The 52,020-nt window shown below is 34.1% G+C and overlaps 5 protein-coding genes across 9 annotated transcripts; 3 read left to right on the top strand and 2 right to left on the bottom strand.

Annotated features, from left to right (window-relative positions):
• Positions 1-2,848: 2,848 nt before the first annotated feature.
• Positions 2,849-20,092, bottom strand: LOC132727266 (F-box/WD repeat-containing protein 9-like). Of its 4 annotated transcripts, none has more exons than XM_060712710.1 (9): positions 20,003-20,092; positions 13,919-14,305; positions 12,878-13,017; positions 12,248-12,376; positions 11,762-11,877; positions 9,838-10,075; positions 8,696-8,815; positions 7,185-7,340; positions 2,849-4,204 (listed from the first exon to the last, which is right to left on the bottom strand). In XM_060712710.1, the coding sequence occupies exons 2-9, from the start codon at positions 14,247-14,249 to the stop codon at positions 4,115-4,117; spliced, it is 1,320 nt and encodes a 439-aa protein (XP_060568693.1). In that variant the 5' UTR covers positions 14,250-14,305; positions 20,003-20,092; the 3' UTR covers positions 2,849-4,114. The 4 variants fall into 4 exon arrangements, 3 of the variants coding, with proteins under 3 accessions (XP_060568693.1, XP_060568677.1, XP_060568685.1); XM_060712694.1 differs by having other exon boundaries at positions 19,915-20,067; XM_060712702.1 differs by having other exon boundaries at positions 19,927-20,049.
• Positions 17,283-18,597, top strand: LOC132727227 (uncharacterized). Its single transcript, XM_060712649.1, has 2 exons — positions 17,283-17,742; positions 18,022-18,597. Exons 1-2 carry the CDS (start codon positions 17,562-17,564, stop codon positions 18,285-18,287), a joined length of 447 nt encoding a protein of 148 aa, XP_060568632.1. The 5' UTR covers positions 17,283-17,561; the 3' UTR covers positions 18,288-18,597.
• Positions 20,093-29,144: 9,052 nt separating the features above from the next.
• Positions 29,145-32,114, top strand: LOC132727286 (dynein light chain Tctex-type protein 2B-like). Of its 2 annotated transcripts, none has more exons than XM_060712727.1 (2): positions 29,145-29,333; positions 30,556-32,114. In XM_060712727.1, exon 2 carries the CDS (start codon positions 30,578-30,580, stop codon positions 31,187-31,189), a length of 612 nt encoding a protein of 203 aa, XP_060568710.1. In that variant the 5' UTR covers positions 29,145-29,333; positions 30,556-30,577; the 3' UTR covers positions 31,190-32,114. The 2 variants fall into 2 exon arrangements, with proteins under 2 accessions (XP_060568710.1, XP_060568704.1); XM_060712721.1 differs by lacking the exon at positions 29,145-29,333 and adding an exon at positions 29,979-30,069.
• Positions 32,115-34,791: 2,677 nt separating this feature from the next.
• Positions 34,792-37,170, top strand: LOC132727237 (dynein light chain Tctex-type protein 2B-like). Its single transcript, XM_060712661.1, has 2 exons — positions 34,792-35,009; positions 36,370-37,170. The coding sequence occupies exon 2, from the start codon at positions 36,420-36,422 to the stop codon at positions 37,026-37,028; it is 609 nt and encodes a 202-aa protein (XP_060568644.1). The 5' UTR covers positions 34,792-35,009; positions 36,370-36,419; the 3' UTR covers positions 37,029-37,170.
• A 4,513-nt stretch (positions 37,171-41,683) lies between these two features.
• LOC132727301 (thioredoxin domain-containing protein 12-like) lies at positions 41,684-50,928 on the bottom strand. The gene is made up of 7 exons (XM_060712735.1): positions 50,770-50,928; positions 47,705-47,765; positions 46,794-46,846; positions 46,220-46,293; positions 45,750-45,819; positions 45,089-45,169; positions 41,684-41,964 (listed from the first exon to the last, which is right to left on the bottom strand). The coding sequence occupies exons 1-7, from the start codon at positions 50,843-50,845 to the stop codon at positions 41,891-41,893; spliced, it is 489 nt and encodes a 162-aa protein (XP_060568718.1). The 5' UTR covers positions 50,846-50,928; the 3' UTR covers positions 41,684-41,890.
• Positions 50,929-52,020: the final 1,092 nt, after the last annotated feature.

Genomic DNA, 52,020 nt, shown 5'->3' on the forward strand with positions numbered 1-52,020 from the left:
TGAATGCCGGTGAGCCCCGGTTGTATTAAACATTTAAATACAACCGTGGCGATCTCTCAGTTTGTTCCGGTTCACCATGGATTGTCCCTTTACTTCACGGAATCGCAACGGCCCAACGCCGGTTTACCACGGTTGACTAAACCGTGGCAAACCGGGACACCGAACCGGGACTGTGTAAATGGGGCTTAAACCGCCCATTTACGACTGTATAACTATTAGCACTAGCAACAAAAAAGGTCTTCAAATCAATGAAATGACTTAAACCGAATTCTGATAGCGACAATATCATAATACCTTTAAGATGTTGCCAATCAGGGTTATAAATGAAAAAGGGAGACAAAAGAAAAATACTTATCTATTGAGAATTGAATTTCAATTGTATCTTTCTAGAATACGCTTTCTAGCGTCAAGATTACATTATGTAGCAGCTCAAAACCTCGATATTTAGGTTCATAAAAAAAAAACAATTAAAACAAAGATACTTTTTGTTAAATGGCAATTACAGTAAAAAAATAACTATGAGAGTGTTAAAAAGTAAAATAATACTACTTTTAATCATGATTTTAACATGAATTTACATCTTGCGACTTTTAAACGGCAGTGTTGCGACATTTAACGGTAGGGGAAATTCGTACGACATTTAACGTTAACATTGCGACATTTAGCGGCAAATGATTTTGGGACATTTAGCGGCAATGGTGCGACATTTAGCGGTAAGTGCGACATTTAGCGGCGTTGCGACATATAACGGCGCCACAGTACAGTTAAAGCGAGTGTATGGACGTAATAGTACCACTTGGTTTACATTTTGCTAAATTTAAGACAAATAATTTCACATTCAGCGCTACTTTTTCTCATCATAATTATCTAATAAGCCTTGTATACATTATTAAAACAATATAAAGCTTTCTAAAGAAAATTATATTTGTGCCATTTAATAAGACCGTGGGTAACCTAGTTTAAATCTTTTGCATAATTTCTAAGTCAGTTTTGCGTTGTTTCGTATGAGTCAACTTTTATAATGATAATTCTTAGTTAATTTCTAGCTTATAAATGAACAAATAACTTGACTTACTATAATGTAACAGTATTGAGCGCGTGGATAATTATTTGTTCATCTATTCAATATGATTTATATTCAGTAATGTTTGTTAATAAGTTAATGAAGCAAATCTAGCCAAAGACATAATTATTGATCGTCATTCCAAATGTGACTCACTAATGGTGACAGGATCAAATGAAAATAATATTTTTACGACTTGTAATCAAAACCTGTAGATTTTGATATATCATTTATCACGCTTAAATAATTCAGTTTAGGAAATTGCCTTGTATGAAAATATTGAGTACAGAAGTGGCAGAAATGAAAACTTATTTGTAAATATGCGCTTGTGTTTTGGATCATCATCTCCATGCATGTATATTGCTTGTATTAACAGGCGATGTTGTGCCATCCACTGAAATAACTTGATATAATGAATAATGTTTTCCATTATTATTTGTTGATGATTTAAATCAGACAAGTGTAAATTTCGTAGAGCGCAACACTTTCAAAGAACTTTGAATTGAGACATTTTGCCAAGTGAAAGTTGGAAGAAAAAAATGTGAAAACAATTACTGGACAATTTCCTCTAGATTGTATCATATGTTGTTTGAACATTTTGCTGAGTAAGTATTTTAAAATTCACACCAGATCCTAACCGTGTGGTCCGAGGCGTTTGTAGTGTGCCTCGGCACTCTAAGACGCTTGTTCCAGGAAAAGACTTAAATAACCAATGAAAATCCTATATATATTCAGTTCTTCTCTGCAAATTTTACAGGAAGTCAAATCGTTCACATGCGGTACTCGCCGAAAAAAAACTATTGGGCCATGGACCATGGTATCGGAAGGTGCAGCTTGGAAGATTATAATTATGCTACATGTTTCCTTTAATGTATTGACGTGAAAATGCGGATTTTTCTTCATTTTCTTAGAATATGGTCAAATGTCAACTAAGAAGATATTTTTATGTAAACATTTAATACCCTTTTTATGGTAAACATTGCAAATATATGAACAAAATTGGTGTGAAACTAAACGTAAAACATTGTTTCTTATGAAACATAAAAAAATGATACTTCTACATTTTTTACAATGTAAACAAACAAACACAGTTGGTTTAACAAACAAACAAAATGGAGACCATTTATCTTCAAGCCGCTAAGCTAAGATCAGAATGGTATTGGGGGTAAACGTTTTACCAAAGATGACATTGTCAGTAAAACATGTCCTTTCATTTTGGGTTGTTTGGCCCAGTAAATGTTTCAAAGTTATTAGGACCTACTGCCCAACGAATAAAAGTCACAATAAGTGCTCATAATCACAAATGCAACAGCCATGAACAACTGGATTGAAGTTTCCCTTTATGAAACATAGCTGACCACTTTTGGTGCGGCCAGTTTAATGCCAATGGCATTATTTGACCATCTTAGTTAAAGGACCTCAAAATGATGCTGCATTTCAAATATGAAAGCTCTCGACATTGTAGTTTATGGGAAGAAAATTTTGCCTTTTCCCCAAATATAAATTCTTGTAAAAATTGAACACCGTGGCCGGGAATTTTTTTTACGCCTGGGTCAAATTTCAGCAATTTTGACAAAACAAAGTATCATGTCAAGAATCTAAAGTAGAAAAAATGGAACCCTTCTGAAAGCCCAAAACAGCAAAACTGAATGTTGCAGGCTCAGTTTGATTGAGCCCGTTTACGGAGGCCAGTGGAAAGTGCAAGCTACTACCCAACCCCCCTAGCACCGGGATAACCAGAAATCAACAATAAAACATTTCACTGCTTAAACTTTAAATTTAGAAACATTTGCAGATGTGTTCGTGCGGTGATGATCATGACTTGTTCAATGTGACACGCTCGTGCAATTACAAATAAAAGCGGCATCTGGTCCCCAGTTAAGTAAAATAATGTAGACTAAATGGGACTAAATAGAATGGGACTTTATAGAGGAACAGAGGTTATGAAGCCTGCATATCACAGTCAGACGTCAATAGACAAAGTAAAAAGGCAGGCAACATATCCTTAGTGTGTCATACAATATTCAATGAGGAATAACGGAACAAGAAAATTATCAACAAGAACAAGTTAAACTACTACACACATTCAAACATCATTAATGTCATGTTGAACAATCATTTATGATCGAAAATATAACACCCATAATTGAATACACAGGGCGACTTTTTATGTCTTCCACACTAAACAAACAGCACCGAGGAGACAATAAAAATAAAAATGGAACATGTAAAGTTTATGCGGTTTATGTGGAGATGTTGTTCAAAGTAAAAGTTTAAGGACAGATGGATGCAGGACGAATTGTGATCACAAGAGCTCACCTTGTCACTTTGTGACAAATGAGCTAAAAACAGAAAATACACAAAAACCTATGACTACTGGGGCGGGTCAAATTTGTCTTGTAAAGTGACCTCCAGTTATGATCCAAAAATCATGGGTAAGGTTTCAAATAAACACATTTTAAATTAATATTGCATGCAGGAATTTTCTTAGTTTACAAAGTGCCATAACTCAGTCAATCCCATATAAGAGTTATCGGTATTGGAAAGTAAACTTCAGCTATGATTTCCAAGACATGTGACAACTGATATACCTGCAGCTGTTGTAAAGATAGACCTTGCATGTGAAATCCATTGTAATTTTATTTCGCACACCAGAACAATTTTAACTTTTACTGTACTGTGTACAGGACCATTCCTGTAATGCCCACCATAAAATGCCCAGGTGCTTAAGTAATGTGATATCTACCAGAAAAACAGCAATGGATAAAGGCTATCACTATATCTCACTTAAGCACAATGTGATTTTCTATGGTAGACTATACATATTGTCAATTTAGTGCTGTAACAGGTTAACTCCTTACACAATTTAATAGGAGTTAACTTGTTACTGCACTAAGGTGACTATATGTCTTTCTTTACATGATGAATAAGATCACAACATGTATGTTAACTAGTAAATTGACTAAATTCATAACTGTCAGTTCTAGAACAGTGCAACAGTTTATTCTGTAGAACTCTAGATAAAAGTTTGTTGCTTGTACCAAGCCTGCATCATGATAAGTATGCACAACTCTTAGGAATCCAAACACCAACAGATATGTCGGAACCAGCACTTGCAAGAACACCATTGTTGTGACTTATCTGTAAAAAACAACAACAATTTTCTTGATGAACTTAAGCTGTCATAGGAGTGACCGATGCCTCTGTCATCTCTATGACATAGAATTTTATATAGGTACATTTTTCAATATATTTGCAGGTGAGCATTTAAGCTAAGTTTGAAGAATGTCTATGAAGAAGTTTATAGAGGACAAAAATTAATGATGTGATAATCTATTTACATTTTATACATCAGTATATTAGTACTGCAATATAAATTTCTTTTAAGAAATGCCAATCAAGTAATGAAGGGCAATAACTCAATGGTGTACATGCCTATTTTGATATGTTTAATGAGCATCCTTTATCAACATACACTTCAATGGTAAGTTCTATGTCAATCTAATAAATCAGTTGTGAGATGGAAAGTTTGCTTTCAACAAGAAATGTGTCCAGAAGACATGATGCCCCCCCCCCCTTTCCTGTTTACAGACAGTCAGCATATCAGCTGGTCAGAGAGACAAATGGTCAGCCAGGTAGATAAACATCCAAGAGCAAATCTAAATGCTCCCCTCCTCCTAAATAACAAGGCATAAAAGTCTTCTTTTTTATAGTACATTGGGGCATATATCGAAAACCAATTGCTTGATTTTGATGGCATTCAATATGTCTCAAATCCTAATATTCATACATGTTAAAGGAATAGGAATGGATGGATTGATGTCTGTCTAATATAAATATTCATCATTTAAAAAGAGGTACCATGACAGTTTTTTTGTTGACATCAACCCTATGAGTGAGAAATTCGTGTTTTAAGACACTATTTTTTACTTGAGAAATAAGTTCATGGGCGCCGCCATTTTGGCGTTCTGTCATTCTCGCGAGACAGACGAGACCGAGATTGTGACGTGTTATACCCACTTCCGGTAAAGGTGTTCACGCTGGTATAACTGAAATATATCTCGATGAAGAACTTAATTAATCTTATTGCGTACATTATTTATTATTTATTAAAACATCATATGGAACTGAATTGCTTTAATTAATTAATTGAAGACGCCACGGCATTAATTATCATTTGTCCGATATTCAAGCTTGCTGATGATCCCACCACATGATTTAAGCAATGAATGCTTAGCTTTCAAAGATAAACCATTCAATGAATTTAATTTGGGTACTTTGAGAAACTTCTTCAAATTGACGATATGTCCTTTTATTTTGTACTTAATTTTCGCTAGATAAGCTGTCCGAATAGGGTACATAGTCGGTCATGTATCTTTTTCTCAGCGTAAAATATCAACTGAATCCAATATGCAGAGATCTGCTGAGTACGCGATTTTCCGACATTGACGCTAAAAATAAAATGGCGCAGGAAAATCGGCAGCTAGACTAATATCGTATGAAAACAATCCAATCTACTTACCCAATCCCTTTCCCACACAGATACGCATTTCTACTACTGTAAATTTAATCCAATAAAACAAAAAATCATAAATCTACTTAATATTTAAAATTATTATTGGTAACTGAAAAAACTGTGTTGCTATTTTATGAAATGCTGTAATTTACAGTATAACTTGACAGGTGCGGAACTTAATTTCCCCTAAGGTCATTCAGTCATGAAGCGTAAAAAAAATAGATGTCTATTTCGTCATTAGAAAATTTGACAAGGGTGATTAACCAATCAGGGCAACATTGTGCATGATCAAAAGGTCTGTCGGCACAGAGGCATACAAGGAGCAATAAAAATCGTTAGTACACAGTGTGACAGGAACATTTGGTGCAAATTAGGAACAATTAAAATGGATAATGCACAGTATTAGACATAAGTAGTAAGAACCAGCAATTGTGTGAATAAATTATGCAAATGAGATTTTTGAGCAGCCAATAAAAATGTTTTGCCTGCAGTTAATATTAGGCTACGATTACGATGTAAATAAATACCACGCAGCATCATACGTTGACAGACATGTTAACAATTTACTTTTCAAAAGAGTTGCTTATATTTTTGAAATGTGTACTAACATATGTTCACACCTTTTAATTTGAAAGTCAGAATCAAACTGCAAAAATTTAATTACATGTACTATTAAGAACACGTTTTAGTAGGATTTTTATAATAATGATAATTATCGCCGTTCAATAATTAACAGCCAATTATTCGTTGGTGCGTTTGTTTATTTAATTGCATTATTTGATTGTGAAACTTTGTTAAATAATAACATGTGTATTTATTAACTCTGTGAAATATTGTTTAATTACATTAAGATGAGACTTTAATGAACATAGCATTGTTTGGAGTAACGGGCATCACTGGCCTGAAGTGGTGCGACCGGTAGACGTTGATTTTTTATTTGTTTCTTTATTTTTTTTTATTTTTTTTTTTTGGATATTGTTACGTATTTTGAACCATAAAAAAATCTCCTCTACACCTCCTGTGACAAATCAAATTGTCTGGTCAATACTTTATTATATAAATATTTCGCTACGATTCAACTAGATTTTTCATAAATCTAAAGATGTGGGGAAATGACATCACGCGCACCTGTTTTTCTACTGCCAATACACAAACATGGCCGCGCCAACTGATTTGTAGAAATCGGTGATTTAGCGATTTAAATTTCGTTATCATTCGTTTAATATTATTATTTGGAGGCAGAAAATTTGCAGATTTATTATTTATAGTATTCGTTTTCTGAAATCAAGTTTTTATTCTAACCTTGTTTTTCCCTTTAAGTAACCTTATATTATGATCAACTATTTCTAAGAAATTGATTATTGGATGGGTTTTTAGATGGCCCCAACACAGTAGAGATCAAATGGAGACTCTAGCTTTATTGGTGTAGGAATACTGGATAGCTTACATGAAAGAATCCAAAGTCCCTGTCAGAATTCGAACCCACAGCAGCTCAAATTTCATCCGAAAGTTATATCAAAGTAACTACTAGAGAATTATCTCTGAGGCAACATCATTTTTTTTTATCTTCTGTTAGTATTTCAAACTGTAAGAAGTAATACCTACCCTGGCAATTTCACCGGAATGAACGTTGAGAGAGTTGATTATTGCTGGGTCGCTGCTGGGTTCAACAATTTTGATGATTGAATCCGAGGATGTGAATATACCTCCATCAGTGGGAACCAGTCCAGTAAGTCGACGTTCATTGCCAATATCAAATGTCTGCAGAAAAAGTCAGATTGGTTTATTTATTTTTGTATGATATCTAGAAGTATTGACGGCTGTGAATCATAGACCCACTAATGTTCAAGGTGACTTGGATACATTAAGAAAGGAGCAAATTTTGTGGCATAAAATACAAGGTGAATCACCAGATAGAATGGTTTTTGTGTAAAATGATGTCAGATAATGTGAACTATAAGGAAATCCTTTATACTTTTAAACTTAACAGACCATTCTGTCCTGTAAAAAAATTCAAAGTTTAGTTATGTATCACAAATATAACAGCAAAGAATAGTTGATTTCCCAATATAAGTTTATGTAGTTTTGACAATCTTCAGTTTGAATGGTCAAAGCCATGATGACCTTGGTCATTAACAAACAGACCTTAAAATCATCATTATCAGGTATCATCTAGAAATCATGACCAATCTTCACAGCCAAAGCTTTCTCTATTGGTCAGACAAGCTTTTAGTGATCATGGCCAAAATGACCTTGACCTTTGACCTTAAAATCAATAGGGGACATCTTCTAGTAATGACTAATCTCCATACTCTAGCCCTTAGGGGTTTTGGAGAAGTTTCTTTAAAAATATTTTGCTATATACATAAGGAAAACAAATGATCCTCAAGCAAGGACAAATTTTGACTTCAGGGCCATAACTTGAACATTTTTTTTTTCTCTTTTGTTTGCTACAGCAATGAGAACTTTTCATGAAAGGATTATTTTTTAACAACTTTGAAAGATTTTTGTACCAGGAAATGCTTGCAAAGTTTTAGCAACATTAGGAGATGTTCTTTAATACAAAAACTGATGGTGCACAACAGATACATCTACCAGGTAAGTAACAATAGCTCACAAAATGAGCTGTAAATAAATCATAGCAAAATTATTATGACACTGAAATTATTTAATAGGGTAATAATAAACATTAGATTCATTATCCAGTAGTTGCTGGTTTGATCCTCTAGCAGCGCAAGATTTCTCCATGACATTTGATCTAGGACATTGAGTTTAATAGTCATTAATAGTCATTTGTTTCTCACCGCTGATTCAGAAATTATGTAGGATTAGTAGTCTGTCACTTTTGGAGAAATTGTTAAATACTAGTTAGTTATCCAGCATGGCCTGTAAGGTGAACCAGCTGTCAAGCTATGACCATACATGTATTTAAAACAACGTTAAACAACCAGACAAACCAACAAACAAACATTTTCATTATGACATTGTGAACATTTGCATTAATCACCAATCAGACAATCATGCCTTATAGGCAGTAGCCTAAGCATATAATAATATATAACTTAAATGATAGCAGGAAAGTTATAACTATGACTCGATAAGACACAAAACCTCACCTTTATCAGACTCTCGTCAAAGAGACCATCAGTTGTATCCATCACATTTAGTTTACCAGCCTTGTCTCCCATCCATAACTGATTATTCTGGTAACTCATACTCGGTACAAAACTCTCAGTCTGTAACAAACAAAAACTGGCGTCTTTTAGTATAATAAATCTATGTTTATGATGTGTAAACATGGGTACAAGTTAAAACTGTGAGAAAACCTGAAAATCCTGAAAAGGTTATGATATTATTCAACAATAGACAAATTCTTTACAAAAATTTGTAAATTTATTTTTTCCCCTAATTATTACAGCAGCAGGCCTCCAGAAGATACCCAGAAAAACTACCATTGTACTAATATTTCAAAATCCCTCCTCAAAAACATAGTTTAAAGAAACAGAAATGACACTTCAAAATGTTCATATTTAAACATTCTTGCCCTAAAAACAGTTTGCTTTTACGACAATATACCTTCATTTTTTATCCTACGGAATACCTTCATCCAGGTTTTTTTTCTAGTACCATGTGATTGCACAGGACAGTATCGCGACCATTGATCCGGAACACATGGAATCCGGGATCGTATCAAACATAGAGGGAAACAAATAAAATGCTTTGATTTTGATATCAGTAGTATTTTATGGCACTAAAAATTATAACTGATAATTTCATAGTATACATGTATATGATTACCAATATATCGATTTAAACTTTAGCATGAAACATGATGAGGGCCTACTCATTGACGAAAATTGATCAACAACCTTGGGCGTACCAGATACTGGGATTTTTCCGAACTACTGTTGTGACGATGTTGAATGAATTATCCTCTGCTATTTATATTGGCTACTGCCTTAGTAAAGTAGTAGATTATGCAAAGAAAAAACACAATATATTGATGCTTTTGTCAACTAAATTAAGATGTCATTAATAATGGATATACACAATTAACTTAACTTAATCACAATTTATCATTTACTTGGAATTTTACTTCATTTTTTCCATTTTACCATCTGGAGGCAAATGGCTTTAAGGCCTTATCTTGGACGTTCATAAATCCAATCTTTAATCAAAATCAAGATATCACTAGCTGAAGCTAGAATTGTAAAACATTGTTTTTACAAAATTTTAATTGTTACAGTTTTCATCATACCTTAAACGTCTTATATTTTTTGCCTGCCACCCTGTCATATATAGCCACAGATTTGTCCTCACTTCCTGTAATAACGTATTTGTCGTCTGCTACCACACTCAGAACCGGTTGTGAATGGTAATGTTTCTTGATGCAATCATCTGGTGAGCGTGGGTCTAACATGTATAAACGCTTGTCAAAGCCACAGGCAGCAATAAAGTTTGGCTCGTAATAAAGGCCAAGAATAGCTGTTTTCAATCTGTAAATAGGTATTCAATTTAAACTGTAAAATGATGTTCAATTTAATCTGTAAATAGATATTCAATTCAATCTGTAAATTATGTATTATTAGATTATTAAAGCGATACTTTACCCATCTAAATGTAAATAGTGAGTGTACAGGTAAAAGTAATGTTATTTAAATAAATCGGAAAATACGACTCAATTATTATATGCCAGGTAGCATAAAACAAATATTTAAAAGATATTATGTAGTGAAAGATATTAAACAATTAGTTTACCCTTAAACATTTCAGAAACAAGAGGGCCATGATGGCCCTAGATCGCTCACCTGACCCATCAAACTCATCCAAACAATTACCTAGACAAGCATTCTGACCAAGTCTCATGACAGGTGAGTCAAAAATGTGACCACTTCAGTGTGAACAAGGATTATCCATATTTGAGCAGTGTGACCTAGTTTTTTACCCAGGTGACCCATATTCAAACTTGACCTAGAAATCATCAAAACAAACTTTCAGACCAATTTCCAGGATACTTGGATCAAAACAGTAGCAACTAGAGTGTTAACAAGATTTTTCTATTTTTAGCTCCGGTGACCTAGTTTCACATGCGATTTCGAACTCATAAGAGCAATTACCTAGACAAGCATCCTGACCAAGTTTGATGATAATTGAGTCGAAAATGTGACCACTAGAATGTTCACAAGGTTTTTCCATATTTGGGCGGTGTGACCTAGTTTTTCATCCAAAATGACCCATGTTCGAACTTGACTTAGAAATCATCAAAACAAACTTTCAGACCAATTTACAGGATATTTGGATCAAAACAGTAGCCACTAGAGTGTTAACAAAATTTTTCTATTTTTAGCTCCTGTGACCTAGTTTTTCATCCAAGATGACCCATGTTCGAACTCATCCGAGCTATTACCTAGGCAAACATCCTGACCAAGTTTGATGATGATTGAGGCAAAAATGTGACCTCTAGAGTGTTAACAAGGTTTTTCTATTTTTAGCTCTTGTGACCTAGTTTTTCATCCGAGATGACCCATGTTCGAACTCATCCGAGCTATCAACTAGATAAGCATCCTGACCAAGTTTGATGATGATTGAGGCAAAAATGCGACCGCTAGAGTGTTAACAACAAAATGTAAACGGACGACGGCCGACGGACAATCATCGATCCTAAAAGCTCACCCTGAGCATGCTCAGGTGAGCTAAAAAGAGATAGTTGGCTTATTGGCTAAACCAAGAAGTCCCTGTGCACTTAACTTCATTTAATGAAATGTGACCACATATAAAGTTTTAAGCTTATAACTAAACTAGTTTTAATGTTATGTTCCAATAAATGTGTGATGGATGGACAAATGCTCTTAGGAATACATATTTGTTGGAAATTTCCGTGGCCTAGTGGTTAAGATCAGTTGCACCTCACTGCTTTCGGTTCGAATCCCACCAGGTAGTTTGAATTCTTTCCATGAGGAAGCTTTCCTTCCAGCTTGCTTACAGAACATCAGTTGTTCTATTCAGATGCCTATTTATGCCTGAAATAATACACAAAGGGGCACCAGAGTTCTTTTACCAGTAATGCTGGAAAATCGGCATACATGTTTGACCTTTACAGTTTCAGTAAGACTTAGGAAATCTTATAGTAACATTGCCATTAGCAAAGTTTCAAAATTACTTATGTTTAAAACAGATCTTACTTTATTTCCGAACTTTTTGTGACAGCACCATTGTTGAAGTCCCACAGACGTATGAAAGTATCCCATGAGCCTGTGACAAGTGTGTCATCATATGATGCCATTGACCACACCCAACCCTGAAAAATTAACAAAACTATGGCTTAACTAGACAATACTGCAGACAGCAGATATTGGATATTACATGTATGTGTGCCTCTTTTGACATCAAATATTAAATTTGTAGATAGGATCACTCTGTTGTGCCTCATTGTAAATTTGCATCTAAATGTATAACACATGACAACATGCATCTTACTTGTAGCCCCTCCTTGAATTTTATTTGATAAAGAAATGTGAGATGTTTATAATGTTTAGAATTTGCACATATCAGTTTATCTTGTAATTCAGTTAAGTAAGTTTGGTTTTTGTGATAGAAGAGACAGGCTATCTGTGAACATACTATAGAAAGTGATATCACTTTTTCTGGATTTTAGGTACGCAACCTACCTTATGAGCTTTTGTCTCGGAGGCAACAATGAGATCTTTTTCTTGCCCCTCTTTTGCACAATCATATTTTGTAAGATCCACAATGTTAAAATGACGATCTCTTGAACCAACTGCTAAAAATTTCCCTTCCTGTAAAAGATCATTAGTTCAACAAATTAATGATTAAAATGATTTATAGAACTGTTGTAGAAGTCTAAACATCAATCTTTAAGCTAAATACAACTGTTTGACCACATGGACATGATTTAATAAATATCATTTGCAAAGGTCTACAAGGCAGTGCTACTTGGAAAAATATCTCAGTGCTACTTGGAAAAATATCTAAGTTCACTCAGGGCAAAAATCAAGTAAAATTTCATTCTAGGATTATATACCTAACATGTTGACATCCATTTATTATCTCAAAGGTATGCGTGAAGTCTCAAGCAAATACCTTCATTTATTGATGAAATAAAAAGTTGCACATAAAGAATTATATGTATGCAAAACTTAGGTGCAAGTGTGTCAAAAAGTTATATTAAAGTATAGTGAAGTTCAGAACATTTCTTCACCTTCGTGCAATAACGGGTTAACTCCTTACATAATTTAATAAGAGTTTACCCGTTACTGCACTAATGTGACGATTGGTACCTTCATTAAATGAACAACATCCACAGCTGCAAAAAATCCTTCCTTTAATATAAAATGGTTAAAGTGTTTGTCTGGGTTTGACCACAGCTTGTGAACTTCCTCACGCTCCATACATGCTTTATGCCAGTTGAAATCTTCTCCTATAATACATGGAAATGAGAATAGTTAATAGAATTATAATGAAGAAATAGATCTGAAATGTACCTGAAACAATTCTAATGAAATTGAGCAAGATCTTAGAATGAATACGGTAGTCATTTATCATTGACCTGATCTTGAAGTATATTTTAAACAAACCCTTTCACTGCCATAGGGACGGCTTAAGCCGTCCCTGTTATTTTTGGTGTATTTGCCATATGGACGGCTTTAGCCATTTCTATAATAATAATAGTAATAATAATAAATTAATAATAATAATAATAAAAAAAATAATAATAAATATAAAGAAAATTATACCATCAACAATAATTATTATTATACTAACAGATTTGGAAACATATATAATTATTATAATACTAATAGCAAATAATAATAATAATCATATTAATTAATAATATAGTAATTTCTTAGAAAACCCTCTGGCAGCGAAAGGGTTAACAAGCTTTACTGATCAGATTATAAGGAGATAAATATATAAATTTAAATCTTTCAAGTTTTAGACTTTCTATTCTTTACATTTTCAACCAATGCAGCTTGCAATGGAATTTTAAGTGTAACACTACAAAGTTTGCTAAAGCTTCTTTTCAATTAACCATTACACTAAATGAGCTGAAAGTGATTGGGCTTTGCCACCAGTATAAGGCCAGGTCAACCTGCATTTCTGACCAGGTTCTGTAATGTAGGCTGCATAGTTTTGGTATAGGATACTGAAAACCCTAAGGAAACTTTGAATGTACTGTTTCTAATTCAATGCAAGGCGAATCCCATACATAATTTAAGTAGGATAAGTGTTTTACACAACTACAGTTTCAGTAATTAAGTAAACTAAGCTTTAAAATCAAATTAATTCAGATGACTGAAATTTCAAAATCTACTACATACTTTCAAACACTGGATACTGCTTGGTCCATCTTTTCGAGATTCTCGTTCTCCAATACCTGTCACTGGAGAAAAGTTCATAGAACTTTTTGCAAGCACTATACAGGGAACGGCCTATTGTCCTGGATTCAAGGTACGACGCTATATGGATCAGAATTTCAGACGGCAAGTCTGTAAGAACTAAATTGTCTTCATCAAAATCTGGATTTTCAGGATTGTCCGCATTGGTGTTAGTATTTTCAGGAAAACCTTTGTTTATATCATTTATTAACTCCATCTTGTAAATTAGATCTGTGTCCACTCCACTATCTATCACAGAATTATTTTCACTCATCCTAAAATGTGTTTTGTCTTATACACATATGAATAGCTTTTTCAATTCAACACTTACTGAAAAATGAACAAAAACCATTTAAAATGACAGACAATATAGTTTAAATTAGTTTCTAACAAACCATGACATAGACAAGCCCAAAGTTTTCATATCAGATACCCAATATTGAATAAAATAAGCCACATCACAAAGTGCCAAGATGGCCCTATAAATTCACTCACCTGAGGTCCACTGTCACACAATCTATAAATTTATGAGAATATATATAATAAATAATAATAATATATATAATTAATTATATAAATTTATTAAATATATATACAAGAGCCATGTTTTGTTACACATTGATTAATCCCCCTGCCAGGAAGACGTTACCTGCAGTTTGTACTTTCATATATTTTACTTGAATCCTTAAAAAGCAGTACAGTTATGGTCATCTTGAGTACAGTTTTCAAGACAGTGGGAAAAGATGACAATGCAGTTTTAAGAGAACTTTAAATTGCTCTTATGCAGTTTGAAGAAAATCCCTTCAAAAAAAGTAAGGTACATAATTGTTCTTGAACACTACCAATCATCTAAATCAGTGTTTTAAGTTTGAAGAAAATCACTCAAGTTCTTTTGGAGTTATGCTTTGGACAAAGTTTTTTCATGTAAATCTGCTAAAGGGGAATAACTCAAAATGTAGCAGATAAATATGAGTAATTTGACTAATAAAAGATATTCATTATTGTTTAAGGTTATATTTATTATAACAAGACATGCCCATGGTCAGAATGTTGAGCCCGCTCCTCTTGATTCAAACCTGAACCTTTAAGCGAAAGATGTCTACATAGGTGAGATGTGCGCCACACATCCTATCTTTACCCAAAGCAAAATCTTGACATTGCATCATCTTAGAAGACCTCTGACCCTGTGACCTTGTTCATGTGCATGACACAACGTCTCATGATGAACAGTTGTGCCTAAAAGAGTTGAAATGCACACACAAACACTGAACAGCCATTTTGACAACTATGTCCAGCTCAGCACAAGCAGGTTTGACAAAAATCCTCGGACCACTAAATAGAATGCTTCAAAGTATAAGCATGATAAAGTGCAAACAAACAAATTTTGATATTTTTATTTGACCTCTGACCTCTTGTGACCTTGATTTTCATAACAAAATTATATTCAAACCTTAATTTAAAACAAACGCACATTTCTCTGTCACCTAAACATGTAATAAAGATACAATAGATGTAACTGTATTGGAAATTTACAAATATCATATCAAAAATCGACATTCTACCTCTATATTTATATTGTTATAGAAAATATTTTGACAATAAAGTTGAAATAGAATCAAATTGTCAGCATCCTTCATTCTACCATGGTTGATGATTCTCTGTCTACTAATACATCATCTCCCCCTCCTGGTACATTTCACCTTGATCTCAGCCTGTCAGTTGTAGATGACAATGTATCCACTGTGTCTGACTCCAACAACACTCCCTTTGATGTAACAAGAGCTGATCCCCCTAATACTACAGCGTTTATGAATCGGTATGTAATGATTTTCATTTTAAAAGTGGAGGTCAAACGTGATGTAAGTTTACAAAAAAAATAAATAAAATATTCAGTCTTTAGTTAACTGTAAAAAGTAAAAGTAAAATAATAAACAAAATTATGAATTGTTAATGATGGATCTAGAAAAAAATTCTTTACAACTAATTAAGTTACTTATATTACAATACAAATCTGGTATGTCATTTTTGCACACATGTACTATAACAATGGTTTCATTTTACAAGGTTTGAAATAATTATAATAATCAATTGTCTTTATATTGTGTCATACTTATGTGCAATTGTAGGTGAAAGTAGAAGCCCTGAGAGATGTTCATTCAGAGACAACAGGCTTTGTAAATCGCCAACTGTTATCCCGCTTTGGACCAGAGAAGGACCTTGTAAAACTGAAAACCTCTTCATTGGTCAGGACAATGGACCGTGCAAGAAAGAATCAACGCCCTTCTGAACCCAAACCAGACAATCTGTTGGACTTTGAGGTAAATTGTTATATATATTGACATTCTTCATTTAAATGCAATGTATTAAGCAGGGATCGTGGGTGCGAGCCCCACCAGGGTCACGACCATGTTTCCTCATAAGACACTCGAATTCGCAAGTGATTCAAATAAGTTGCAAGCTTTCTTACAATCGAGCTAAACAAATAATGTTTAAATTAAGTAATAGAGAACTCAATGAAAATGAATAATAATGATATAACTGGCAGAGAGAATGACTATTATTTCTCTCAATGTGCCAATATAGAAAAAAAGACTAATTTACAAAAGTATAGTTTTATAACCATATGAAAATAAATGTATTATTTTTAATAACAGATTGACACCAAATTCTTAGATGAAGGCTTCTACAAAGGTGATGTCTGTGTGGCAGGTGCTCGTCACCTCATCTTTGCCACAAACAGCCAACTCTAGTTGCTACAACGATCAAGAAAATGGTATCTAGATGGTACTTTCAGAGTTGTCAATAAGCCATTTGTGCAGCTATGGGGCATTCATGCATTTGTACAGCAAGGGCAGTCAGCAAAGCAGGTACCCTTGGCAAGGCGTCGGAAACAGGACTATGTTGCTGTAAGTTTAGTTTCTTTTTTTCAGTATTTAATATTATATATGCATGAGTGGACATTCTGACAATTGGAATATGAGTTTCAGACTTTAATATACATATACATATTAATTAAACCAAAAATTAAACTTCAACTTCATTTCTCATGCATTTAATGTAATATTGATTCTTCTACATATTCCATTTCATTGCAGGTCTTAGAAAAAATCCTGGAACTATTAGATGAGGCTACTTCTGTTGAGTGCTTTACAATATGGACTTTGAAATTGGTAATTTTTCACTATATTTAATTAATAACTTAAGTTAATCATTAAACTTTATTTTATAACTCATCATTCATAATTCTAAATTTCTATTTAAATATTCTTTAAATATATAAACATTCCATAAATTCACATATTGCTTTTTTCATACACAACAAATAAATATAAATAATATAAATGATGTACAAACTTTGTTCATTTCTGTGATAACTTATTCATTCCGATAGCATATTTGTTTTTTCATTATTTCGGGTCTCTGGCAAGCCCTGCGTCAGATTTTTCCGAGTGCAGCACTTAGGGGGTGTTCCTTTCACTGGGCTCAAGCTGTACAGCGACGTGTTCAGGAATTGGGGCTCAGCGCAACTTACAGGGAACGAGGGACTGTACACACCCTGATTAGAAAACTGCTGGCACTACCATTCATGCCTGGACAACACATCAGCAGGGCCTTCAACAGACTACGCCAGAGGGCAGACACCAGCAGTAAGCCAGTTGCTGATCTCTTCACTTACATTAATGATCAGTGGATTGAAAGAAGTCTCTGGTCACCAGAAGAATGGTCAGTGTACCGACAGCCGGTTAGAACCAATAACGATACTGAGGGTAAGGAAATTATTATATATAAACCTTACAGTTCTTTCAACACAAATACATTGTATGACATTGAGCAGAAAAAAATTCTTGTTCATATTTATTATTAAGTATGTATAAGTGAAGTGTATTCATATGTAATTTTATTTTGTAGATGTGATGCTTAATTATACTCATTCACTTTATAACCAAACTATCCTTGACAAACATTGTAACATATTTTATTAAATGATAGTGTTTGACAAAAATCTGATGAAAGTGTATAGTAAGCAAGTTTAATCCATGTTTCAGGTTATCACAGAGCACTCAACAACAAAGCTGGTTGTGGCAAGCTGGCATTTTATGTCTTGATACCTCTCCTTCACCAAGAAGCGAAAATGGTGGATTATACCGTTAACCTGGTTGCCCAAGAGATTATTGTGCGTATACGAAGACAGATTTATAAGTCAATGGATCAGGACATTTTTTCCTTATGGGATTTGTATGATGAGCATGAGCTCAGAGCCGAGGAATTCCTTGAGCAAGTGGGGGAAATATATGGACGAATTGTTAAGTGAAGTGATAACTAATGATTAGATACATTCCTGGCAGAGACATGTAATATTCCCAAACCCAAATGATACTAATCCCCATTATATGTGATAATGACATTAAAAGACAATCATGCAATATTCCCAAATGTCCCGATTATACTTAAATGACATAAAATGACATTTTGAAGTCTTACAATATTCCCAAAAAGAAATGATACAATGTACTTCTTCTCCATGACATTTTGTTGAAGTGACAATCAAGCAATGATAAGGTGATAAGGATAATTAAACAGTTGTACATGTTTGCATAGAAATATCAAGATTATTATGGGCATTTCCCTCAATATAAATTATGTGCTATTTGATTTGATCATGGTATATGTACTGTTATGTTTTGTAAATATGACATAATAAATAAATAAATAAATATACCGACTTTTTTAATCTTTTTTACCCATAAACATGATTATCATTTATGAGGGGTGAATTGTCTTATCTATTTTGAGGGGTGAACTGTCTTGAGGGGTGAGTTGTCTTGCTTTTTTGAGGGGTGAATCGTCTGGGGGGTGAGTTGTCTTGTTACCGAAAATTTGTACCAAATTATTTTGTCTCAATCAAAAAATCAAAGAATGAGCAAGATATAGACCATACAAATCCGGATGGACGGACAGACTGACACACATACACCAATATAACGACTAAAAGTGACGACTATTTCAAGCTCACCGCAAGCGGGCTCAACAAAAATGCTGTACCCTTAGCCTAAAAGGTGTGTATAGGGCTAAGGCTAAGTAGTCGTATTTGACTCACATACGGCTAGAACTTTTGGCTAGCACTACGGGCCAGCAAATTATTTATAATACACCAATTGACAGTCTCTATATGAACTACGTAAATTATAAATAACAGAGGTATATCGAGTGAAAAAACATGAGTTGTTTCCCTTATCTTCGAGTAAAGTCGATATCTCTAATGCTTAATTTAGCCGTTTTTAAACTGCTAGTTTTGGGCGATTTAATATCCGTTTTTAAAATACATATAGGATACACCAATGAAAAGCTTGTGATCTTAGTTTCATCTCAGTATATATTTCAACAAATTGTTTGACACTGAAGGTATTTAAATTTACGGTTAAACTTAACACAAGTCAGACGATTTTACATACGTTTTATACAGTGGGATACGCAATCGTTTATCTTTAATACTCTCAATTCTACTGATAAGAATAGATTGTCGTCTGCTTGTTCGGAAACTGTCAATCCGTGTATAATACTATTGCATTCAAAAGTCTGCTCTGTTATATTTTGGAAGTCACAACCAAAATTCGAAGTATGAATCCTTAACTTCCACTTTCTATCACACTGTTCCTAAATCCATCATTTTGCAAAAAAAATTCAGACAATTACAGACAAAAGAGAAAATGTATGCATGGCCCAGTTTACCTGCTATGAAAAAATTAGGAAAATGCGAGCCGTTTCAAATACCCCTCCCCCTCTCCCCTTTTGATCGGTGTAACAGGGGCAATGAAAAACACGGTTTGAAATCCCCCCCCCCCACAAAAATATGCACATTTTTTCAAATAGATCTAATTTCTATTTCTGTTTTAATGTTTAATGTTTTTAACAACTATTCTAAATTTAATAAATCATACCTTCCTTTATACCTGCATTGTCATAAGTGACTAATTTGTAATAACGGCTTATTTTATTATTTTTAGAAATGTACAAATCGTTGTTTACCATTTCGCAGATTACTCATGATCCCAATCGCATCTTCTCGGCCCTTTCCGTCAAACTTCGGATGAGAATAATAGCCGAGGTGTTCCGATTGGTCCAGCGTTCCAAAATTGCCGCATTGATCTCCCCTTACAGCATCACATTTTCGTCAAGATTTTTGACGTTATGAATTTTTACAATTTCATTTATTTAAAAACGTAATCACTGTTTTACCATAGGTGTTCACGTTTTTACGCGTTGATTGGTCACTACCCCCCGGGCACCTCCCCTCCCCCTTACCCACTCTACAACCCTCCAACCTCTCAAAACCATGTAAACTGCAGTATTTTTCATTTGAACCATGTTTTAATATTTGGTATAAGCTTTTAATTCAATTTCCTTCTTTTCCCACAAAAAATAGAAAAATTGATACATATATATTTAGTAAAGATATGCAACTCGCCGCTCATTTTATTCACCAATTTTCAAAATCTTGGTACCAAATGGTACGTACGTAGGGAATTTATTACTCTTAAGATATGTATGGTGTCATTCGTGTTTTCGCCCCGCGACTCCGCCATGCGAAAAGTCAAATCACGTTTCTAATTAGCGAGGGCGCGGAGCGAAGTTTAATGGGGGGGGGGGGGGGGGGGGGCGGAGCGAGATTTATAAATGAAATAAAACGTCGCGTTCGCGGGACGAAAACACGCTTAATAGCGGGGCGTGGGGCGAAGTTAAATAAATAGAAAAAAGAAATAAAACGGCGGGGCGCGGAACGAAACCACCCACTATTAAGCATATTTTCGTCCCGCGACAACGCCAAGCGAAAAGTCGAAAATTAACAAAATAAAATGGCAGGGCGCGGAGCGAAAAGTCGTTATGATTGGCTAGGGCGCGCGGCGAAGTTTAATAACAAAAAATTTCGCCCCGCGTGGGCGCGGAGCGAGATTATAAAAATTAAACGGCAGGGTCGCGGGACGAAAACACGCTAATTAATTAGCGGAGGCGCGGGGCGAAGTTTGATAAATAAAACTTTGCCGCCACCCCCACTAATTACCGTGTTTTCGTCCCGCGACCCCGCCAAGCGAAAAGCCGATAATTTACAAGTTATAATGGCGGGGCGCGCGGAGCGAAAACAAGCTAATTAGCAGAAGCGCTAATCAGCGTGTTTTCGTTTCGCGCCCCCGCCGTTTTATTTCTTAAATCCCGCCCCGCGCCTCCGCTAAATAGCGTGTTTTCGCCCCGCGCCCCCGCCGTTTAAACTTGTTAATTCTCGACTTTTCGCTTGGCGGGGTCGCGGGGCGAAAACACGAATGGCAGAAAAATCACCCACCATCTATTCTCGAAGTCACCGCAAGTGTAAGTCGACAAAGACCTGACCGCTGGGTTTTTGTCAAAATTACACGACTAAACGGCAGCTTATTCGAAATGAATGAATATTTTTTTGTATTGCGCATAGATAAAATTATATCATTGTTTGTAATTACTGTTCAATCAAAAAATCATATGAAACTATAACGAACCTTTTTTCCGTTTTGTCAAATTCGGAATCGTAATGCAAGTAATGGTTCTGCAGATCCTTCCGTCGTCCGCCCGTCCGCCCGTCCGTAAACTTTTACTGTAAACGACATCTCCTCATAAACCGCTAAGCCATTTTATCTAAACTTCACAGGAATGTCCCTTTGTTGGTCATCTTAAAATTTAATTCCATGCAAAACTCTGGTTGCCAAGGCAACCAAAAGAAAAAAACTTAAAATATCTTCTCTTAAGAAACGCAAAGAGCTATAGAGCTTAGATATTTGGCATAAAGTGTCTACCAGGTTTGTTCAAATAAAAGCCTTAGGGTCAAAATTGGCCCCGTCCCAGGATGTCATTGATTTCCCTATATGTATATAGTAAAAACTTAAAAAAATATTCTTTAAAAAAAAACCAAAAGAGCTAGAGCTTAGATATTTAGCATGAAACATCTTGTAGTGAGTGTCTACCAAGTTTGTTCAAATGAAAGCCCTGGGGTCAAAATTGGCCCTGCCCAGGGGTCATTAATTTTCCTATATATATTTATAAAAACAAAAAAGGGCTTCTTTAAAAAAAACAAAGAGCTAGAGCTTACATGTTTTGCATGAAACATCTCCTAGTGAGTGTCTACTAATTTGTTAAAAAAAGCATTGGGGTCAAAATTGGCCCGCTTCAATTGATTTTCATTATATGCATATACAAATGTAGTAACAACAAAAATGTCCTTTTAAAAAACCAAAATTAATTAAATTAATTGAGTACTCTGACTCAGGTGAGCGATTTAGGGCCATCATGGCCTTCTTGTTTGTTCTTTCCGTCAATCTTTGGATATATCACGGACTTTAATCGACAAATGATCAACATTTCAATGATAAAAAATGACAATTTTCTTTTTTCAGAACGTTACAAAACAATACAGAACATTACATAAATTTTATACAAACAAATACTTGTACAAAACACACTTTCTTATTAAACTATTCGATAAGTAATTAAAGTTGCAAAAATTTTAACCAATTTAAAACAGTAGGGCTACATGTATAAATTTAAAACATTGTCTTTTAACATGCACATACATATGGTGGCTGATTTGTGCCATTTGTGTTCTCGCGCCGCGACCCCGCCAAGCGAAAAGTCGAAAATCAACAAGTTAAAATGGCGAGGGCCGCGGAGCGAGCTTTAAGAAATAAAACGACGGGGGCGTGGAGCGAAAACACCCTTATTAGCAAGCGCGCCCTCGCTATTAAGCGTGTTTTCATCCCGCGACCCCGCCAAGCAAAAACTCGACAATTTAATAACAAGTTATAATGGCGGGGGCGCGGAGCGAAAACAGGCTAATTACTAGTAGCTAGGACGGGAGGCGAAATTTGTATAAATAAAACTTCGCCCCGCGGGGGCGCGGAGCGAGATTTAAAAAATAAAACGGCATGGTCGCGGGATGAAAACGCGTTTATTAGCGGGGCTCGGGGCGAAGTTTATTAAATAAAACTTCGCCCCCGTTAATGAAAGTGACCCCGCCAAGCGAAAAGTCGAGAATTAACAAGTTATAATGGCAGGGCGCGGAGGAAAACAGGCTAATTAGCGAGGGCGCGGGGCTGAGTTTTTATAAATAAAACTAATTAGCGGGTTTTCGCTCCGCGCCCCCGCCATTTTAACTTGTTAATTCTCGACTTTTCGCTTGGCGGGTCACGGGGGGAAAACACGAATGGCACAAATCAGCCACCATACATACAACATATTGTTATTAGTCGCCGGTAGAAACCGGCGACTATATTTGTAACAGTTTAATATTATATCTATGGTAGGAGAAGGCCTTAAAATCTGAATATAAAAACAAACTTATTACTGAACAATAAAGGACCACAATTATTTTTCATGATCTTAAAAATTCAAACATAACGTAAGGTTGCTAAATGAAATGAAATAAACAGATATTGACATCTTAAAAAGCAGCATTACAATTTTCACGAAATGAATTAATAACGTATCCCTATGGACCAGTCATTGAATTTAGGGATACTTTTACTTTTTTTCTAAGTGTCAAGCGTTGCTATTTTATGATTGATAAATCATGAATGATATTTGAAATGACACATTTAAATTATTTATCTTTTTAAATTTATATCTTATGAGACCTATTATATTTCATTATTTTATCTAATTATAAACAGATTCTCCCTGTTCAATTGTAAGAATCACATGACTACACGTTGTATGTCAATGTTATAGAATCTATTAATAGTAACAGATTGCTGATAAGACATATGTAAGTATCTTGTGATTAGTTGGAAAACGGTATGGCGTCTGATTAGATGCATATGTATAAATAATTACAAAGCTATTTTTGATTAATCAGTTTCATATTTTATATCATTAGAAAGGTTTGTATACAATGTACTCATAATATTTGCACATTAAAGAATTAAATAAGTTTTCAAAACCTTTTCATTTTTTCTTGGTAAAGGGTTAAACTTGGCCCTTTCTGTCAACGTTCAATAGTTTAGTTTAGAAAATAGATTAATGCGAAAGAGGCACATTTATTGAAATAAAGAAAAGGTTATCGTCGTCTTCGTTATATATTCGTTATAACGGTATGACGGATGAATTAGATACATAATTAAGAAAACAAATAAAATATCTTTCTGTTAATATTTTATCGAACTGAAAGGCAATTAAACGTTAACTATATCGTATGTAACAACAGGAATATTGATTTCAACTAAATAATTTATTTTTTCGATAGCGCAAAAAAAAAAAAAATGCAGATACCACTTTTACGGTAGAATTGCATTGTTTCATGCAATAATTAAACAAATATTCGATGACCGTTGATTTTTTTGCAATAATTATTGGATTCTGAACTATACAAAACGGATTTAGATGTCTGGTATAACGGTATATGTATAAAGGTAGAATTACAAGTAGAATTACATAAATATCACTCGCCTTACAAAATAAATCAAAATTATGAAATAAAAAAAAATGCTAGAAATGAAACACGATTTATCAACGTATGTTTCATATAATTAACAGGAGTAATAAAAAAATAGTTTAACGAAAACTGCAAAAGGGATTTTCAAAGATTCGAACTTGGCCTACTAGGTCTCAACTTCATCCTACTTACCACCTTTTAGGCCATCAAGCAAAATTAATTGATTTAATATCGAGATATATACTATCAATAAAATCTTTAGCATAAATAAGTTACGTAAACTAACGAAACACCTCGTCTCAGGCTAATATTGCCAGACTTTACTTGCTTATTTAATAATCATTGCAGTTCCTTGACAATATTGCTAAGCAAGTTTGATTTATATATGATGCTTTATTGTAAATAAACAGTCACTCAACATATTGTTCCTCTTTTCTGTATACTTGAACCATTAATTAAACTGATATTTTCTTATATTTATGATAATGCAGTCATTTTCTATCCGGCGACTTGATGCTTTAGCATCAAAATCTCTACTTGTCCAATACTGATACTATGCAAGCAATGAGTCTCAAGGTAACCACGACTTGCCGATCAAAAGAAATTGTGTACGTAAATTTTATGACAACTACCTTTGGTACCCTTGTTGCTGGAACCGAAATGAATAAACCAGTACTAGCTAGTATATAAAGCAAACCAGGCTGAACATCAGTGCAGTCTGTTCAGTTTTCTACATAAAGCACATATGTAGTTAAATTACAAACTTTTTAAAAACAGAAAGATATTAGTCCCAGTTCAGATTGATAACTGACAATTCCAAAAAGACAAAAAACAACACAAAAAACTTGAAAAGTCCATTTTACAAATTTAGTATGTTAAGGATTAAGCTTGGAAGTCTGTACATGTATAGTACTTGTTGCTTGTTTCATCACTGTCGGCAATATTTTTTTTCTTTCAGCCCATCGCATCCTATTGGCAAATATCTACATTACTCTTACAAACTTCAAAGGCATTTTACTCCTATTTACTTCCCTTGCATTTCAATATTGATATATCGTCAGCTTAGTGCAGTAACGGGTTAAGTCCTTCTAAATCGGATAGGAGTTAACCAGTTATTGCACAAATACATATGGCTCCGAATTGTGCTTTTTAAATTAAACGAACGATTTTTTTATTGCACCGACCAATCAGCGCTTAAAAGATCTAAAATGCTTCAATCAGGCATTAATTTAAGGCATTCGTGATTATCACTGTGCACTCGAACCCGTGCCGCATACCGACCCTAAACAACACTTGCAAGATAGATATCTATCTCATGAACAATTATATAATAATTGTACAAATTATACAAAATAAATATAAACAACATCTTATCTTAAAGACTTTGTATACAGATGAATTTCTTACTACTAAATTGATGAATTCAATTTGATCTCCAGATGTGTTTATTACAGATCCTGCTCATTTGTATGGGGAACCCACATCTAGAATGTATCTGGGTGGTGAATTCACACATAGAATGTATCTGGGTGGTGAATTCACACATAGAATGTATCTGGGTGGTGAATTCACACATAGAATGTATCTGGGTGGTGAATTCACACATAGAATGTATTTGGGTTGGGAATCCACACATACAATGTATCTCTGCTGTGAAACCACACATAAAAAGCATTTGGTTGACGGTTTGTAATACTGAAATGAGCGACTCTAAACTTTATCCCATAAAATGCTGTTATATTTAAAAAGTTATGGAAGGAACTAAAAACTTGATTGAATTTTGTTTTTGTCCCATGCAGATCACAAAACTTGTGACAAAAGTCACGTGGTATAGACACCGTGATATGCAATTTAAGGGCTGGCTATTCCCATTGTTAAACGAAAATTTCTGTTTTATATCATGTTAATCGTTCCGACAATTTTGAAGTTTTGTTGATCAAAGAATATGTTCTAAATGCGCTAAACGATTGTTCTTTTGATGTTAAACGCATGCTTTTATTACCTATCTCAAATTAAAAAAAAAGTTCATATACTTATGTCATTCATTATCTGCTATTTGCTTGTACTTTAAATGACATTATGCTATAAGAGTGAATTGGTCTATGGTGAAAGTTTTGTAATACATGTACCATAAATAATGATCTTGGTGGTAATTTGTATCATATACGTAACACACCACAAACGAATTATATATGGATATTGTTGGTATGGAGATTTAGGAGCCGGTATTAATACCAAGGTATAGCCGATAATCAGTTTAAACTTTATTTTATGCTAATCCGTCATATTTTTACTTTTGTGACGTGGCTTCTAATAAAAGCGTCCATTGCTGCGTTGTTGATGATATTGTTGTTGTTGTTGTTGTTCTAGAACAAAACAATACTTTTCATCATACAAATTTCATACCAAAACACTAAGGACTCTATCTATATAAAATTACATTAATTTTGGTTTTATCACTATTTGAAACACTTTTGGGAATTGTGCCCCCACCATTCACACCCTTGTATTCCTTGTAGCAGAGAGGTCGCCTTAAAAATTCAGAATTGCATCCGCCGTTTATCGCTGCGGGATCGTAAGAGGCGACTAAATGGGTTCGAACTATTAGTCTGTGCATGTCTAAGATCCTGCAGTTGAGGTAGTTTCGACCCCTGGTGTTGCTTGAAGTATGTAACATCCGAGGTTCGCTAAAATCATCTTTCCTGTTTCAGTGCTATATGGACTAAATTGTGTTGGTAGGCCGTAAAACCAAACCAAATTAACAAAACGAAACGAAAATGTGAGCATTGTAGACCAATCCACTTTACATGCGTGTTTTGCTTGGGTTTGATTATACTATATGAATTGATATGGTTATACATCTTTATGTTATATATTTGATATGTAGCTATATGTGTATTAGTTTGATATAATGATTTAAATGTTACTATGATCACTATAATACAGTGAATATTGTGATGTTATTACCTTGTTATGTGACGTTGATATATAAGTGAAAGATACGAGTCACGTTGTTGGATTACTTCTTAAAGGGACTCCACTGAGTTTTTCATTTATTTATTTTTTTGCTTTCTTTGTTCTTTGTTTTCTCTCCTTTTTTTTTCGTTTTTGTTTGTTTTTAACATGATGGGACTGGAAATATTTTTCGGAGGTTTGATACCATTTTATGTAGGTAAGCACCAATAACTTGTGTGTACATTTTCAGACCATTCCCTCACCCTCATATCCCAGAATAGCCAATTTTATCATTCAAAATGACCCAAAAATAAAAAACGTTGCACTCTTATTGGACTAAGAATTGCATAAACATCGATACTCAATTAATTAAATTCCGAGTATAATCCTTTGCAGATTGTTCTTCCATTTAAAATGCTTCACTTGATCTATGTAATAATTACAAACGTTATGCTGTCTCAGTGGAGCACCTTTAAATGAAAAAAAGTTTTTTACCAATAATTCATCAAGTGCAAACGATATACATGATAGCATGGTAACGATGTGTTTGGTGTGAAATATATACATGTATATGTTGTTGTTGTTGTTTTTTAAATACTAATGTATAGCATATTTGCATTGCAAATATATTGTATTGATAATTTTTTTTGTATATTTTTGTACGATTATGAACCATGTAGATGTTAAAGTTAAAATAAAATTATGCTTTATTCTGTTCTATATTCTTTTATACGGCGAATTTCTATTCAACAGTAATAATTTCCGTTATTTCATCTTAATTTAACACCTTTCACACCATACAATTTATTTTTCTGACGCATTTAAAGTAATCATTTCATAGTAAACCGGAGATTTTGACATAAATATATCTAAAGTGCGGATTATTTTTTACCAAATCTTCTATCAAACCTTTCTTATTATGTTTGAATAGGTCAAAACTGCATATTCAATAAAATGGATTGATATAGAGATCCGCCGTAACAAAATTCAAAGAGGATAGATTGATTTAGTTGTGAAAGCTCTTGGCAAATATCGATTAGCAAGCTCATTTCAGTCGTATATCAAAATGAAGTCATGTTCACGCGATATCTTACTTATCTCTAATAAAATTTATAAAAAAATAACTTTATACATGTAATATCATAAAAAATACTGAATTTGTTTTATGAACGTTTCTAATTACAATTTGTTTCTAGTCGGAACTAAAGATAACGACAGTTCTCACTACTTCTTTCCTTCCCACTCCCACTCCCACCCTTCAATAATAATAATAATAATAATAATAATAATAATAATGGAAAAAAAACACCAAAAAAAACAAACAAAACACGAAATGCATGTATAACATAACTTTACTTTAAGTGCAATATTTAGATGACTTATACAGCATGTGCATTAAACATACATATTACATGCACTTATAAATACTTACATGATCTCAAGTACGCATTTTACAAGCATTATAATACTTCTTTATAGCTTTAAAAAAAAAGTCGTAAAATTTTATATTACGTACACTGCGATTTTATTTTTCAAAACAGTCTACATTGAAGTGTTTAAAATGACGTTTTTGACATGTGCCATGAGTATTAATAAAACGAAATACCCTATAAACATCGGCATTTTTATTATTAAAAAAAGAAAAAACTAACTGGTAAATAATAGACCACCGTACATACACATGAAATGGCACAAACAGATAAACAAAGTCGTCATTTTTATTAAACAAAGTTTATCGCAGTTGTGTTGAATATAAAAGACCCGTGTGAACGTGGCCTGACTACATATACTCGGTTGCTTTTCAAATGAAAAACTTCAGTTTTGTTCATGCTTAAATAGTGGAACAGTATATATGGAAATGAAGAAATCATGAGATTAAACTTTGATAAGTGACATCTTAGCAACAGAGTTTTCATAAACAACAGTTGGAAATTCATTTAAAAAAAAAACAAGGTATATTTTATAATATATTTTCTTACTAAAACTGTCAAATTTGTTTTCAAATTATGTATTAATTGTAAACATCATTTTATGTACATTTTTACAATTGATTAAACATGATCTCTCTATGAATATATACAGCTTTTGTGGACAATATAGGAAATCTAAAAAGCTTAGAAAAAATCAATTACTTTGCCATGACAAAAAATATTTATATCTATTGTTGTATGACGGTTATATATAAGTCGCACTTTTATTTCCAAGATGAAAACTTATAAGATAAATTCTGATTTCTATATATATAGACGTAACTGCACAATGTCATAATGTCCAAATTAACCACGGAATAGAACAACCCTTAGACAATATTTACATTTCTGACGATATATTATATAATGTTCTTTTGTACACATTGATCAACTGGATTAAACTGCCAAAATATTAAACAAACATTTGCTTTTAATATCAATTTACTAATAAGGCCAGTTTTTACGCAAGTACTTATAGGCGAATGGTTATTTAGGTGTCTGTAATCCCCACGTGACCTTTCTGATCAGATTATTGAAACAAAAGAATGAAATAATACTCTCACATGCACTGACCGTTCAAGGCATTGATGCTTAGTGTGTTATTGCCAAAAATCTCAACTGAACCAACAATTTAATAATGCCCTCAAGTGCATGTATCACACAGTGAAAGTAACTTGATATTTTAGGTATATAAATGTTAGATGCAGGATGAATAAACGGTAATTATAAAATTTGATATGTGTTTTATTACTTTATAGACTTGTATTTCTTTATTCTGTCGTACATAGTATATATTAGTTTAATCAAATGTACAAAAAAGATAGAAATGAAAATCCGTTGAACGGGTGTTTTCTGACATGACGTTGTTTGATCTGATATCATGACGTCATGATTGACGTATCTGAAATATATAATAGTGTCTGATTAACATCATGTCGTTTTTAGCAACGAAAACACGAAAATAAGAACATACGAAAAGTCCGAAATAGATATATTTGTATGTTCACATTCTTTGGGCGAAATGACGACGAAATCAGGCAAAGTATATGTAAGACACATATGTTTGGCTGTGTATTTTCGCATTTTTCGAATTAATGAAAAGAACATGTTTATATACTGTAGGACTTGTGATTACATGTTCCATGTTGTTTTTTCTGCATCTTCCGTTAGTATATACCTTCTGTTTACGATATTTGTCTTTGCAGAAACCGCCCAGGATCAATTAAAATGGCAAAGGTCCAATCTTTGACATCCGAGAACCTGGACCATCACTCAGATCATAGCTCTAAACGTCATTCTGTTTATGCAAGAGAAGGAAGTGACGTCCCAACCGCCTTAACAACACATCCAAGCATGCGCCGTATGTCGAAATTCGAGCCTCGGCAAAGTGTTCAATACAGCCGACGTATGTCAACGGTGTCGCGCACTAGCATAACCGGAAGTTCTATTGGACATAAACACATTGGACTGTTTCCAATGAAATTGCAAAATACGTATAAATTGCAACCGGATTCCAACGAGCTGTTCAAACCCGGTCCAGTCCGTGAAGTTATTCAGGAAGTGTTAAACGAGTGTCTAGATGGCGAGAAGTACAACCCGACACAATGTCGAAATTTGTCTCAAATGTTAACAGATCTCATAAAATCTAGGGTTAAGGACATGGGATGTAACCGTTACAAATATATTGTTACAGTAACCCTTGGTCAAAACTGTAACCAAGGACTACAAGTTGTAAGTCGATGCCTTTGGAATAAGGACACGGACAATTATGCCGAAGCACATTACAACAAAGATGGATTATACGCAGTTGCTGCCGTGTACGCCGTCTATTTTGAGTAAATAGTTCTGAAACAATTTGTCGTCTGCTGAGAAAAAATAATGCGCTAATGAAGAAATGATTGATTTATATATCGATCAAGGCGTATAAATGATCACTAAAATGCGACTTAACGATAGAAATTTTCCTCCTGAAGTAATGTGCCATGACTTGTAGACACCTAGCTAAATTTAGTAATAGAAGTAGTTGGCAATCGTTGCAAACTGTGTTGGAAATATGATTTTGCAATCTCGGACACCAGGGGATTTTTGTTGTTGTTACTTTTTGTCTTTAGCATCTTTGCATCTGTCCTTTAATTAATTTAATTTAATTAATTTCATGATTTTTTATTGTCTGTCATTTCAATATTTATGTTTCGTACGCTTTATAATGGAACTTTAATTCTTCACGTAACCTTTAAGCTGTGTACGTTTATAACTCCTGAAACAGCATGTAAGTTTTATCTATGTTGATAATTCTGCATATTAGGCTATTGTCAATTTATGAAGTAATTTTCGATTTTCCCGTAATAAAGTAATCCTGCTGTATTATAAATTCGTTATCAAAATGTCTGGCATGCTATATGGCCGTGTATGAAACGGTTGTTTGCAATATAACCATTCCCTAGCGGCTCCGGTTATATAAGCTTACAAGTACAACCGGTTTATATACTAAGCCATATAACCGACCAGAGATATTATAATACTGCACGTTTGTAACGTTGTAATCGTAACATTTTTATAGCTTTATATACACAGCTGCTGCCAATTTATAAAGAAATCTTACTTTTTCTCTAAAAAAAGGACGTTTGCATTATTAAAAATTCGTTAGCCTACCGACTCGGGTTATATTTACAAACAGTCGTTTATATAGGGCCATATAACCTGTCTAACATCTTTATAACCAATATAACATTCGTAATTAAAACAAATAAATTAGCAATCAGTATTTATATATTTTGTCTTAATATTTTAATTGGAATAACATATGGCTTATAAGTGTAAAATTTCAGCCGAATATTGATTTAAGACAATTATCTCTTGGGTTAAATTTTATTTATAAAATAAACATTTAAATCTATTTCCAGTGGCTTTGAAGGTTTATTCTCAGTGATAGAACATGCCAATCGTTGTTCAAATAAAGAAAAAAATGGCAATTTACGGGTATTAATAAAAATTGTTTTACAAAAAACAAATACCACGATAAAATAAACAATTATCAGTGGATCGCTGTGACATCTTTTAAGTTTTCTTTTGTGGGGAAAAACGGTGTATACAATTTAAATTTTCGCTTTGCTTTAAAGGATTATAGGACGGTGGAACAATGGTGACATGTGTGTGTTTTTATTTAACTCGTGCGCACGAGATACTACGTCGTGGCCACGAATTACTAAGTCGTGACTAACTCGTTACTAACTCGTGTAAACGACATAGTATCTCGTGGCCACGACATAGTATCTCGTGGTCACGACTAAATTATCTCGTGGCCACTACTTAGTAACTCGTGGCCACGACATAGTATTTCGTGCGCACGAGATAAATAAAAGCACACACATGTCACATTTGTGCCACCGTATTATAGGGTAAGAAATAAACGGGAACCATAGTGGGTATATAATGTACCAAACATCTCGGTTACTTATCCGAAGTTTGACGGAAAGAGCCGAGAAGAGGCGATTGGTCCAAAGTGTAATGATTTCGACATCGAGAAGTTGCGTTAAATATTTTCTCCATGCGCATATTAACGATCACAAAATTGTTGGCAACCTTTGCCAATAAAGTTTAACATTAATTTTACAAATCAATCTTCCTTCATAAATAATTGAATTCTAAAGAGCTTTTTTCCATTAGGATATCGGCAGAAGAATTTTTTCCCCTTTTTTCAGCGGAACTTCGTAACTTTTATCAAAAGAAAACAATAAACCCATTGCTCGCAATGACTATACAATATGCAAAAAAGTGACATATATTGTATACTGGTCGTAAAAGCTGTTTTCAAACCATTACATTACCAGCAGTAGGCGGTGCTGCGAGTATTTACCAACTGTCGCAATAATAACAGTAATAATGAAAATACAAAATTTTCGCACGTTGTTAAGAATGAATCGATCATGCTTTTAACACCGAAATGTTTAAATTTTGATCAGTTTATTGAACGCCTTTAAGGTATTCAAATATAAAGACGGCTTCAATAAGCTGTTCAAGTAGTGATTATAATATAAACGCAGTGCACTATCTAAAATCGGTTAAGGTTTATAGATGTGTACGTAACTGATCAACTCTAACCAATAACAGTTCTTTAGTAAAGATCATCAAATCGCCGGCACTACACAAATTACTTATTTTAAACAAAACAATTGATAATTAAAGCTTTTTGTATACTATGAAATTATAGTAGCGTCGTTGAGGCCCCGCATTTAGATTTTATGATACAATATAATGTAAACATTAAAACGGTGCAGTATTTTAATTGCACAACTTGCCTCGTGCTGACATACATCAAAGAGGTAACCGCTTCTTACCATAAACTTAAATCACTTACTTACAAAAACTAAGACGTTTTTATATCAAAAATTAAATACATTATGAAAAGCACCCGTAGAGATACACGTATCTGAAGCACGCGTTACATCCGATCATTTTATACTTTTCTTGGGAGCCTAATTATTTCAACTTGAAACTTTCTTGCTATAATGGTGGCGATTTTTTCACTCCGGATCACGACAGTAAGTCACATTGGATTTACCAGAGTACAGTTCAGTCATCGCCTCGTTTCTAGGCATACTGCCAAGCAGTTTGCCAGTACTAGCTGCCATCACTCATGCAAGGAACTGATAACCTCTGTACATACCAGAGCAGAGGTACAGTGCGAATGACCGTAGAAGGAATTCCATGATTAATAACAACGAAAGTGACCTGCACTGTCTGGGAATCAAACCAGGATTGCCTGATTCAAAGCCCAACGCTCTACCTATTGAGCTAATCGGGCGGCTTTCTTACGATAACAGGAAGTAGACTTGTTTATATGCTGTTAGTTCGCCTTGTGTTGAAGTTATTAAATTAAACCAAACGAATAACCTAGATAACAAGATAAATAAAGCGATCTACCTGAACTCTTTTATTAAAGAATTATTGCGTTAGTTAAGCCGTATCCACTTCTATGTCCACATGACTACATATCAGCTAAATTATTAAAGGCACATGAAGCCTTAGAAATGAATAACATTGTCTTTCAATAGAAAGGGAAGCAATTGATTTAATTAGAACATGTAGGATGCTTTATGCCCGGAGTATGTGAAATTATTTGTGATAAAAATAGCAAAATGTAAACAAAGTGGCATTTTGACTTCCATACGTCATTTTAAATCACTGTAATGGTACTCATTGCCAAAATGCAAACGAAGCAATATATGGAAAAGCTATATGTCTTTGTAAACTGTAACACGATGTTAAAAGAGAAAAGATTAAAAAAAATAAAATATAAGCATTTTAAGGCTTACTGGGCCTTTAATTGTAGAAAAAAAAAGACAATGATTGTTTTAAAAATAAACATCAATTTTATATCGCGCCGCGCCTCATCCATTCACAGTCAATTGATACACGCAAATTTATCAAATTTATCAACTATTGTTTAACAAATAACCGGATGTTTACCATGCACCACCGTTACTATGGAACTTGACATACATGGGGTTATCTTTTTTTATTTCAAAACAAAAAGTGGAAGGAAGCTTTCTGAACATAATTAGCATCAATTACGAAAACTTCTGAAAGGAAATTATTTATTTTTATGGAATTGTACCAGAAGAAGACCTTTTAACAGAGATAATTGGTTTTTATAAAGGTAAGTCCGCTGTTAAGGCAGTTTTATTATAGCTTTTTTTAACATTGTCGCTGCAGATGGAATCAGGAAACAGGCTGCAAGAAGCAAACCACGAATTACCAAGTTATTACTAGTCTTAACAAAAATGTATCTAAAATTCAGTTTCAAAATGCTACCAATACGATCAAAGTTCTGATATTCTTACGGCTTCATGTAGCATATAGCATTATTTAGGGGCTGATTTCAATCAGATTGTAAATGCATCTAAAAAATTCAGAAAGTTTTTTACAAACTAAAATGTATCGCTGCTGCTGAATCTAAAGGGTTGATCAGTTTAACCTAGCATACGTTCCATTGAAACACTCTATTTCCCTTCCAATACCCAATAAGGTTTCCAGAGGGAAATCACAATTTTTAAAATTTAAAGTATCCCCCGAAATGCCCACAAAACATTGTTCTTAGAAAAGCCCGACTTTCATAATCGCACCGAAACCAGCCTCCAATGTTGATCTTTATTTCTAATATAATTGTTAAACAATTTTGAAACAGCACCATCCAAGCAACATTCCTTTGATTTTTTGCTGGTGTAGGAGAGAAGAGTGTACGGACATGCATAAATATCAGATTTACACTAAACGGATGTTCCTCCGATTTGTCTGTTTAAACTTTGATTTTCTTTTGCAAAATTTACATCGAAATGTTTTGTTTTACGGAACGACTGTGATGTTCAACACTAACCTTACGTACTGAGCATGTACGGACGGGCGAACGGACCGACGGGAAGTGAGTGATCATAATAGATCACAATGAGCTTGTTGTGCTCTTGCGAGATAACTAGACAAAATGGCGTGGTTTACGTGTCAAATCAAGTTCTATTCTCTCATGAACACAATTAAGCTATTACATTTTCAGTTGCAGTTCTACCCCGCTTATAAAACTATTGCTTCTGGTGTTCACTGGGTAAAATATATATTTAGACATAACACTTGAACAAACACACTCCCTCTATTTCTAAATGTCTTACAGTAGTATCTACATTGAGATGTAACCTGATTTTTTCTATATCTATGCATGGACACAAACGTAATGTCACATTGGTTAATCAGATCATTCCTGATTTCAATATTATTCGCTTCAAAATTTGACGGGAAGAGATAACGGCAATAAGTGTGCGATACAAGTGGTTTACTGATGATAGGATAATCTAAATCTGTTTGGTTAATGATTAACATTGACAAGAAACTCCTAACCTTCCGTGATAAATTTTGTTCATTATTTACAGCCATGAAAGACGGAATTGTTCTCATTGAATTATTTCACTAGTGTATAATTGTTAATGTATGCAAACCAGTCTCATAAATTTGGTACTTTTTTGTTTCAGAACGACGTGTTACCTGACACGAAACTCTTCAACTTGTTCAAAAACTTGAAATGCCGCCAAAACCTCAACAGCCACGAAGACTCACAAGGGAGAATATAGAAAACCACAGTGAGAGCATGGCTCGTAAATCGTTCAGTGAAGACTTACCCAGCCATGTTCCTCTCCCACAAACAACACAACCACAGATGCGTCGCCAGTCCAAGTTTGATGCACGTCTGATGCACATGAGCCAGGATAGACGCTTTTCAACCGTTTCTCGGACAAGTATTTCCGGTGCGTCGCAGACGACAAAAACAGGACCGCCGGTGAAATACGAAAACACATACAGGACTGAACCAGACGCTAAATTTGAATCTTACAAAGTTAAAAATGTTATGACTCAGACATTGAGGGAATGGCTTACCGGTGTGGAATATTCACCTAATGTGAGAAAGCTTACTACAGGTCTAACAGACGAGATTAAAAAGCGCGTGAAGGCGCTTGGATTTCAGCGCTATAAGTTTGTTGTCACGGTAACGATATGTCAAGATGCAAAACAAAGTATGCAAATGGTTAGTAGGTGTATGTGGAATAAAGACACTGACAATTTCTCTGAAGCCGTTTTCAAGACGGCAGACCTCCATGCTGTAGCAACACTTTACGCATGCTACTTTGAGTAACGCATCGACACATGTGACTTTTAAAGACTATGTTCATTATACTAATGTTCAGTATTGGCATTTTTCATTTTATAAACAATATACTTTCATTAAATTACGCACAATGTATTTTATAGACATTAATTAAAACATAATATGCATATGTAATTGAAATGATTTCAAACCTTGCCTTTCATACAAATTTATGCGAGTAAAACATCTGCGTGTTGTATATTTCGCAAATTGAAATACAAATTTATGCGAGTAAAACATCTGCGTGTTGTATATTTCGCAAATTGAGTATTATGTTAAATAAGGCACTTATTTAGACATACAGATCTTCATAAATGTCTTTCTACATCACTTTAAATACAGATATTTTGCTTCCTTTTATGTCCTTGAAGGATTTTCTTCAAATGTTCACCTTAACAAGGGGATGTGCAGAACCTATGCCGCCGCTGTGCAAACTCATGCTCAAAGTTACCTTGAATGTCAAATATTAGACAATTCGCTCTTAAAATTCTATACTCCTTGCGGCATTTTCTCTAAACTTGGCTAAAATATCACCTCAACAAGGCAATGTGCAAAAACCCATGCTACCACTGCAGGACTCAAAATCAAGGTCATCCGAGCTTGAAGGTAAAAATTACAACATTTGGTATCTTGCACTAAAAATTATATACTTTTCAAATGATTTTTTTCAATACAAAATTAATAGCAGATTGCACTACATAATACCCTGTGTCATAGAGATCAGGACGGGTACATGTATTCGTTACTCCTGTGGCAGATCTAGCTTCAAGTTCAGCCCCGAGTTATGCTATGTGCTTCATCCATATTAGGAAATGTTTTAAATAACAATTCATTCGAGGCAAGAGATGATTATTTCCATCACACAGTCTTATTTTATCTATTTAAATATTGCATCTTTTATACTTGGCTATTGAACTCCTACCAACTGTTGCTTGCCATTTCATGTGCTAGGGGGTGTTTCGCCCGATACTGAGCGGTCTGGAGGATAAACAGAATTTACCATAACCGCCTATGAAAAGGCAACAAAAATTGACAAAGTTCTATAAACTTTTCATCACATTTAATTGATAAATACATAAACACAAAGTGTATATATGAAATTTATAACTTAATATCTAACATATTGCATTTTTATCTATCCCTTCTACCTACATTAAGAATTAAATTACACAAAACATTCTGACAATTTCTGGTGAAGATCAAATCAAATTGTGACCTGGATAGAGATAATTTGGTTTCTACTCGAGTTAACAGGATTTGAACAAACAGTGGTGAGGGCCAAGTGATTTAATGTCAACCTTACCAACTGGCCATGGGGACAGCTATCCAGCTAGCTTAGAGTTAGTGGTTGTACACATATGCCCGTTTGTGTCTGAAATAAAGCATGAAGGGGCACCTTGTTGGTGTAACTTAAAATCAAACAAAAAAAAACCAAACAATATCAATTGAATACTGATATCAGTGATCATATGTATGTAAGGCACGCAGTGAGATATAGTGAAGTAGAAGTAGCATTATCACATTAACAAAGCAAGCACAATATGAATCCAATGAAGAGAGTAATGATAACTGCAAGCACAGTATGATTCCACTTAAGAGAATTAACACTGTGATAACTGCAAGCACAGTGTTACTTCATTTAAGAGAGTTATCAAAGTGATAACTACAAGTACAATGTGACTCTACTAACAAGAGTTATCACTGTGATAACTTAAAGCACAATATAAATCTGTATAGAGTTATCATCCTGAGAAATATGATTTATTAAAATTCTGAGATGATAAACAGTCACAATGTTATAGAACAAGAAGGTCATTAAGGCCCTGGATGGCTCATCTGAAAATCTGAGAGATCAAACTCTGAGTTAAGTGTACAAATAAAATAAGTTTGAAAACTGAAGTACAAAGTATTTCAATGTAAAAGATTACATCATACACAAAACTGTGATTTAAATTTGAAGTCCATAGATTGAAAAATGTGAAGTACACAATTCATGAAGAATTTGAGCTTTTCCTTATAACTTAAGTTTACCCTACAAACTACTGGTGTGGTCAATTTAAACCAAGGATAGTTTTATTCATATAACTTTTGTACAGGACCACTAGACAATGCTATATATAAGCTTGAAGTCACATACATTCAAAAAGGAAGACTTAAAAAACAGTTTCAAAAGGAAGACTTAAAAAAGTTTTCAATATTAGTCTATACAAATTACATGACCCTTTGGATATGGCCATGTTTGACCAACTGGATCTCTCCAGTTTATATAATAAACAAAGTTCATAGTCAAATGATAACTTTTCCTTACACAATCAAACCATGATGGCCTAGAAAGGAGACACCTGTTTCGCCATTTTCCAGAATCATAAGATTCTATATTTGGATCAGCCATTTTTCAGAATCATAACTCCTAGAAACCATATTTGGATCAGGTTTCCATAATATTTAATTAAAGAACTCAGCTGCTTATTCAAGTATTGTGCAAATTTTATGCAGACAAACAGTTGAGGATCCCTGCCAATAAAACAGTCACCAACCATAAAAGCTTACATAAGCACAAAAAGCTGAGGTAAGTGATAAACATATAACAAGACATGTCCATGGACAGCAAGCTCCACTTTTCTCAGTGATAAATGAGCCGTGTCATGACAAAACCAACATAATGGGTTTGCGACCAGCATGGATCCAGACCAGCCTGCTCATCTGTGCAGTCTGATCAGGATCCACACTGTTCCCTATCAGTTTCTCTACTTGTTGCGAACAGCATGGATCCTGATCAGACTGCGCGAATGCGCAGGCTGGTCTGAATCCATGCTGGTCGCAAACGCACTATGTTGGTTTTGTCATGACGTGGCTCAAATACAGAACAATTAGAACAAAGTAAAGAAGGAGAAATAACTCTTAAAGTGCTTGGCAGACTTACCTGCCCTTGACTACAGATCCAGATTATCAATATTCATATAAATGCAAAGGTACACAGAATTTAATAATCTTTGATAGTTTTGAAATAAAAATGCTTATTTAACAGCATTGCAATAGCAAGAAATAATACCACAACCTCAGCTTAATAAGAAGACATAAAGCTTGACAAACATTAAAGGCATATTTAAAGCTGCATGCTTTCAGATGTGTCAAAAATATTTCAAGAAAATAAAACTTGTGAAAAATGTACTCTGATTTTAAGAAAATGATTCAAGAAACAAGTAATAATTTGCATGTTATGTGTGATTAATGACTGATTTTGCAATATTTATCACCTTATTTCTACTGTGTGACTATCACAGTAAGGGCTATTTTTGCACATTTTGACATCTTTTTTGTTCATTTATGTGGAATGTAAGTACTGTTTGCAATGTATAGTTTACTTCACATTATGTTACTTTTAAATGCATTTTAAAAATTTTCATTAAAATAAACATGAATCTGGAGGCATGCTGCTTTAAATGGGGAGTGTCATTATTACTTGTAATAAATGAACAAGTTATAAACTAAATATTAACTTAATTACCCTTGGCAATCAAAACAACTATTTTATTTGGACACGAGATTATGACAACTTTTGTATAGAGTATCACATGTTTATTTTATGTAAGATTTACAATTTCCTAAAAGGCTTCCAAAATTTAGGTGAAATATACTTTCTTTTTCAAAGAAATCTACCCATAGGTATAATGTTTACATTTCAAAAATGTACATCCATTTATTTACAAACTAAAAAATGTATCAATATTTATAATATATATAAATATATAATAATATATAAATAATCAAGAAAATACAAAAGTTGCACATGCAAGCTTTTATACTGTTACAAAACTGTTGGAATGGCATTTTACTTGAAATATTAAGTCTTAAAGGAACTCCACTGAGGTTATTGACATGACCAGCCTGGAAATATTTTTCTGAGATTCGTCAACCATCTGGACCAATAACTTGTGTGCAAATTTTCAGATTATTTCCTCACCTCTTTTTTCCCAAAAAATCACTTTTATTGTGCAAAATAGCACAAAAATTAAAGGCATTGCAAAGCTTTTCACTATAATCGGACTAAAAATTATAAGCACAAAAAATCGATATTAAATCCTTTGCAGATTTTTCCATTTAAAGTGTTTCACTTGATTTATTAAAAAATTTCAAATTATGTACTTTGAGGCTTTTTCAACCTCAGTGAAGCTCCTTTAAAAAATTCGATATAAAATATTTCAATAAAACAAGACCTGTTATTAGGACAGCAAGCTCGACTATTCTCAGTGCTTGATAGAAAAACAAGAGCATGGATAATGTATAATTTTCTAAGTACAAAAAGGGCCATAATTCTGTCAAAACACATGTTAGAGATAAAGGCCTTGAACAATGACCTATTATGCCCTCAAATACGTGTCAAGTTTTAGCCCATTTCCTTCTGTAGTTTTAGAGATACCAAAGTGTGACACTGACACAGGGGTCCATACAATAGCTCCCCCTATTCTTCCAATAGTCCAGCATGTATTACAATTTTTAGTTGTAACTGGGATTGATTTTCTTTATTCCTTTAAAAATGGAAAAAACTGGGCATTAAACAAGCTTCAAATAAATGCATTTGACAGTTAAGGGAAAAATGCCCTTAACAAAAAGGTAAAAAATTCTTAGTTGAAAAATGGCCAAAAAAATAATATTCAGATTATCTACCCTTTTGAAAATGGTGTCATATTTTAAAAGTGAATGTGTATACCAAGTTTGAACTGAATAACTTTTGAGTTTCTGAGAATACGGACCTTTAAAAAAAAGTTAACCAACACCAATGATGACTAGAGGGTCATGAATATAGCTGCCCTATTTTTCTTAAAATGTGAAACTAAAAAATATTAAAGTTAAAGCTCATCAGCTGTGTGAGAAGGAGGTTTCAGGTCAAATTTCTCTATTGCCCTTTTCATCGTCTTTACAACTGAAATGAGAACAAAGAAACACATGTTAAACAAACTTTAACTCTAAAATAAAGTACAATTTTTTCAACAAAGAGTGCCATGATAATTATGCATATAGGAATCAATAATTTCACAGAAGATAGGCTAATTGCTTACAAAATGAATCAATTCTTAATAACTTGAAAATCAAAATCAACCTGTGTTTTAATATTATATGCTTACATGCCAAATTGGAAGACAAGAACTGAAATCCTTCGAAAGACATTCTGATGAAACCACAAATTTCCCAAAGAAATTGCTTATAAGGGGCAAAACTCTTATCAACAAGATATGTTTGTAAAACATGTATGCCCCCTATCAGCAGCCAATTAGTCATGTGATAAGGTTATTATGCATGACTTCTGACCCAGTGATCAAACAATTAATAAGGGTTATAAAGTATCTACTGGTCATGACTTTGACCCCTTGACCCAAAACTCAATAGGGGTCATCTGCTGGTCACAACCAATCATCATACAAAGTTTGAAGTTCCTAGGCCTAGGCGTTTTTAGTAAATTGATCAGAAACCGTTTTTACCTACAAGGTCAATGTGACCTTGACCTTTGACCCCTTGACCCCAAAATCAATAGGGGTCATCTGCTGGTCATGACCAATCACCATGCCTAGGTTGAAGTTCCTAGGCCTAAGGGTTCTCTTATTATTGATCGGAAACCGTTTTAACATACAAGGTCAATGTGACCTTGACCTTTGACCCCAAAATCAATAGGGGTCATCTGCTGGTCATGACCAATCACCATGCCAAGTTTGAAGTTCCTAGGCCGAAGCGTTCTTTAGTTATTGATCAGAAACCGTTTTTACTTACAAGGTCATTGTGACCTCGACCTTTGGCTTAATCCCAAAATCAATAGGAGTAATCTGCTGGTCATGACAAATCACCATACCAAGTTTGAAGTTCCTAGGCCTAAGTGTTCTTGAGTTATTGATCAGAAACCGTTTTTACTTACAAGGTCAATGTGACCTTGACCTTTGACCCCTTCACCTAAAACTCAATAGGGGTCATCTGCTGGTCATGACCAATCATCACACAAAGGTTGAAGTTCCTAGGCCTAAGCGTTTTTAGTAAATTGATCGGAAACCGTTTTTACCTACAAGGTCAATGTGACCTTGACCTTTGACCCCTTGACCCCAAAATCAATAGGTCATCTGCTGGTCATGACCAATCACCATACCAAGTTTGAAGTTCCTAGGCATAAGGGTTCTTAAGTTATTGATCGGAAAGCATTTTTACCTACAAGGTCAATGTGACCTTGCCCTTTAACTCCTTAACCCCAAAATCAATAGGGGTCATCTGCTGGTCATGACCAATCACCATACCAAGTTTGAAGTTCCTAAGCCTAAGGGTTCTTTAGTTATTGATCGGAAACCGTTTTTACCTAAGAGGTCAATGTGACCTTGACCTTTGACCCCTTGACCCCAAAATCAATAGGGGTCATCTACTGATCATGACCAATCACCATCTCAAGTTTGAAGGCCCTAGGCCTAAGGGTTCTTTCATTATTGATCGGAAACTGTTTTTACCTACAAGGTCAATGTGACCTTGACCTTTGACCCCTTAACCCCAAAATCAATAGGGGTCATCTGATTGGTCATAACCAATCACCATACCAAGTTTGAAGTTCCTAGGCCTTAAGGTTCTTTAGTTATTGATTGGAAACCGTTTTTACCTACAAGGTCAATGTGACCTTGACCTTTGACCCCTTGACCCCAAAATCAATAGGGGTCATCTACTGATCATGACCAATCACCATACCAAGTTTGAAGTTCCTAGGCCTTAAGGTTCTTTAGTTATTGATCGGAAACCGTTTTTGCTTAAAAGGTCAATGTGACCTTGACCTTTGACCCCTTGACCCCAAAATCAATAGGGGTCATCTACTGATCATGACCAATCACCATACCAAGTTTGAAGTTCCTACGCCTTAAGGTTCTTTAGTTATTGATCGGAAACCGTTTTTGCTTTCAAGGTCAATGTGACCTTGAACTTTGACACCTTAACCCCAAAATCAATAGGGGTCATCTACTGGTCATGACCAATCACCATACCAAATTTGAAGTTCCTAGCCCTTAAGGTTCTTTAGTTATTGATCGGAAACCGTTTTTGCTTTCAAGGTCAATGTGACCTTGACCTTTGACCCCTTGACCCCAAAATCAATAGGGGTCATTTACTGATCATGACCAATCACCATACCAAGTTTGAAGTTCCTAGGCCTTAAGGTTCTTTAGTTATTGATCGGAAACCGTTTTTGCTAACAAGGTCAATGTGACCTTGACCTTTGACCCCTTGACCCCAAAATCAATAGGGGTCATCTACTGATCATGACCAATCACCATACCAAGTTTGAAGTTCCTACGCCTTAAGGTTCTTTAGTTATTGATCGGAAACCGTTTTTGCTTTCAAGGTCAATGTGACCTTGAACTTTGACCCCTTGACCCCAAAATCAATAGGGGTCATCTACTGGTCATGACCAATCACCATACCAAGTTTGAAGTTCCTAGGCCTTAAGGTTCTTTAGTTATTGATCGGAAACCGTTTTTGCTTTCAAGGTCAATGTGACCTTTACCTTTGACCCCTTGACCCCAAAATCAATAGGGGTCATCTACTGGTCATGACCAATCACCATACCAAGTTTGAAGTTCCTAGGCCTAAGGGTTCTTTAGTTATCACTCGGAAACCATTTGGTCTACGGACCGACGGACCGACAGACCGACGGACTGACAAGTGCAAAGCAATATACCCCCTTTTCTTCGAAATGGGGGCATAATAAGGAGTCGATTGCATCTAAATCTTACTTAATGTGTGTTTTGATATATTATCCTTAATTGTCAGTTATTATGCAGGAACCAATTGTTTACTGACATATGGATGACAAAACGGACCATTATTTATATACCATATTCACTAATATTGAAAAAAGGGGTGTGTGATTGCCTACACTAAATGGTAATAACTTGTAAACAGTTAGGTTGGTTGGGTTGAACAATCACTGATTACACTGTTGTTTGACAACAAAATTTGTTAATATCAACATAAACACCAGAAAGACAAACTACACTATGTGCTAAGTTGAGCTAAATAAAATGACTTACTTCCTTCTGGATTATGATAGTAATATTTATATTTAGCATTTCCTCCCTCGTGGATTAAATCATCTCTTACTTCACCTTCATCTAAAAGACAATAAAATCATACTAAATTGCAAACTCCATCAAGAAAAAGAGGACAATCCAAAGTATCTTATAATCTACATTTCAAATATGAAAAATATTGGTCAAAATATGAAGTTGCTAAGATAAACTGTAGGAAAGCGCAACCAAACTATGGAATGACAGAAGGATAAAGCAGTGACTACTGTACTTGTATGTGTTGAAAAGTTAGCGAATTCAAAATTCTAGACATTTTACCTTAGGAAATATTAGCTAATAGTGCAAGCATAAAATTTAATGACAGGTTGGTTGATATTTACGCTAGAGGAAATTTAGGCGATATTCGCAAATATTTTTGCGTCGCAACCTTAAACACTTATACAGTATATATATGCTCTCCGAACTTTTCCAGGGAGTATTTTTCAGGGAACATAACAAATAAAGAATGCTGATTTCTTTCATTCCATACCTGATACCAATGTACATGTATATAGGCTATTTTAGTAATGACTATCATCACTCAATGGTTTCTAAATTGCATATATTAAGCTAAAGAACATAATTATAAGCTATTCTGAATGAAATGCTATTTATAATAACTTACATATGAACAATATTCTAGGTATATATCCACCATCTGGAGCATATTTTGAATCTTTAGGTTCATCATCATCCTTCAAAAAAATAATAAAATAAAATTATTACTGCATAAAATAATATTTGTGTTTGCTGGGTTTTTTATGTCACAGTATATGGGGAGTTTGCTGCTTTACTGGTGCAGAGAGAATTCAGATGCCCCTTTGTGAGTAGAGACACCAACGTTCCATAAGCTAGCAGGATCGCTTCCTCTCATAAAAGAATGATTCAAAGTCAAAAACCTAAAACACTTTGCCACAGGCACCTTAGAATAATTTGATTCATTCCACACCAAAAAGCTTAGATAAAAGCTGGAATGTGGCAAAGAAAGTAACCTGTGGGGTATAAAAGACTTTCAAAACTACGTATATTTAACTATCATACATGAACTTATCCATTATATAATAAAATAGGTCAAGTGATAGGTTTTGAACTTACAAGTGCATTCACCATGTGAAAATGTGGGCTGAGTTCTTCTATATCAACAGACTCCTCAAACTTAGGTTTTAAAGCTGAAAAATAACACATAAATTCTATAGCTTTAATGTTTAAAGAGACTATTTGTGAATATACAATATATAATGCCACCGATATGACAACTTATCAATACCATAAAATAAGTATTACTCGTGTAGGACAAAATTTTGTGTATTTGGCACTCAAAAAAATGCGCAAATTAAAGTCTGCACTATTATAAATCTTAACAAATCTGTTAAAGATGTTCAAATCAGACAGAATCTTTAATAGTACTAAAATTGGCATTAAAATGCCTCACTTTTTTTTTAAGACAGTCAACCTCATTTTTTCACAGACTTTTTATCAAAAGTGTTTTTTTCATTTTTTCAATCTTAAATTCCACTAATTGAAATTTCAAAATTTCATATCCAGTTGAAATAATGTTTTGTTTTCAACAACAAATTACAAATAGGGCCTATATAATTTTTGTCATTGGATAAGTAATAGCAAGTACCAAATTACTTTACACTATTATATCAAAACAAGTGTAAATTACCTTTACAAGCTCCGCACCATGATTTATGGATCACCAGCATCACTGGTCTTTTACTGAAACATCAACATAAATACATGTACATATATATTTAATATATAAACATTATAATTGAACCGCGCCATGACAAAACAAAATGGATTTGCAACCAGCATGGATCCAGACCAGCCTAAGCATCCGCGCAGTCTGATCAGGATCCATGCTGTTCGCTATCAGTTTCTTTACTTGTTATAGGGTTGGTAAGCGAACAGCATGAATCCTGATCAGACTGCACGGATGCGCAGGCTGGTCTGGATCCATGCTGGTCGCAAACCCATTAAGTTGGTTTTGTCATGATGCGGCTCATATCTTTTTTTCATCTGGTCAACTATGCAATCAGAATTTAGGAATATGATGTGTTATCCTACAGATGACCAACTTGATTTGTAGAGTTTCCTTCAAGACCTTGGGACATAATACATGTATAAATAACTTTCTTGGAGGCAGGTTTATCAGGTATTGTAAACTGTCAAATCCAAATCAAAGTCCCAATAATTATAACCTTCCTTCATACCAAGTTTGATTGTAATTTTTTTTTATTATTACTATTATCATTTGTATCATTATTATAATTATTGACAGGAAACCATTTTTCTATCTATAGTAACAATGACCTTAACCCTAGGGTGGCAAAAGATATTCTGAGTGAGGTCTCCATATTAGCTTGCTTAATATCAAATTTGATTGAAATTATCTTGTTCCTTCCTCGAATCATGAACATGAAACCATTTTTCTATGCCAAGTCAAGTATTCTTTATAAGGTGTAGAGGGCAATCATATGCCTGAGCCCTGCTCTTAAGCACAAAAATTGCAACAATATGTGAGACATTGGTAATCATTTTCAAAACCTTCATTAGGCTAAAAAAACAACTTACGTTTCTTCAGAATCCTTCAATGCATCCTTAAGGGTCTGCCATTTTATTTTATCATTCCAACCTGAATATAAATCATTAGATTAGTCATGGTGTTGAAAAATAACATTAGAAAGTGTTATAAATTATAATGAATAATGATTAACCCCGCGCTTCTAGGGCTGTAACAAACCACCAACCTCTTGCAGGTTCACGTGAGCCTTATAAAATTTAAATACAAAATTAATATTCACCTGGCCTTGTATTGCCAGATTCGTTAACTTTTGGAAATTAGTTCTTAGAGAAATTATTTGTTACATTTCAATATCAAAACATTTATTATAACTAATATTTGCGTAACAAAACAAGCTTTATCATAGAAAAAGGACCATGATACCATAAATATGGTCATGATTTCTATGATGAAATAGTAGGCCACTAAATTCAAAGTAAAAGTTAAATACAACATGCAAAACTGCACTGAACTTACTGAAGGTCTAGATAAAAGGAACATGCATAAAAATTCAAAAGTTGAGGTAAAGTTCATGCAAAGTATAGTCTTTTTCAAGAAACAAATTTTCTTCGAAGAGAATTTTCTTCGAGACATTTAACTGTTTCAGTCCCTATCTTATACCAAAACAAATCATTGGTGACAAGAATTGTCATAAAACTTTGTTTTTCACCAATATTTAAATATAATAACATGTGTATCCTAATCCCTTTAGAAATGTCAGAGGCGTTATGTACAGAACAATATTCCTCTATTATTACTTAAAAATTATACCATAATTTCCCTAAAAATGATTAAATAAAAACGAATATTCCTCTATTATTACTTAAAAATTATACCATAATTTCCCTAAAAATGATTAAATAAAAACAAACAATTATATGATAATACATGTATCTTTGAGGCACTTAAAGATGAAATAATTCTGTGAAAATTGGGGTGTTTTTTTTGGTTGTGTTTAATGTAGCACCAACACAGAAAAGGTTATAATATTATGGTGACTTTCCAGGTTGACTTGTAAGCAAAACCTCAGGAGGCTCAGGTTCCCCTTTCAGGTTCAAACGGGCACCTCAGTAGAACCATGTGATGTTCTGCACACCAGCTGGATACCTTCCTTACAAGAAAGAACTCAAAGTCCCTGACAATATTCAAATGAGTAAAGAAATTTTGTTAAATTTTTTATTGGACATCTTTTAACTGTGACTGAATGTCTAAACAATTGAATAAAACAAAACCTCCAGGTGTGAACTATCTTGGGAGTGAAATGTCTTGGACATGAAACGTTTAACATTCCTTCATAACCAATGAGCTTTTTTTCATTAACTGAGTAACATGCACATTATGTATACACAGCAAGCTGGGGAAAAAATGCAAACACAGACATTGGCCAGACAGATAAAGTACAAAAGCAACTCATGCATGGACCAGTGTTAATGACCATTTAAGGCAGGGATACACAACTTACCTGTGTAAAGTTTCAAGCTTTAATAAATAAAATTGAGTGATACATGAACAGTTTACACATGCATAATTTCTTTTTTCCACTAACAAGAAGGCAATGATGGCCATTTCATTAATGCAGCTGTACATGTAATTACAAAAAAATAAGGCTCTGGGTAAAAATTTAACCCTAGCATTTCAGAGGGAGAATTGAAATTGTAGACACAATGAAAGAGTCAGTGGTTGCTATGGAACATCAATTGTTGGAATAAAAGTCACTGGTTGCAACAGAAAGTCTATGGTTGCTATTGTAAGTCAATGGTTGCTATGGCAGTCACTGATTGCTATGGCAGTCACTGATTGCCATGGAAGTAACTAACACTATTTCCTGCTAAATATCTTATTTCTAGCGTTTTTGGGCTTGGATGGTAAAAATAACAAAATCTTTAGCCCTTGTGGCTTTACAGGGAAAGTTTGTTGTTTTTTTTAAATTTCCATGTATCAATCAAAGAAAATCTATCGCCACAGGGTAGGACCAATTTTGACCTAAGGGCTATTATTTTTACAAGCTTGGTCAAGACTCACTGGACCAGGTTTCATGTCCATTATTTTAGATCTTAAGCTACATTTTTATAATGCCAAGCTTTCAATGAAGATCTTTAAAGATTGCATTCTTAAATTATATATTTTGCTTTGGTTATGTGCATTAGGCCATAACCATTTGAATAAAGATACTTCAGTAAAGCTTCAGGCAAAGAACACTTCTGGTAAGTTTCATCAAATCTAGTCATGTGGTTTCAGTGGTAATGCCATTTGTATTGTGGATGACTGAAGATGATCAACAGACAGGCAACAATCCTAAAAGCTCACATTGTAGCCTATATCGCTAATGAGTTAATTATGGAAACAGGAAAGCCCTGTTCTACTTTTAAGTGTATCCACCTTTGGCATAAAAAAAACAAATTGTACATGACTGTACGAAAGATTGGTGGTTTTTGTGACTTTTCTCTTTGACATTGTCTACATAGGCCTACAATGCAAGCATTTAAAATTGTTCAACATTAATATTTAATACCCCAATAGAATAGAATAAATATACCTAGCCTATATATTTCCAATTATGGGACTTTTCATTAATTACTTAATAACATAATTGTACACGCCTAATAAATGTATCATAACCGTATATTAAAACTCAATTTAAACAATATAATCAACAATATTATATATGAATAGAATGGCAGATCCAGAGTGCATTTTTGGGGGTGGGGGTGGGGGGATGGGGTCAGGGCCAGGTTCCAGTCAGCCAATGTCTGGCGACTGAGGGGCAACCTGGACACTACTTTAGCACTGTACGTTTAGTTTAAATAATATTGTTCTCTGAAGGTGTCAACAAATATTATCATCAAGGTACAATAATTCGTGTTTATTCATTATATAGGGGCTATTGATTTCATGTTATTTCTTATTTGTTTGACTGTTTTTCTCATTTATCACTTGTTTATTGACTGACAAATTACGAACTTGATTTGTCAGTTTATCAATATCAGGCTTTTTCACAACATCTTGAAACAAAACAAAAAAATCATACACTCTCTTTAAAAAAGTGTCTATAAATATTTATTAATGAAGCGTATACCGTTTGAAAGGTCTTTTGATAAACAAAGTGTTGAAACTGCAACAAGAAGCGTGACAATAAATGTGACGTGTGCCATTTTAAAATGTTTACAGTAATCTGCTGTTTCCTTGTCTGACTTGTTCCCCTGACGAAATGAGCAGGAGACCAGTCTGGGTTTTATTGGTATGACTAAAAGATGAAAGGAAATGTTTTGGCACAAAGGGCGTAAAGAAGTGTAAATTTGAAATATACTAACAATTAGTTCTGGCTTCCTTAACTTTATATGTCGCTTTTTATTTAGTAAATGTCTAGCAGTATTATAAAACCTGTTCGTTGAAGTCTCTTTTAATAGCTAACTAACAATGTAAGGATTTTTTGATGGTTTTAGTCAAAAAATGGGCATACTATGGAATGCCGGTAGGGACATGCCACTTTGCTTATTTGCCAACTTCTGAATTGCTTATTTGCTAATTGCTGATTTGCCAATTTGCTTATTTGCTAATTGCTGATTTGCTTATTTGCTAATTGCTTATTTGCTTATATACATAAATTTGTATGCTATTGTCAGGCGATACGTCCGACTCGCGGAGTACGTTCTTGTTTGATATGAAATAACAAGTCTTTGTTGACTTTATTTCAAGCTCATGAACCTATATCATGTTATTATGTTTATAAAGTTTTGGTGAATTATACTTGGGACAATTATGAGGCAATCCATCATTACCTAGAATATAGGTAGAAAGGCAGATGGATACTTTTTATTCAATTTCGAAAAAAGAAATAAATTCAGTATCAAAAAGTAGTTGTTCTTTTTAATTATCTTGAGTTTCAGTTTTAGCACTAGGGATGCTATTCTATCCACCAAGGCATTGGTTTTCTTGGTAACTTGTTTTTTCTGTCATATCTCTGTTACATTTGCTGATTCATGCATCTTACTGCAACTTTGCATAAACTTTGCGTTACAAGCATGCATACAAAGTACATGAAGAAGCTGTGCCCCTTATATACTGAATGCCAAAGGTCACCAAAGTATTGTACTACAAAGCCTTTGTTTTTTTTGTCAATATCTCTGTTACTATTGCTTACATCTAACTGTAACTTCACATAAGCATTAAATAGGCATCACGCATACACAATATTCAAAGAGGCTTTGTCCATTATACCTAGGTCATGATCATGGTCATGGTCACCTGATGGCAATGTAAAAATGTTTAACATGAAGAAACGGAAAAGTGTGACCGAAATTTTACAGAGCTAAAAACGAAGCCTATT

This window comes from Ruditapes philippinarum, unplaced genomic scaffold (genome assembly GCF_026571515.1).
Source record: "Ruditapes philippinarum isolate M1 unplaced genomic scaffold, ASM2657151v2 ctg2729_1_1_1_1, whole genome shotgun sequence".
NCBI classification, from domain to species: domain Eukaryota; kingdom Metazoa; phylum Mollusca; class Bivalvia; order Venerida; family Veneridae; genus Ruditapes; species Ruditapes philippinarum.

Coding starts and splice junctions, on each gene's coding strand:
- LOC132727237 (XM_060712661.1), top strand. CDS start 36,420: ATGCCGCCAAAACCTCAACAGCCACGAAGACTCACAAGGGAGAATATA.
- LOC132727266 (XM_060712710.1), bottom strand. CDS start 14,249: ATGAGTGAAAATAATTCTGTGATAGATAGTGGAGTGGACACAGATCTA. Junction 12,377..12,877: donor ATGTTGTTCATTTAATGAAG/GTACCAATCGTC, acceptor GATCTTTTACAG/GAAGGGAAATTTTTAGCAGT. Junction 8,816..9,837: donor AAAAATATAAGACGTTTAAG/GTATGATGAAAA, acceptor TGTTTGTTACAG/ACTGAGAGTTTTGTACCGAG.
- LOC132727301 (XM_060712735.1), bottom strand. CDS start 50,845: ATGGCACACGTCACATTTATTGTCACGCTTCTTGTTGCAGTTTCAACA. Junction 46,294..46,793: donor ATGGTGCGGAGCTTGTAAAG/GTAATTTACACT, acceptor GTTATTTTTCAG/CTTTAAAACCTAAGTTTGAG. Junction 41,965..45,088: donor CTATCATAATCCAGAAGGAA/GTAAGTCATTTT, acceptor TTCTCATTTCAG/TTGTAAAGACGATGAAAAGG.
- LOC132727227 (XM_060712649.1), top strand. CDS start 17,562: ATGCCTGGACAACACATCAGCAGGGCCTTCAACAGACTACGCCAGAGG. Junction 17,743..18,021: donor AACCAATAACGATACTGAGG/GTAAGGAAATTA, acceptor TCCATGTTTCAG/GTTATCACAGAGCACTCAAC.